Genomic DNA, 72089 nt, shown 5'->3' on the forward strand with positions numbered 1-72089 from the left:
TTGGAAAAATAATGGAGGCATGCCATCAGGTCCTGGAGATTCTCANTTTTAATTGGATGAAAATTTTGACAAATCTACCATTAGATTACATTATCTTCTTATATTCTTCATGCTTGCAAAATTTCAAGGTGATTAAAGATTAATAGCCATGTAATCAATCAATTTTTTAGATTCAAGTTTTTGTAGTTTAAAATAATGCATAAAAGATGAGTTTATAGATCAAATGGTAAATAACATCCAATTGACATGAAAATTGGCATGATTGTTAAGAACATATAGAACATGTAATCTAACAATGAGATATTCAAAATATGGATTCAATAACAAGTCATTGGATGGTGTAACATTACTTAGAGTTACACCTTTTTTAAACCGTTGGATTTAAGTAGATCCAATGATTAAAAAAACACTCTCATTATTACAAATATTCTTATTGGGATCTCATTAATTACCCTCATTTATTACATTTTAAACCTATCTCTAAACCCAAAAACATTTGACGTCTTACTCTCTCTCTCTCTCTCTCTCTCTCTCTCTCTACGTTTCTCTCTCTCTTCGTTTCTCTCTCTCTATCTCCTCCACCATTGCTCCACCAGTGGATGTGACCTTGTTGAACGGTTTCTTTTAAAGAGAGTCAGAAGAGCAACGTACCTGACATATGTAAGTGCAAGTTGAAAGAGTAAATTAAAAGATAGTTTTAAGTGTAGTATATAAACTACAACTAGCAATTAAACCATGTAATTGCCAAAGGCACTCTTGAATTTAAACAATTGATTGATGACATGACTATTGATCATTGATTACCTTGAAACTCTGCAAACATGGAGAATATACAAAGATAATATAATCCAATGGTTGATTTCTCAAAATTCACATCCAATTAAAAAATATTGAGTAGTGTAACATTACTTATAGTTACACCTGGTGTAACTTGAACCCAACCCATATATATATATATGTGTGTGTGTGTGTGTGTGTTTGTGTATACATAAAAAGAAAAAGAGAAGTTGTTAAACCAGAGTCTTAATGACCACATCAAACTGTTCAATAAATTTTTTTTTTCTTAATAGACAAACCGACGTTTGATGAGATAAAACTTTTCTTAATTAAATTCATAAAAATCATTATTTGTTTTGCCTTTTATATATTTGTATGATGTTCTCTATCATTTTTGTTTATGAAGTTCGTCTATAGATCTCTCTACAAGTAAATTAATAGAGAGATTGGAAATTGAATTGAAACTTAATCAAACATATAAACCAAAATTTAGTTTTTTTTTTTTTTTTTTTCCAACTTATCTACTTTTCCTATATTAAATAAAAAAGAGGATAAAGAGCCTTATTACAAATATGAACAAATTCCTTATTATTATTCATTTTTACATCATTTTCCCTTCAAGAAAATAAATATATGTAATTTTTATTAAACTGTACCGTGTATCGCACGAGTTAGTGACTAGTGTTATAATATAACCAAACCTATGTGTTGGGGGGGACCAAAATTTGACTCCCTACAATTACTCTAAAAACAGGCCCGTGTGGTGTGATGTCTAATGCCATAAAAGATTTGAGTGTGTCTTTCTCATCACCAATTGGTTTTGAGGTGGAATAGCACAGCTCACGGTCCAGCAAATGGTATCAGAGCCAAGGTCATGGGTTCGAGTCACGGGAGTGTCATTGTGAGGGAGGGATTTTTGGGAGGACCACAATTTGACTCCCTACAACCACTCTAAAAATAGGCCCATGTGGTGTGATGTCAAATGCCATGAAAGATTTGAGTGTGTCTTCCTCATCACCAATTGGTTTTGAGGTGGAATGGCATAACTCACGGTCCAGCACTATGAATAAGTTTTGTTATTTCATTACAACACCTTTTTATTCCGAAGAATAAAGATTACCCTTCATGTTGTAATTTTCGTTCAATGTACTAAATGTGCCCTTAGATCAATTATAGTCAGCAATTTGTAGGCGCCCAATTCAATTTGGTTGAGCTCCACTCTTTTTTCCCCCCTTGAAAATACTAGAACATTAAGGCTGCATTTGTTTCAGGTGAAAACTAGTTTAGGAAAATGTTTTACACCCTTGTGTGTGTTTTGCTCCAACAGTAAATATGGTTAAACAGAATTTGGTTTACACTTTGATTGTAAAAAGACCCACTTCACCTGTAAAACCAAATTAGTTCTCATTTTACATTCAAACCATTTTACACTTTGCTCTCACTCCTCGTACGCCTCACTCTCAGCACACACTTTCTCTAAAGCTCAGCTGTGACCACTCACCAACGAGAGAGAGAGACATCAAGCTCCACCCACAGTCTGACGCCAATTTGAGCTCCACCCAGAGTCCAACGAGCGCCGCGGCTGTCTTCCCCTCTATGCTAGTGACTTTCCTCCCTTGTCTTCTCTTATATCTCAATCCGACCTCACCTCCGCCCATCTAGAGCTTTGCATGTACCGATATACACACCTCTACCCATCTCGAACTCTCCTTCACACCGGCGAAGCCATACCCACCTGCAACATCTCCGATCCGTCGCCAGCGAAGCCAAGCTCTCAAACCCACCCTCTACAGTAGCAAATCCACCTCCCCTCAAACCCATCTAGCCAAAATCCACCCTCAAACCCATAAAAAACCCAAAATTTCCACACTTTCTTAGATCCAACCTATATATATATATATATATATATTTAATTATTTAAATATATATTTCTATATGAGTTATTTATATTTGGGCGGGGGCGGGCATACGTGCATGAAAATAATCTTCCACTGTCGGAATTTTCCTTTTTCCTTTTTCCCAAAAGATCAATGAAGGAATTGACAAAACGTTAAGAAAGTAGCTAATTATTAGGATTAGCATCAGGGACAACCGATGAAATTACACTTTCTTCACTCATATATATTTTATTATTTTTACTTTTTAATTTTAATTTTTTAATCTATTTTTATTCAAGAAGTGCTGAGATTAATTGAAAGTTTATTTTTTCAACTCAATCTCAACCCTTAAAAGCTAGGGTATTGCACCTAATTAATTTCAATCCCAATTATTGTGCATGGTAGCTAGAGTGCTAGACTACTGTTGGAATTTTTCTTTTCTTGAAGAAAAAAAGAAGAAGGAATTTAAACACAAAAATTAGAGGAAAAAGGACTTCTCCATGACAATCCGGGCTTATGAAAGAAAGGATAGAAAGAAAAATAAACGAAGGCCCAACAAACAAAATCATTAGTCAAAGAGTTAAGGGTTGTTTGGTTAAGTTGTTTAAACAATGGTTTTCGTTATTTAAATAACATAACACGTATATCTACAACACTTTTTCACTTACATGTATTTTCACAATACTTAAAAAAAAAATATTACTAAAACAACATTACCAAACTGGTCCTTAAATTCTCTAGCAAAAAAAACAAAAAAAAAAAAAAAAACAGATAATGTAATTTGAATTCTGTAATAGTCGTCTTAGACAAATGATGTAGAATGAGGGAGCCTATAAGGCTATGAATAACATTTAAAGCAACAATTTATAGTTGTGTTGTCGTGATGAACGTTGGTGTTTTGTTGACTTGTTTTAGCTGGTGTTCGTACCTTCTTTGTGATATGTACTGATAGAAGGATTCATTATTTCTAGCTTGTTCTGGAACTTTAGGCTGCGTTTGGCTCAATGGAAATGAATTTCCGAGCGTAAAATAATTTCAGGGGAAAATATTTTTCTATAAGGAAAATACTTTCAGGCTGTTTGGTTGTGTCATGGAAAACAGTGCAGAAAACGAATTCCATGTTTGTTGGCTGCTGTGGAAATAGTTTTATGATATTCATTTTCTTATGTTTAGTTTGTTCAAACATTTCATGGAAAATATGAAATGCATTGAAAAAAACACCTGCATCCCTATAACAACACAAAAATAATGAGTGCTCATCCATTTCAACATCAAACAAAGAGCATCCAAATAGCATCATAATATTTATATCGAAACGCACATAATGTACTTTCACCATGGCATTACACCTCCATGGTGTACAAAAATGATACCTACATGTGGTATCTGAACAAAACACATGTGTCTACATGCTTACAGTGAACATACATAAACTTGGGCAATTGTATCGTCCAAGAGTACAAAAGACTACACATCCTATAGTCAAGGTACGCAACTGTTAATCCTTGGAGCATAACATCCACAAAATAAATACTGTAATCAACGTATGTCCAAGGTTAGAAATACATACATAGCCTATTACCGATAATACAATACTGTCACATATATAATACAATCATAGGTGAATACTAGTACTACAACATATGACCAAATCCCTNAATATAAGATGCCATATGGACTCATAATCTCAATATTTACTGAATAAACTTAGTACACATCGCAAGAGCATCAAAGAAGACTATATTAACAAAATATTGTTGGAAGCCATACCATAACTTCCTCTTGATAGGTTTTCGCATCGCATGTGATCATCTTGAGGTTGTCGTCCCATCCAAATCCACTCTTCTTTCAAAGAGTCTGAATGTAATCCACATGGTCCTCAACATATGCAGCCAGTTCTCCACAAATAGGGGTAGCACTCTACCCCAAACTAAGCAAGGATGGCCTTGGCTACAGTGGCAAAGAAGCTGACCTTAAAAGTGTTTAAGGGCTTGTTGCCCTTCATGGCCTCTTCGGCAAGTAGAGTAAGCATGGCAGTGTGCATTGGGGGTAACCACCTGAACTGCTTAAGCTTACCTTCTCCTTCCCTTTCTCTTTTGACATTACTACATATAAAAATTGTATAATTAGAGTAGCATTTAATAATTACTGTGCATATGAACAAAAAAATACACACATACAACCACGCTTATTTTATGAAAAATGCATTAACAAATGAACCTATAGATATGCACAAAAAATGAAACAACTACTGGAAATAACAATGTAATGCTGAAAATAATTATCCTTACACCACCAGAAGTCTATAGTAAATACATTTCCTTACACAAAAGAAAAACACATTACATATTACAACTATAGAAATTTGAATAAAGTACTACTCTCCACGACTGGTATAATCAGACTACATGGCTTGGCATATCTCATCTCTCTTAACATTCAACACTATACTGTCTTCAATGGAGTTCCGACGTGAATGTTTTTCTTGTTGTGAGCCACTACACTCTACTTAGTTCATTGCAACTTCCATAATATAGTCAGTAGGATCAACTCTCATAATGTTATTATGAATCACACAACATGCTAGCACTACTTCGACTTGGGTTTCAAAAGACAAAAATGGATTTGCATCCTACACTCGAAAATGTTTCTTCAACACTCCAAACCCTCGCTCAATGGTAGTTCTCAATGAAGCAGTGATGGAGGTTGAACAATTCGTGTTCATTCTCAAGAGGACGATCACTAAACTCTTTCAAGTGATATCAAACACTTCGATAAGGTGACAATATTCCATTTTTATTACCATACCCAGCATCGCCAAGATAATATTTACCTACATATATTAAAAATAAAACCAAATCACTACTATGCTTAGTAAAACGCACAAAATTTATTAAACTAATAAACCCAAAAGGTGAAGCAATCCTATAATATCTTCGGAATTGAAAATCCCCTAGCCTAACAAATGCATCATTTAACACATTTGAATCATGTGCACTGCCTTCCCATCCAGCCAATACATAAGTGAACTTCAAGTCAAAACTAATGGCAGCTAACACATTTTGAGTGGTTCCATCTTTGCGACCACGAAACCTTCCTTGTATTTCAGGTGGCACAGCTGCACGAACATGTGTACAATCTATTGCTCTAACATAATCCTAATTTTCGATAGACATAATGGTTTAAAATTACACAAATTTTCACATTTACAAAAATACACAAGTTGCAATAGTTACCTTCAAATATGGGTAGAAATTTTGCTATCTCTTATCTCTGGGGTGTATCTTCACTAAGCAGTCTTATTAGAGCTCCATATAATTTCAGGACCCCCTAAGGATGACCTTGAAATATCTATGAACAGTCTCAGTCGATCTATCGAATCGGCTACCAATTACATGAAACCTCACATTATGACCAATAATGTGTAAGAAAATTAGCACTTGCTCCCTAATAGACATGTGAACAGTCGGGTGTATGTGCTCCCCCTCAGTGTGGATGTCACAAAACTGATGGAAAGCTATAGGTTTCATCCTAATTTGACTTACACAATGTGTCTCACTTCCATGCAGAATATTACTTATGTAATGCTCTCTTTTGACTACATGATTAACATAAGATGCCCCAAGCAGTTGTCTATGCCACAATTTCCTTAACAATGCAACCCCCACAAGAAGGACAGATGCAACTAAGGCAAGAATTGTTGCTTTGTTTTTTTACTTCGTCTAAATATCACAAACACCATGGTTTAAGAGGTACATAAACAAGCATGCTATTCATTACACAGTATATAAAAATAGCACAAACAAAAAACAGTAGAGCACACCCTGTTAACCAACACAACTGTGATCTCTAACACAATCAATATATACAACCATGCTCAAAGTTTTATAAACCATCCAAATTTACATAACTATTATAACAAGCCCAATTCAAGATCAATGGAAAAAACACAACCACTATGGTAGTGTGTCCACAATATTCACAAGTTGCCATATACATTCACCAAAACATCCAAATCACATTGATAACGAATACCTCAATTTATGCACATATATTTCTCTACATATAATTTTAACACCAACAAACTACAATTATCAATGTCCAAATAATCAATATACATTCACCAAAACATCCAAATCACATTGATAAAGAGTACCAAAATTTATGCACATATATTTCTGTATAATTTTAACTCCAGCAAAGTACACACCATAACATCTAAATAATCAATATTTACACTTTGTAACATCCAAATCACTTTGAATTCTATTTATGTATAATTTTAATGCCAACAATGTAAATTTCTTAAATCAATAATTAAATAAATAAATGGATAATTAAATAAGTCCCCCCCCCCCCCCAACCCCCACAAATCGATGTATGTCCCCAACTACTTTGATTAAATTGGGAGGGGACATACCTTTTAAATGGAATTGGTGGATGCTTTAAAATCTAGTGTTAATATTTTTATGGGAAAATATTGCAGCATAGCATTTATCCGGTACATCAAAGCTTATAGCAGTTTTTAAGAAATTGGGGGTTTTCTCAACTCATGCCTCAAAATCAATAACAAACTTAGCATGATGAGCTAAAATATGAGTAGGCTTATTGCCGTCTCTCTTAGTGTGAGAAAAAAACAATAGTACAAAAAAATTGTACATTAGAAAGAATGCCATCTATGACATTAGCAACAGCAAGAGGGGGACTAGTAAGTCCCTGTAGAGTATTGCAAACTTGGAGTGAGTCTCCTCCAAAGACAAGATCATGTACTCCAATATCCCTTGCAGAAAATACAACTACTTCCATAGCCTTAACTTCAACCTCTAGCAACCCAAAGGAGCATTAGTTTAAGGGAATTTATTTTTGGCCAAAGTTTATAATATTTTCATAATAAGTTTTAAATGACAAGTTGTTATTAGTTTTAATTTCAGTCCTCACCATACTCTTAGGTGAGCTTTCCTTACCACTGACTTCGGACAGTGGACTCATGACAATCAAATATGGATCTGGATTTCATCGAGAGACTTCAAAAAATTCAACTCACTAAAGAAGAAGAAGGAGAAGTAGAGCAAGTAAGATCAGCCCATCAAGAGAAAATTATTGAAGAATGTTCTCTCATTCTCTTGGGCAGATTCCTCACATCTAAGTCTTATAACCAGAAAGTAGTAAAGGCGTTACTATGATCAGTATGGAAGTTGGGGAATGATTTGAAGATTGTCACGTGGGAGAAGGGTTATTCCAATTTTGCTTCAAAATGGAGAGTTAATTGTTATGGGTACTAAACAATGGCCCTTGGAGCTTTGACAATCACCTGTTGGTTCTTCGTCATTAGGAGAGGGGTATGATGACCAACTCGGTTACTTTCACAACCTGTCCTATTTGGGTCCAAGTGTGGGGTTTACCCTTGGACTTGATGAATGAGGAAGCATGTTGGGAAATCAGCAAAGGATTTAGGAATGTAGTGGAGGTGGACGACAAAACTTTCTCTTCGGATCAAGCCCATTTCATCCAAATCCAAATTGAGATTCCGCTTGATAAACCAATTAGACGGGGAGGATGGGTTGCAAACCTGAGGGTGACAAGGTAAGAATTGGCTTTAAATATCAGATGTTGGTTGGATTATTTTGTGAGTGTGGTAGGTTTGGCCATGAAGCCAAGGACTGCCCAAACCACAAAATCGGACTGCAAGCAGACAGGCCCTACAGAGAGTGGCTAGGGTGGGATATCGCTGAAAAGAGGAAGTGCCACCAACTAAGGAAGTGCCACCAACTAAGGCAGTGCCAGAAACTGATACCAGAGACCGAGGTGGTGGTGACACGAGTATTAATGGCATTAATGGCCAGCTTGGTAACGTTACAAGGATAACGGGAAAACTGGGGTTATAGGAATCAGGTGAAGCACTAAACCAAGTAATTAATGCCATGCAATTAAAGGGAGCTGACCATCCACAAAAGGAAACCGAGCATATTGAAATGGAATGTACCGTTTCAAAAATCAATGAGAAGATAGCGGTGGAGGATAATCTCATATTTGTGCCAATTACATATAAGGAAACTAATTCACGTGAAATCCCTTTAATTCAGCCACAATCTCCTTTAATATCTAAAGTTGCTAACTTGACCTAAAAGGTAACATTTGGAAACATCACTATTCTCGTGCGTAATAACTTCCATCTACCTAAATGGAAAGACAAACCCCATTTACAAAATCATTTCACTTAACCAGAAATATAAATCCTTTGTAATCATTCACTCACTCCCCAATCCATGCCACTCAATTCTTGCAAGTCTCACATAACCAATTACTCAATTCAATACCCTTCAATATAAATATAGCGTCGTACAAATGCAAACCGAAGCTACAGATACAAATCAGGATCCTCTCCATTTTGCTTTGATTTAAAGAATGTCTATTTCATGACAAAGATTTATTTTTTCACAAAATCTGATGTGATACTCCACACCAATAGAAATAAACCATCTAATACAAAAATATGATATAAACACCTTTAAATTCGTTGGAAAAAAAAAAATCTTTATCATAAAATGATACTATCTGTGTCTAAAAGATGTAGCAATTGAAGGAAGTGAAATAGTTTCTGAAATGCTGGCCTTAACAAGCTCCCCATTTCATCTCTCATTCCTCTTTCAAATAATTCCATTAAAAAATCAACTTCCACCTGCATCATTAGTAAACATAACTATTTCAATCATTTCAAACCAAAAAAAAAAAAGCACCAACAGTTTAAAAAAAAAAAAAAACACATACTTGAGGGCGAAACCAATTTTCATTAGAGAAAGCGAAAACAGAGAGAACTCTAATTCCCAACTTGCAGCACAGCTCTCCAATGGCTCGTAGGGACCGAACACTGGCCTCGTAACCCGACCTGACCGACAAGCCCCTGATCCAGGCCCACCTCCTGTTCCCATCCATGACCAAAGCCATGTGTCTTAGCATTGACTCTGTCCGAAGACCCGCCGGTAAAATATTTCCCTCTACCGTAGCTCCGGCGCCAGCGAAGCTGCCATTGTCTTCAAGGATAATACGGTGTGCCTGTGAGGAGGCGCAGAGACAAGTAGGTGGTGGTTTTGGAGGGAAGACGTGCGGGCATGAGTGGAATTTGAAGCGAGGTGAGGAGGTGAGTGTGAGAAGAGCATTGGTAGAGGACTGTGTCTGTGAGTGATGGTGGGAGATTTCAATTTTTAGAGTTTTAGGGTAGTGGGAAATGGAGCTCTAAGTCTGCAACTTACTGGCCCTTGCTAGTTTGAGCTAAATCTTTTTGTCTTTAGTCAAAACTCAAAAGCGCGCGCGCAAGGATAGAGTGAAACGCCACGTAGACTTTGTTTGTTTGTTTGTTTGTTTTTTTTTTTTTTTAATTAATATGCAAAATTTGGACTGGACTGGACCAGATCAAATGTCAGAATGGACTAAACTAAACTGAACTGGACCGAATAGATTAAATTGGTCAATAGTAGATATAAATAATTTTTTAACTGTAATACCTCTCACTCTTAGGTGAGCTTTCCTTACCACTGACTTAGGACGATGGACTCGTGACAACCAAATATGGATCTAGATTTCATCCAGAAACTTCAAAAAATTCAACTCACTGAAGAAGAAGTTGAAGTAGTGCAAGCAAGATTAGCCCATCGAGAGAAAATTATTGAAGAAAGTTCTTTCACTCTCCTGGGCGAATTCCTCACATCTAAGTCTTATAACCAGAAAGCGGCAAAGGCGCTACTACGATCAGTATGGAAGTTGGGGAATGATTTGAAGATTGTCGACGTGGGAGAAGGGCTATTCCAATTTCCCTTCAAAATGGAGAGTCAATTGTTATGGTTATGATGGCCAACTCGGTTACTTTCACAACCCTTCCTGTTTGGGTCCAAGTGTGGGGTTTACCCTTCAACTTGATGAATGAGGAAGCATGTTGGGAAATCGGCAAAGGAGTAGGTAACGTAGTGGAGGTGGATGACAAAACTTTCTCTTCGAATCAAGCTTGTTTCATCCGAATCCGAATTGAGATTCCGCTTGATTAACCAATTAGATGGGGAGGATGGGTTGCAAACCCTGAGGGTGACAAGGTAAGAATTGGCTTCAAATATGAGAGGTTGGTTGGATTATGCTACGAGTGTGGCAGGTTTGGCCATGAAGCCAAGGGCTGCCTAGACCACAGAATTGGACTGCAAGCAGACAGGCCTTATGGAGAGTGGCAAAGGGCGAGATATCGCCGAAAGGAGGAAGTGCCACCAACTAAGCCGGTGCCAGAAACTAATACTAGAGACCAAGGTGGTGGTGACGCGAGTAGTAATGGCATTAATGGCCAGCCTAGTAACGTTACAAGAACAATGGGCAAACTGGGGTTACAGGAAACGGATGAAGCACTAAACCAGGTAATTAATGCCATGCAATTAAGGAGAGCTGACCATCCACAAAAGGAAACCGAGGATATTGAAATGGAATGTACCGTTTCAAAAATCAATGAGAAGATAACGGTGGAGGATAATCTCATAATTGTGCCAGTTACCTATGTGGAAACTAATTCACATGAAATCCCTTTATTCAACCACAATCTCCTTTAATTTAGCCACGTGAACAGAAGCATGAGCATGCTAAAACTCCAAGTGCATGTGACAAAGTTAAGGCAGCCACGTGGAAAAAATTGCCATGTAAAGAAACACCTAACAAACATGCAAAACGTAGTGATACATTATCCAGCGGTTCAAAAAGAAGCCAAACCAAGACTAACTTGTGTCATGATGAGGAAGCACGGCAGTATGGGAAACGAAGCAAAAGCATGGAAGAGACTCAACAAAACCACAATTTTTCAACGGTGGAGGCTGCTGGACAGCCCCGTTAGGCACAATGAAAATCTCAAGCTGGAATTGCCGTGGGCTTAGGAACCAACGTGCAATAGATGTTCTCTTTCACCTGGTGAGGGAAAAAGCTCCTAAGATTTTGTTTCTTATGGAAACAAAGCAGTTTGTAGAGGAGATGAGGAGGATTCAGGTTGATCTACCTTATCATTGTAAGTTAGCAGTATCCAGTGTTCGACCAGCTGGAGGCCTATCCTTGTTATGGAAGGAGGAAATAGATCTACATGTCCAGACATTCACCCTAAACCACATTGATGCACAAATCATGAATGATTCAGCACATCCTTGGAGATTAATAGGTTTTTATGGCTGGCCGAATGAGCAAAGGAAACATGAATCATGGGATCTACTTAAACACTTCCATACTAGACACTCAGTCCCTTGGCTCTGTTTTGGGGACTTTAATGAGATATTGTAATCTGAGGAGAAGTATGGAAGATTACCAAAGCAGTTGGCCCTTATGCAACAATTTCGGGATGCCCTCCTACATGATGGCTTGGTGGACCTCGGATTCCAAGGTAATATATTTACATGGACTAATGGTTGTGATGGTGATCACTTTGTGCAAGAAAGGTTAGATAGGGTTATGCAACAATTTCGGGATGCCCTCCTACATGATGGCTTGGTGGACCTCGGATTCCAAGGTAATATATTTACATGGACTAATGGTTGTGATGGTGATGACTTTGTGCAAGAAAGGTTAGATAGGGCATGTGCAACGGTTGAATGGATAGACATCTTTCCCTATACCCGAGTCACTCACTTACAAGCACATACTCAGATCACTATCCAATCCTCATCATAGTACAAACACACAAGCCAGCTAATGTAAGGAGAAAAATACCATAAAGGTTTGAAGAAAAATGGGACACTCACCCAGATTGTGAAATGATCATCCAAAATTCATGGGAAGCTGATGTGATGCCTGAAGTCCAATGGCACGACTATTTCAAAAAATAAAGCGATGTAGATTTGCTTACTTGACTGGAGCCGTATTGCATTTGGATTCTCAAAGACACATCTAAAAGAGAAAGAAAAATTATTGGAGGATTTATGCTTGATGAACAATGATGACCATGCAAACACCATCAAAGACCTGAAAGCAGAAATTAGCAAAGCCTATGATCGGGTGGATTGGATTTTCTTGTAGGGTATCATGCTGAAACTGGGCTTTGATCCTAGATGGGTTCACTTGGCTATGGAGACAATCACTACGACTTCCTATTCTGTTTTAATTAATGGCGAACCAAGGGAATTCATCACTTAATCTAGGGGTATTAGGCAAGGAGACCCTTTATCCCCTTACCTCTTCCTCCTATGTGCTGAAGGCCTTTCAGCGTTATTACAAAAAGCAGTAGAAAACCGTATGCTCTTAAGGATTTTATCAAGCCAACATGGGGTGCATATATCCCACCTCTTATTTGCTGATGATAGTTTGCTGTTTTGCAAAGCCACAGTGGGAGAATGTCAATACTTATTGCAGATTCTAGGACAATATGAAGAAGCATCCGGTCAAGCAATTAACCGTCAAAGAACATCTCTGTTCTTCAGCAAAAACACAAAGCCAAAAGTGAGAGGGATGATTTAACAGATGTTGGGGGTAAGAATAATGACAGATTGTGATAAGTACCTACGCCTTCCAATGGCAAGCGGAAAATCCAAAGTTAACACCTTCAAGGACCTCCAGGAAAAATTACAAATCGAGTGATGGGGTGGAAGAAGAAATTCATATCAAAGGCAGGCCATGAGATTTTAATTAAAACGGTGGCACAAGCGATCCCCACGTATTCCATGAGCCTATTCAAGCTTCCTAAATCCATATGTGACAATATAAATAGTTTATTGGCAAAATATTGGTGGGGACAAAATCAAGATGAAAGGAAAATCCATTGGATGAATTGGAAGAAACTATGCACTCAAAAAAAGATGGGAGGAATGGGCTTTCGTGATCTTCACTCTGTTAATCTTGCAATGCTCTCCAAGCAAGTATGGAGGCTAACTCAAGATACCTATTCATTGTTTTACAAAGTATACAAGGCCAGGTACTTTCCCAATAATTCTTTCATGACAGCTGAGTTGGGGAGTAACTCATCGTTTGTTTGGAGAAGCCTCATTGCAGCTCAAGATATCCTCTATGCTGGTTCCTACTAGTGGGTTGGAGATGGTAAGACAATTGGAGTGTTTACTCATAAATGGCTCTCCCATACACCACTGCCTTTGATTGAAACACCCTAGGATTTGCGAGTTTGTGACCTCATTAATGAAGATACAAGACAATGGGATAGGGGGAAACTTGAAGCCATCTTCTCACATAGAACATGGCAAGAAATTCTAAACATTCCTCTCACCAATCTGCACTCAAGGGACACGCTGGTTTGGAAGGAAAACAGAAGTTGAAAGTTCTCGGTGAAGTCAGCCTATTGTGTTGCAATGCGACTGAACAATCCAAATTGGGCAAAGCACTCTTTGGCCCGTGAGCAATGCCTAGTGTGGAACAAAGCCTGGTCCCTAAATGTGCTGCCAAAAGTACGCATGTTTATATGGAGAGCATGCTCAAACTGTCTACCAACTCGAGACAATCTCCACCGATGACGAGTAAAGATCACTCCGCATTGTGAAATTTGCCAGTACAGGCCTGAAACGATGAGCCACATCTTGTGGGAATGTCCTCTAGCATGGAATGTTTGGGCTTTATTCAAGGGTAGAACCCAGAAAATGCAGTAATATGGCATCAAACTTCTTCACCCTCTTTCGACAAATGCAGCTGAAACTAGACCAGCAGGAGTTGGAGAAATGGGCAGTCACGACATGGGCAATCTGGAATGCGAGGAATAGACTCTATTTTGAGCACTTTCAAACCCATTTGAAGGTGATACTCGAGCTTGCAAGTGGCCTGGTTGATGAGTATCAACGCCAAATGCACACACAGTTCCTTGATGTAACAATATATGTGTTTGGGTCTAGGCAACTTGCTGCCTGTAACCCAGTTTGTGGCTTGTTTTTTGGTTGTATACATTTTACACATCAATGAAAGTAAAAAAAAAAAAAATATATATATATATATATAGGAGTAAAATACTATTTTAGTTGCTAAACTTTACCAAATGTTTGTTTTTTATTCCTACAATTAAAATTATTTTTTAAGTCCCTAAACTATTGAAATGTTTTTCTTTCTTCCATAAATTATTGATTTTTTTTTTTTTTTTTTTGTGTTCTTAAACTTTGAAAAATATCTTTTTTCATCTCTTAATTATTGAAAAAAGTTATTTTTTCATCAATGTTTTTATCTCTAAACTATTAAAAAAAAAATGCTTACAAAGTTTAAGGACCAAAAAAAAAAAACCGTTTAAAGTTTTGGGTCCAAAAACAAACTTTTGATAAAGGTTTAAGAACCAAAATAGCATATTACCATAATTTTTAATATTTCTAAATTTAATTAAAAAAAACAACTTTCATTCTCTCTACCCGTCTCTCATGTTTCTCACAATCTAAATCAGACTCGTTCACCCTTTCCATCTCCCTCATTGTCCCTCCATGGCGCCATCGTCTCTTTGATTATTTTCTTCAATTGTAAGAAATTAAATTAGATGCAAAATAAATGGATTTATATATTATTTGATATTTTGTAAATCTATTGAAGACTAATTTGGTTAGAATAGATGAAGAGTAACTACATAAATAAGTATAATCGGTTTGAAAATCTTAAAAATTCATTTCAAAATAGTTTAAATATATTGGGTAATGATGTTTTCAAATAACAATGACCTTCCCACCAGAAGGGTGCTTGGTAGTAATTATAGAGTAAATTAGAGTGATATTCTCAGACATAGATATTAGGGAGATTGACACATGAACACCTTGAGATATATATATATATATATATAGTTTGTAAATATCAGCTTTACTATGATTGTGAGTGTTCTTTAATGCATATTGCATAGTGAATGTTTGATTACATTGGACTATTATTCCCTTTTTCGGCTGAGAATGAATAGGCGTAAATGCTCTTTTCATCCCTACATTTTGGGGTCATTTCTATTTTGGTCCCTACATTTCTATTTTACCACATTTAGTCTCTAATCCAATTAACACTTGTTATTTTAGTCATTTCTGTCAGCCACCAGACGGAAATAGCTGACGTGGCTAACAGACTGATTAAAATATTAATAAAAATACATCGTGGCTCTTGTCACCCATGCCACATGGGTTTCCCGCCCATTTATTCACACGTGACCCTCACTACAACCACAAATCAATACGAGAAACTCAAAACCCCCCAAATCAGTACCAGAAACCCTAAACTCCCAAAATTCGAGCTTCGACCTCCACCCACACAGCTAATCCTCATCTCCCCAAACCACAATCAAAACAAACAATCTTCGAAGCCCAATGGAAGCAAGCTGTTCAACAAGTTCCAGTGTGAGGAGGAAGGCACCAATGACGTGCTACTGTAATAAAAAACCTGTCCTAGTTGTGGCGTAGACTGAAGACAACCCTAACAGAAGGTTCTATGGTTGTCCAAACTATTGGGTATGTCAATTTCAGTAATTTGTTTGAGTGGGTTTTAGTTAATTTCATTTTTCATTTTTCGAAGCATTATCTGCGTTTCAGGTGGGGCGAAAGTGTAAGTTTTTCCAATGGGGTGATGATGAGATATGTGAACGTGGTAAGGTACTTATCCCACAGCAAAGACAAAGGATCATCAAATTTGAGGCTGAGCTTGCAAACTGCAAGAAGAGAGAGAAGTTTTTAGTTGTAGTTGTGGCATTGTTAGTGGTGATATTTGTAGTTCTATGTTTGCTTAGGTAGGGGGTGGAAATAACTTGTGTGGGTTGTTGTGCTTGGTAGGGCATGTAGGGTTGCAGTGTTTATGTATGGAGGGTTGGCAGTATGCTCTATTTTGGTGGGATTAGTTATTAGCAATGACACACCTGCTGCTTATTTTGTACTCTTTCTGTTGAGAAATAAATGAATACCTTTCTCATTCAATGTGTGGATGTGTGGATTGGAAATGTCCCTATTGAACCAAGTAGCAGATTTCCAAATGCATGCAACAGATGAAACTGGTATTAACAGATAATATATTCCAAGAAAGCACTATACTACACATATAAAACAAGACGGAAGAAAACAACAAACTCAATCTTGAAATCCAAACATCTTAATTAACATACTGCCAAACTTAATCCAAACATCTTCATAGTTATCATCAAAAAAAGCAAAAGTATGTTTAAATAACAAAAGGGCACTGTTCAACTGCCAATCTTAACCCAAACAGCAAGGCATTGTTTAACTAATACAAATTATACAAAATAAGGGCTTGGCTATAATTATACAAAACACAAGCCATTCATCAAAAGATATAAAACAACAAGCTATTCATTTTTTTTTTGGAGCATGCGTTGATGACTGACTCCCAGCAAACTTGATAGCCCCCATGTATCTAGATGCATTCTTGGAAGAATTCAGGGTCTCTGATGTGACCATCCTTTTCCTCTTCAGTTTTGGAATTGGACAGTTGGGTGGTGCAATTAGATTGGAGTTGGACTGAACTAGTTTGAATGATCCTGTAGGGGTCTAGTGTGCACTTGGAGATGAAGAGTAACTACATAAATAAGTACAATCGGTTTGAAAATCTTAAAAATTCATTTCAAAATAGTTTAAATACATTGGGTAATGATGTTTTCAAATAACAATGACCTTCCCACTAGAAGGGTGTTTGGTAGTAATTATAGAGTAAATTAGAGTGATATTCTCAGACATAGATATTAGGGAGATTGACACATGAACACCTTGAGATATATATATATATATATAGTTTGTAAATATCAGCTTTACTATGATTGTGAGTGTTCTTTAATGCATATTGCGTAGTGAATGTTTGATTACATTGGACTATTATTCCCTTTTTCGGCTGAGAATACAATGAAAAACCAACCCAAAAATCGAACTTGGGCTTGTTGAATCATTTAGTTACCCAAAATTATTTGCCAAAAGCCCAATAGCCAGAAGCCTAACAGTGTAGGCCCAAGACTGAAATCCCAACCGGACTGACCAGGACCAATTGGGACTGAACTGGTCGAGAGTTGAGACTGGTGGCCTGTCCATTCCAGTCAGGTTTGGTCTAGGGTTTTAATAGACCATACATACTGGTCCAGTCCTAAAAAATGCAAAAGTCCAATCGGACTGGACCGTTTACACTTCTAGTTTGGATTGAAGGATACAAGGACGAAATTATTTAGTGCACCATAGAGACCAGGGTACCAATATTCAATGATCCTCCTATCAATAAAATTACTATTTTTATTTATTTTTCAATGATCCTCCTATCAATAAAATTACTATTTTTATTTATTTTTTGGATGCAAAGGAACTTTATAAAAAATGTATGTTTGGATATCGCTTATTTTGTTTAAATTTAAAAATTATTGTTGAAAGTACTATAAATAAAGGTAAAAGTTAATTAAAATAGTACAGTGGGGTCCATGAATAATGCCAAAAAGTGCAGTGAGACCCATGAATAGTAGCAAAAATAAGCTAAACAGTAACTTATTTTTGCTACTATTCATGGGTCTCACTGCACTTTTTGGTACTATTCATGAGTCCTACTACACTGTTTCAACTAACATTTACATTTATCTACACTACTTTCAGCAAATAGTTTTCAGTTTTAGCAAAATAAGTAGATCCCAAACGCACCCTAAGTAGATTAAACAAAGTTAGGACAAAACTTCCCATAATACATTCCCAAATTGTCATAAATCAAGCAAAATACAAATATCCACCAGAAGATTATCAAATACAAGTATACAACAAAATCTTGGTGAAGATCCACTCATTTTCTAATAAGGGCATCTGCATATTGATTAGTCTCATGGAAGCAATGCTTCATCTTCATCTGCAGTATTAGATTGAGGAAGTTTTTGCAATTGATGATAAAAGTTGCATGATGTAAATTGTTAATATATTATTCAATCACCTAATCAAATACTACTCTGGCATCAATCTCAATTTCTACCGCCAATAAATTGAGATTTGTGCACATCGTGCAACCATTCCAACCCAAAGCTCCGCATCAACACTAGTACCTATGACTTGGGTAAAACCCATAATCTGTAGACCTCTATGGTCCCTGATAAGTGATAACTCCTCCACCACTTGCTAACCCGAGTTACTGACTTTTGCCCACAAATTGATGGTAAAAATAAACTTACCTAAAAGTTCCAAACATTCACTTAGATAGACCAGGACATGGATGATAGAAGCCCATCTAATCTTCTAGCGCTCTAAATTAGTGAGTTCATAAAATATACACTGACACACAAGGTTGCATACTATTTGGTTTTCCCAACTGAAAGCAAAATTTCATTCCAAAAATTCTCCTAATTCCACGCATGGGGCAGCAAAGTCTATGGGAACAGAAATTTTCTTGTGCAATGGATGTACATAGTGTCCCATCACATATGTGAGAAATCTACATATGTTGATCCTACATATATATGAGAAAGACGATGCATATAATATTTGATACCAATTAAGTTGAAGTATAATAAAATCAAAAGAAGAAATATATAAAAAGGATCCAAAATTGTGGTCCGTACTGTAGATCTCTTCAAAACTTTGAACAAGCCGAGAAATATTCATTTACATTAACAAAATCTCGAGTCCATCTGAATCACCCCTCCTAGTACAGAACCGCAAAGCATGGCAGCCAGTCATTCAAGTCAAAGTGTCTTTTCTAGCCTAATGGCTCCCATAGCTCCATCCCATTTATTTTTGGATAGAATGGGTGCAAGGAACTAGATACCTACCTCAAAAGGTAGTGTGATGCATGGCATCGGCATGTCTGTTTTGGCTAAGAGAGTGATAGCCCACATTATGAGAGCATAAAGAAGCTCAGGATCACCCACCCCCTACAAGGAAGACATATCACTGATACCTGAACAATCAAACAGGACCTGAATCATCAATGGTGATGTCCTTGGGGACCCTCAGATTTATTTGATGCGTATCCCATCCAGCTCTATTTAGCTGTTCAATGAAATCCTCAAATCTATCTTCCATCTGCAATATGCTTTGTGCAAGCTGATGGAAGACATTATCGGAATTGTCCCAGTTCTCATGTAGCCAATAAGTCTGCCAGACACTACGCAAGACAGACATGCTTGTAGCTCCAACCTGCAGTAAAATCATGAGTTTGAACTCAGTTGGGCCCTATATCCTGACAAATTATTTACGTGCTTACCTTGAATGAGACAAAGACCTCAAAGTCTCTGTGCTGTTGGTTTACGAAAAGAATATATTTTTCATTTGCATATAGTTTTAAGAGGGCCTTCACCTGTTTCAAAATAAATAGATAAATAATAAAATAACTGCTTTACTGCTCTAGACAGCTACTTTAAACTGTAACAAAAGATAGCAGCACAATAATCAATGCATTACCGTGGAAATAGATTTCATTCCAACAACCATCTCCTCCAAGGATACACCGAATGTAATCCGTGGCTTCATGAATCTTTGCCATGATAAAATTTTTTCTTCCCTGTTGCATGCAACACATCCTGAAATCAACTTATCAAAAAGATGGTTCATTTTTTGTAAACAAAATAATTTATTTGATGAGCAAAGGACTAAAGAGTGTGTAACTTTTACCCGGAATAGTAGCATGTAAAACATGTGATTTTACCAGCATACGAGCACGCTTGAGATTTATCTGTCAAGAAAGTAAAACAGAGAAAATAGTCCACCAATGAATCAAAATGGAGCTTCTGATTTCTATTTGTTACCCAAGAGTATGTTTGTATAACAGCCAATTTAAAAAAAAATGAAACAAGTAGAATGCAAAATGTCAAAACTCAATCCCATTTAGCATGCCTAGAAACCTCCAATATAAGCCTCTATCCTACGGTTAGATTAGGAACTGATACATCACATTCTTACTGTGTCAAATTGTAGAACTGAAAGTGATTGATAACGTAACCAAAGGTGCAGAAGCCGCATGCTCATCCATGTCAATACCAACACCGGATATGCTTTGACAAGGCCAGGTGTCTCCTGCATTCATGATTCTAAAGTCAATTAAATGCAACAAATCAAGAAGTTTTTTGGTTCCTTGTAATTCACATCACCATCAAGTGAATATACAAACATCATTTTGAAACTACATAACATACCAGGATCAGTATTCCCAGAGCAAGGCCAAGAAGCTGAGCTGCTACTTCCCAAACTTCCTCCTAAATCAATTAATTAATCAATCAACTGGAAAACATTCTCTTTTGCTTCAGCACTTATATATTTATACAAAGTGGGACTTCTTAGTTACAGTCCAAGCCAAAGGGGATATCATTCCTCTAATAATGTGCAGTGATCTAGCATTGAGAAAGTAATATTAACAAGAAAACGTAAAAAAAAAAATTTCTATATCAAGAGATGGCTTATAATTTTCTCCCACAAACAAAACCTAAGCAAAAGTCAATTGAAAACATGAACTTTGTTTTAGTAATAAACAATTAGAAGCAAATTTCTTACTAATAAAGAATTTCAGTCAAGTTACATTGATATAATTAAATATGGAACAGATTATACCAACTCCAAATGTCAAGCGTATATTGCTTGAGTGAAAAATACATAAAGAGACAACTATTGGCTGCAGTTCCTCATTGGAATAATGACAGTTCAATTGCTTTTATTTGTCAATTAACATCATAGGAGTAGGGAAAATCGGATTTAAAACCTCAATTGCTTTGCAAGATTCTAATGTTTCCCAACTAAATACTTCATAGTTCTAGAACAGGTCTATAGTAGCTTGGATATTGACAAGAACTTTGCTTTGCACGCTAGGAACTGTCATTAAAAATATTGATTGACCATATGGTTCCCTGGTAGATGTCTATCCATAGAGGGGAGTTGCCCAAATAATTGGGGTTTCCCTTTTTGAGTTTAGTCGATTAAGGACATTACAAAAGCATACCTTGGCTGCAACCTCTCCCAGATTTCCTGAGATTGCAAAATGGTTTTGAATCACACGGTTTGAAGGATCTTTTAGTCCTCTTGCAACAGCCTGTTTAAGTTTCAATCTCAAGTAAATCAGTATAAGTCTCATCACTTAGCACATACTTATGGTGCACTTCTACATCTACAACAGCCATAATGTGTTACTGAAAAACAGTGAAAGAAACAGAATTGATTGCAGAAGAATATTATGTACTTGAGTTCAGTATATTATCAAAATAATCAAGTGAAGCCTATATAACACAGAAGGGAGATACCTTTGCAAGATTTCCAAGAGATGCCAATGGTAAAAAATAGGCAGGATACAGTGCGGTACTTAGATCAAAGATGCTGCATGATAAATTAATAAATTTAATGATCCATATTAAGTCTAATCTAAAATTGATTTATCCAACATCTAAAAGAAAGCTTGTTACACAGACCTTCCTGCACTGCCAATGAAGTCTGCATACATGCGCCATTGCTTTGGATCATCATCAAAAAGATTTCCAAACCACCCACCTGGAAAAGACGGTGAGAGTCACTGATAAAATCCAGCATAAAAACTTCTCTTCCTTCTAGCTATCTTTACTATTGCCAGACCAATCAATAAGCGTCCCACAGCTCCAAGGCCATCCTTTGACACCCATCTGCACAAATAGTCACATAACTTAAGTTCAATCCAATAAAAGGCTAGTTTGATAATGAAAAATTGCCTACATAGGAAGGCATTCAGTCATACACAGAAACAGAAACAGATATATATGTTTAAAAAAATAAAGAGCAAACACATATTTTCACTAGATAAGTACAAATACAAAACTTTCACAAGGTATAATAAAAATATATACAAGATTAATAAAAGAGAAATTAACCTGATGGCAGCAGCAGAAGCAGCAGCAGTAGTTCCTGAGAAAGAGCCAACACCAACAGCCTGCAAGGAAGGGCAAAAGCAAAACTAAATGAAATATTTGGAAGGAAAAAAGAACCTCTATGAATATTCTAAAAATTTAAACATCATTTCAGCCAAACCAAATTCCTTTTCTCTTCCTAATAAACATACCCAACCAAATGTACTGGCTTGGGTTAGATTAACATGCCTTAAGAAGACTTGACGTGACTATTGCGTGGCAGATCCAGGCTGTAACATTGGTAGGGAACTGTAACAACATGTACTGAAAGTAATCATCTGACACAGATCCTGCATGGTTCATGGAGAACAGAAAGCAGGTGTTATTGTGAATCACGCAAAAGTCCATCACTCCACTTGATTACTAAAAATAAAATCTCTTAACTCAAAATCTGGCATTAATCTATTGGTTGTCTATATATGGTCTCAGTATTTTACAGTAAAATATAAGAAGTGAGGGCACCTGCAGTGATGAGTTAACAAATAGATAACTCATAGAGAGAGAGAGAGAGAGAGAGAATAAAAACTGATGTTTATCACCTGGGAATCCTGCAGGTAAGATAAAATCTTTAACAGTGTCTGGAAGCCACAATAATCCAGTGTCAGAGGCGTGCATGTCCTGGAACCCATTAGTTACCAAACTATCCTCCTCAAGGAAAGTCTGTAATCGTGACTCTTCATCTAAAAAGTACCTGCTTGATATGTCAAGGTTCATGAGAAAAAAACAAGTCACAGCCTAAACCTATGTTGGGTGCACTAGGATCCTTTCCATTTCAATTGGATTCATTTCATGGTTTAGATTAAGTACAAACCTAAAGGTGTACCAAGTTTCACATAATTTAAAATTTTAAATGACATAGCACCATATGTACTAGTAGATACAAGAAATAATATCTTAACTGTGAAATGGACTCTCCATTTCACTTCAAATGGAGAGACTCAATGTCCATGTTGGGTTGCAAATATATGCCCAATTCTGCAATATCACAATTTTCTTTCTAATCACCAAATTTCAAAAGAAATGGCTCACCACATCATCCAAGAATGATCTAAAGTAGAGCATTTCATAATGAAATTCATTTTCATTTCTATTATTATGCTCCATATATTTTTTTCTTTGTTATTAATTACACTACATAAACTTGAAATGTAAATGACCATTAGTAATCCTTGGTAAGCTAGAACAATCTACAAAGTTTAAAACTTACAAACTAATTACAGTGATGATTCAGGAATTAAAAAAGGGAAGAAATGTGGTAAGTAAAGACCTCTTAGTGGTCCCATTGCCATATCTCTCCACCAATATCACCTGTGGCTGGCCTTGACTCCTAAAAGAAAAAGAAAATCATGTCAAATTTTCAAATCAAAATTGTGGAAATGCAACAACAAAATAGCCTTAGTCTCAGCCACCAAAACTTCAATATCGGCTATAAATCCTCAACAGACTAAAAATTGGGGTTAGTTGAACGTATTCTTCTCCATCATTTTATTATCTCCAAAACAACGAGTCTATAGACACAAAATTTGCCTCATGTCCAAAATTTAGAAAGTGATGTTGTGAAATTTTTTGTATCAAGAACAGTATCTATCCAAAATTATATCCATTGCCTCAACATGTCCGGTTTATACTTAGACATAATCAGAAGCACTTCAATGAAATAAAAAATTGGCCTATCTTGGCTTATTTGAGCTAAGCTTTTATTCAAAATATTTCACTTTCAGAACCTAACACAACCAATTTCATACTTGACGTAATATCTCTAATTTTACAAAAACATACCATGTCATATGTATTTGCCACAAAGTAATAAACAAAAGGGCACGGTAGAATCATTTAGTTGGTACCTGACATGGTCAGCGTCTTCTCCTTCTTCAAGTTTGGGTTGCGAAGCTAAGCACAGAATATGAAAATGGCGAGGAGTTTGTGTTGTTGTTGCTCTCCCATTACTCCTAGTCTTTCTAGAAGATTCAAAAGCATGAGTTGGAAACGAGAGTCGCAGAGTGCAAGACATTGTTAGAGTTTGATTTGAGCTTAAGTGAGTTTTGCAGTTGCAGAGATTTTTGATTTTCTCTTACTGCATAGCTTTCCCCAGACACACAGTTCCAACGTTTGAAGAACAAAGAAACTACTAAAAAGCAAAGAGAGAAGCTTAGCATAGGTGTCACCTACCCTGGTCTCGTGGTTTCTCAGTAACCACCCAAATGTACGGCCTCCTTATTATATCGTTACAGACCCGACTGATCATGGGCCATGGCCCAATAATAGAAGACGGGTCAAGGCCCAACAAAGTCTTACACAGTTGAGGTTTTTTTTTTTTTTTTTTAATTCGATGTTTGGGGCTGGGGTAGTTTGAATCTTGGATGTCTTGTTTGGAGCTGGGGTAGTTTGAATCTTGGATATCTTGTTTGGAGGTATCAGCCAGTTGAGTTACATTGCTTCTGACAGAAAACCATATTTATCAATTTATATATTCCAGTTAAGTGCATAGGTTAGTATTGTTGTTTTAAGTTTTAAGGTGGGTTTGAGACTAGCATCTATAAGTTTCTTCTGCTCATCTCCTTCGTTCACTTAGCCCCCACAAAAATAATCCCAATGTTAAAGAAGAAGAAAAAGAACTGAGTTGGCTATGCGATGAGTCATCCACTGACTAGGACGAATACAGTTCAACCTGATAACCCAGTGGTATTTTCACCTTCTGTGGTGCCATGTCATGCTCATGCACCAGATAGCAGTTATCTTCAGTGATATGTATTACAGGAAATGCAGAAATGAGAAAAATTCAAGGCAAATAAAAAGCCCATGGAAACAAAGGAATCAATGGAAACTCAAGAAGCTTTTGACTAAACATAATCAATACAAGAGGTAATTTGGTGGAATACGAATTCCACAAAAAATTGGCACCCTAACTACCAAAAAAATTACAACCCCAGGATTCTTACATTTCAAAAATTCTTGATACTCTAAACAGGAACTTTTTGGCAAACACACAATTCCCAAAAATAATGGTGGCTACTTTCTATGGGTACATGATCCCCACAAGAAAAATGGGTAGGAGAATAGTGGTTAGAAACAACATAATGACATCAAAACCCCAGGCTTGTTCAATTACTGCCATTCTCGCTGTGCTTCCTGCGATTTTCCTCCACAATTCTCTGAAACTCTTTCTCACTGGCAGCAATCAGGCGTTTAACAATGTCAAAGGTAGTAAGCCTAATGCTGCAGCAAGAAAAAATGAAGAGAATATGTAATAAGTGTTAGGGCAATGACAATAGAAGTAGAAACTAAAGATAAGAATCAATTCTGCTTGGAATTTTTATAAGCAAAGATCCAATAATCTAAACAGCTTCAATACCAGGGAACTTTGACCAGTTTGGTTTTTTTTTTTTTCCAAAAGGGAGGGGAGAGATTTCATCTCTAGCATTGAATAATGAGGAAAAATGATGGTAAATTGTACAAGTGAAATCCAACGAATATAGTTACCCGTTGTACGAAAACAGCACTGGAAAAAATGGACAAACCATGGTAAAGAGATATGAGAGTGAAGCTAACTTTTGGCATCCCCTAGCTAAGCCCGAGAAAACACAGCAAAATGATTGCAGTTTTATGGGAAGACCAGAAGTGCACTTGGTATTCTATAAAATGTTAATTTTATGGAAGCTCTTCAAAACAAAGCTTAAGTTAATTTTAGCTTCACCAAAAATCAGCCAAAGGAATTTACAGCTGTACTAACCAACCAATACAGGAACTAAATTGAAGGCTACATAGTAGATAAAACAGAACTGTTAATAATATGAACCTGCTACTTGGTAAGGTTTTTAACGCATTTGGGAGAAAACCCCGGTACAAGCCTATTATTCCATCACGTGCCACAATTCCTGCATTAAAAATATTCTCAGATACAATGATCTTGATCTTGAAAAATGATGATAGATTTAAAGTTTTAACTTTAACACAAACACATGTGACTTCATGTTTGAGAAATCATTGTAGGCTTTGCAAATATCAACAACTGAATTTAACCTGTAAATTCTAACACAAGAAAGGTGCAACATAAATCTCTCTCTATCTCTCAGATTGGTCATTTTCTCCTAAGAAGGGGGGGTAATATTAAGTCTTTCTGGATTTATGACAACAGAAGTATCTTGTACCCTTCCCTAGAAAAAGTGTGGATGGTAAATTCAAACATAAAATAAATTATCTACACTAATAAAAAAGTTTATATCTCTTGCAACAAAGTGAAAAAGAACAATTAATAATTATGCACAAATAACCAAAAAAAAAAACCGATCACATATACCACTTCTTTAGAGCCTCCTGTGTATCACACCTATTGATGTCTAATGCTGATACATATCAGGTCATATCATTCTTTTGTTGGTGAGCATAGTGATAACAACTTACCTGGAATGGCATCCAGAACAGTATTGTATGGTGAACACTTCATTTGCATCTGTCTTCTCACAGTGTCCAAGGGATAGCACGTGATTGTGGCAAGAGACGCTGACAACACAGCAGTTACTAGAGATGTTTCGGTCCTCTTTTGATATTTTTCTGGCAAAGACTTCTTCATCCTAGCATCCACACAAGATATCAATGTTTAATATGCAACATTCCACTGTATTCTCCTTCAACATGCTCTCTCAATATACAACATTAGTGGACTCACAAGTCAAAAACGCAAAAGTTCACAGCAATATAAGGAGCTATTCCAAGAAGGGAAGGTCCAAGACCATAGTAAAATGAGGCAAATCCTTCCTCTCTCAGCATGGTTAGTGCAACCTGCAAACAACACATTTGATATTCAACTTCAAATTAAAACGTCATCTTGTAATACATAGGACAAGAAGGCCAATTGTACCTCAGACATGGCTCGATACCCTGGTTCAACTGCCATGCGTAGCCTCAAGACATCTAAAGGGTATGTTATCTACATAGAGACAGGAAGCCTTGAAATGCATATATAGAGTTATAGAATGTATAGAAAGCAGGGGGAGAAAAAAGGAAATTAGAAAATAGAGATAAATGGCCATGAAGCAGAGTGAAAGAACAAGGATTTACTAAATCTCAAGAGCACAAAAACAATACACTTCCTACAACCCAATTGAATGCCAAAAGGTAACAATCTGTTAAATCTACTGCATTACTTACAAAAGTGGATGTCATGCCAGCACAAGCACCTGCTGCAAGTCTTCCAATAACAGAGAGCTCACCATCCACTCCCCTAAAAAGTTTCTGCAAGTTCAAATGTAGAACATTTAGTTCAGGAAATATGTAAAATATTGTGTTAAGATTTGCTTCAAGATAGTTTTTGATTAACCTTGTAAGTTTCATAAGCAAAAAGCTGGACAGCACTGTAAGGTATGACCCGTATCACCTGAAAATTTTAAAAGAAGTTCTAAACGAAATGTAGCTCAACAAAGTCTTGTCGAAATAGCTTGAGGAATAAAAAAAATCTAAACTACTGAATGAACACAGTATTAAACCTGAGGGAGGTTGCCTTTCCAGTATCCTCTGATCCCTTCTTCCTTCCCAATTAATGTTATGGCCTGCACTTTATGTCCATGTAGACACCGTCATTGATATGATACAAATTTTTTGTTGTTGATAGGATTGATATGATACAACTAAAAGAAAGAAGGTAATAGATTCATAACTGAACCAATTTATCAGTCACATAGTGTTCTTTCATGCTTTCAATTATAATCAATTTTCTCTTTCACAGTTGCTACTGTCATCACAAAAGCCCCCATGTCCTATGCATAATAATATGACATTTCTCCCTCATAACAATCTCTCTCTTGTTTAAGGGAATAATATGAGAGAGAGAGAATCAAAGGATCCATTGTGTATTGAGTATTTAGCAAAGGGCTAGCAGATCCAACAAATCTCGTGAATTCTACTATGCTCATATTGTTAGAACAAAAACATACAGCAAGAAACAAGAACAGAAACAGCAATCTCCTATATCCCACCTATGTACATGGGGATGGACATGGAAACTTAGTTTCTCCATTCAACCATCTGTAGAGCGCAGATATTTCTTCAGCACAAACTAGCATTACCAAATATTTATACAGTTCATCATTTATGCAAATTTTGCTTCTTCTTTTTCATTTTTTATGTTGGTTGAAAGCTTTCTAGCACAAATCTAGTTGCTCCCATGTTCTGATAGAGTTTAAAAGCTGACGCTTAAGATTATTAATTTTCACTATAATCAGAAAATATTTAGTAACATCAAATTATACATCTATCCTTAAATAACATTGCAAGCCAACCCATGGAAACAAAACCAGCACAGAAATAGTTAAGCCATTGTGTCCCATGAATCCTACAGGCATCACGGTAGATGAAATGAGTATAAACAGGCCGAAAACGCATTAATAGCACCCAAGGCCTATATTCTTCTACGATTAATCATAGCCAAAATCTACATTTCATCTATGCCAATTATTAGTCTTATGAACCACGAAACATACCTCGATGAAACCAATAGCTTTCTTAGCACTTTGCTGCCCGACCCGCACGCCATGTGTCTGCAACAATATCACAATTCATTTCAAACAACTAAAGAAAACCCCAATTGAACTAGAAATTCAAATCCCATTTGGACAATTACAACACTCACCAATATATACCATTAATCCATAATTCTCTTTGCCCCATAAATTCTAATCTTACCTAGAAATTCAAAGCAAACTATACAGCAAGAACACAGCAACACAGTCAAAACACAACCCTTATAAATGAAACAGTAATTCCGTCTTTTCATTAAAAGGAAATTCAAAAAAAAAAAAAAATCTACAGTTACAATATCTTTAACTACAATTGTAACTAACTAGAGTACAAAGAATCTTTTACTGTACAACAAATTTTGTACAAAAATTGAATTACAAAGAAAAATTAAAAAAAAAAATGTGACAAACCTTACCTGCATAAGGAGCTTGATACGTTCGAGCGGAGCCGTGAAGGTCTTGGCGGCTGCGCCGGCTATGGCGCCGGCGCCGAAAAGCGCGGCGTCCTTGGGGACGTAAGCGGCTAAAGCCAGCGGGTGTTTGAGGAGCTGAGCCGGAGTCGGGTCGAACTCTGTTCTCTTTTCTGCCACTGAAAGGCAGGCGAAATTACATCGATTGCCATTGGCAGTGCCACCGTCAGCAAGTCTGTTGTTAGTCGTGTAGGTGAGACACGTGGTCTTCCATAGCGGTTTTTTGTGGTCCAAGGAGGTGTCAATGAGACCGCAGTTGAAGTCTGAGGTTTTGAGGTTTGGGATGTTCCGGCAAACCAATATGGCACTCTCTTCTCTCATGGTTTTGTGTTTTGTTTTTGTGAACGGAAATTTTGAAAAGTTCGGTACGGGCAGAAGCGGAAAAGAGATAAGGCAGTGAGGTAGTTGCAGAGAGCGAGAAAGAGATAGACTGAGAGAAGAAATGTAAAGAAATGAGTTTTTTATTTTTATTTATTTATTTATTTTTTGATGGGATTAATTAATTAATTAATTTATTTTTGAAATGATTTATTTATTTATTTTGGTTAAGAAAAGAATGGTTAGATTAATTTTATAAAGTTTACCTAAAAAATTGGTTGTAAGTTGTAACTTTAAATTACAAATTTACTCAATAAAATAAACATTACTATATATTTTAAAAATCTAATTATTAAATTGTATGTTCATTACACTCTCAATACACATATCGAATTTTGTGTCAATCAGATATTATTTACTATTGACTTAAAACTTATATTTTATGCATAATTTTAAACTACGAAAACTTGCAATTTATATAATTTATAAATAAAATAATTATTAATATTTAATTTTTTAGAAATTTTGCAAGTGCGGAAGATATAAGAAGAAGTTGTAATTCAAAGGTAGATTTGTCAAAATTTGCTTCTAATAAAAAAATATTGATTAAGGTTGTAAGTTGTAACTTTAAGTTACAACTAATTTTGTAACTAAATTAGCTAAATTTTGACCGTAACTTAAACTAATGTGGCTTTCTTATTTGGAACATTACCATAATAGCATTTTAAGAGGATTAGCAATTAGGGGTGTAAAATCACCCCCAAATTGCTATTTTAAATCTACACACACCCAAAACTTGGTTTCCTTCTTTCTCTCTCCTGAAGATGGTGGTTAGTGTTTGTGGTAGTGGTCTTAGGTTTTTCGTGAAACCTCTGAGAGAGAGAGAGAGAGAGAGAGAGAGAGAGAGAGAGAGAGAGAGAGAGTCTCTCTCTCTCTCTCTCTCTCTCTCTCTCTCTCTCTCTCTCTCTCTCTCTCTCTGATCTTATTGGTATTTGTTGTATTTGGTGGTGGTGGTGGTGGTGGTGGGTTTCCGCAAAATATTTCTTTTGGTTCTTTGAGTTTTTGTGGATTTTGGTTCTTTCGGGTTTGGGCATGTGATTTTGTTGTGCTGCGTGTTTGTGGCTGTGCTCTGTTGTGGATTTTCCTCACAAAGAGACTAAAGAGTGAGAGAGATGGGAAGGAATAGAAAGAAAAATGAATAAACAAATTAATAGTGTTGGTTTTGATACAAAGAATAAGAATTAGAATATTGAGTGAGTTGTAAAATAGTATGCTAAAATAGATAAAATAATTTTTTAGAATATAAAATAACAAATATTTCAAAATCCCGAATACAAATGCTCTAACTGCTCCAAGCTAAAAGCTTGTGTATGCATGCAATACAAAGAGTACAGAGAATACCGGCAATTTACTGTAAGGGTGGATTTGAATGCACAACTGAAGTCATGTTGGCTTGAGTTCTTACCATTAGACCATTAACTTGGCGTTTTGTTTTATTTTATGTGAAATTTTTTTATTTTTTATTATTTTTTTTAGGACTGAAACTTTTCTGATTTGCTGTCAACAAGACCAAGTGCATTTAAAAAAATATATGGGTTTCGGTCGTCTCGGGTTTTACAAAAAAATAGACTGGGCTGGACCAAAAGGACTGAACTGACCAAAAAACCGAATGAACTGGATTGGATAAATAAAACTCAAAAAAAAAGAAACGCCAATGCCATCACTGATTTGAGAAATTATTCCCTCACAATATTGATATTGGGCTATAGTATATATGGGCCTGGACCATACATTTGTTTTCTCACAAAAAATTACCATCAATAAATTTCAAACTTTTATGAGAAGTCTTGCAAATGGGTTTGGAGTGTTCGCAAGTCCATGAGTCCATGCAAAAAACTAAATGAACGGGGAATACACTTATGCCTCTTGAATAAAAAGTAAAAACTATTGCCCATGACTTCAAATCTATAATATAATGTTGATTTACAACATTAATGCTTATTGTTTTGAGTTCTCAAATTTAGCGGCTTCACAAGTATTCATTCCTTTTATATCAACAAATCAAACAAAATAGAATAAAAATCGAATTGTTTTAATTAGTTTCAAGGAGAAAGCTTCATATACATACACTTAGATTAGGCTAGCGTAAAATTCTATCTTAGATAAAAAAAAAAAAATTCCTAATTAATACAAGACAGAACCAACTCAACCTACTATAAACTTCACTATCCAATGCACCTGCTTGTTGTTACCCACTATTGCAAACAAATTCCTCCTTTTGAACAAATTTATAACACCTTAAGTTACCCACAATGCACCCGGTTGCTGTTAAAAATACTTAGTATTTTAAAAGAAAAAAAAAAAATGTAAAGCATAAGATAAATAACCCATTTTTATATTCTTCTTGTTAAATAAATGTGAGGCATGAGCAGATTGATAATAATTAAAAATTCTTGAATTCACCTTGATGAGCGATAAATGAGAGAAGACAAGCAATAAATGAAAGAATGGAAGAATTAATTGACAAGGTAGGAAAAAAGGGGTCTGGAACTATTGCAATATGCAATTACCACTTAGTTGTGAGATGTAAAAGTTAAGACGATGAATTTTTTTTGAGCTTTTACATTTTTATTATCTTTTTAACTTTTTTACCATAATTACTTTTACATCTCATACCAAGCAATAATTGCATAGTACAAATGTGCAATAGCCATAGCTATTTTATTGAATCTAAATCTAGAATAAGGTATCTTGCGCATATTGTTAAATGAGAAGATTTAATTCCAGACCTACTAAATGCAAGAAAGAAAGTAATTGTATGTATATTGAAAACTAATGGAGGGTGAGGGTCAGTTAATGTCCTTCGTTTTTTTCACACCTTTGTCAACCTGTGCGCCATTATGATAATTTGTTGCTCCTTTAGACAAATTGTTCGATTCTAAAGATTTAGGAATTTATATATTTAGAACTCTAATGTGTAATGTTGGCTAATTATGATCAAAACAGGTTGTCTAGTCTTGTTTTGGCTTGCTGAAAATGTGTGTGTTTATGTATAGTTGGAATTGAGTGGCTGCAGAATTATTAGTGACTTTCGGCCTGGCTTGATCGATCGAAGCTTAGACTCGATTGATCGAATCTTGGGCAGAATGTTTTTTCTGCAGAATTTCCAACTCAGCCCAAGCCCATTAAGGATTAGGGTTTCAGATCTACTTCTCCCATTATATAAAGGAAACCCTAAGCACGTTTTTAAGAGACTTTTCAAAGAGAGAAGATAGTGCCTTTTTTGTATCTAGGGTTTTGTACCAAAATCTCTCTAAGGTCTTTGTTACTCATATTGCTGTTTGTGTGAATCTCTTGTGAGATCTGTGAGGAGTTTTCCTTCACACAAGCTTAGGATTATCAAGAAGGAGATTCGTTCAAGAACTTGATGATCATTTAGTTGCTGCCATAAGAGCTTAAAGATACACAAGCGAGAGTGCTTGTACTTGCTGGAGAATCCAAGAAAGAAGGAGTCCGTGGTTTCGGAGCTTGCACGTGGTCGTGTCAGTAAGTTTCTACTGGTGGGTAGCAATAAGATGTTAGTAGTCTAAGTCTTATTGTAAAACTTCAATTCTTTCTATAGTGGATTCAAGTTTACCTTGAGGATAGGTAGGTTAAATCTTCCCTAGGTTTTTTATCGGTTTAGTTTTCCTGGGTGATCATATCTCTGTGTTATTTATATTTCCGCTGCTATATACTTGATATGATTGTTTGATTGTGATAGCCCTAGATTTGCATAATTTGACTAAGTTAATCACTTATCTAATTAACTAGGTTAATCCTGTTGTTGTTTAAGGGGTCTAAAAACAAACACAGATATATCATTCAATAAATAAATAAAGTGAAATATTTCACTTTTTTTATTTATTGAATGATATATTTGTCTAATGTTGTTAAACTTATTTATGGTCTTGGATTTACTACTAAATATGCCATTTTGGGCATTGAAGAGCATATTTATTAATTAATCTTATTAAACATATTTGTTTAGCATTGCTAACAACAAGCTCACTTGTTTCTTCATCTCCCTTTATTTGTCATAAAGTCTAATTATTTCATTAAAGAATACTCAATTTCCAATATTTTTCTACTTCACTCACCCATTATATTGGAGTATTTTATTATTTACGGGGAAATTACACAACAATATCAACCAATAGAAAATATATTGCCCTAAGTACCAATCTCGACTACCCCAAAGAACTCAAGTCTAATTGTTGACTTATCAAAATACAACATGTCTTCCAATAAAAGAAATCCCATCCTATATGTGTGTGTGTGCACGCGCGCCGTGTGTGCACGAGAGCAAAAAATTGGCTAAGGTGAGGTTGAGAGGAAGTGATACCACTATATGTTTAATTGAATTGAGTTGAAACTGAGATGACACTAAAATATAAGTACTCATTGCCTGGAAATCCAAAACAACTAGTTGGTATAAATATTTGAAACACAAAATTTAATTACAAATCCAAATTAAACAACAACAACAACAATTTCCATTCATCTATAATTATTGCACTACAAGAGAAAAGCAAACCCAAACCCTTGCCATATGCCACCAGTACTCTTTTGGCATTTATATCAAACAAAACACAAAAACATTCTGAGAGATCTATACGAGACCATGTATGTTTTAGTCGGTCTTCATTAAGCTTCTCAACTTTAGAGGCATGACAACTTCCGTCGACAAGAAAAACCTATATAGTTGGTTTTCCGGTTGGCGAGTCCAATCAAAATTGAAGAACTAACAAATCTGTTGCATCTGTTGAAGTTTCAATGGAGGAATACTTACCTGAGCAATGACCCTTTAAGGCACATAAGCCTGCAGTAAAATTGTTCTATTAAATTTGATACAAAAAAATATGTATAAGGATGTGACATGTAAATAATTAAATTCATGTACTTAAAGAAATTGAGCATACCTATTAAGCGCTAAAGAATCCTTTTGTAGTCATTTGAAGTCCCGAGTTGACGATGTTTGCTTGGCCTAGAGTTTCTAAAAAGAAAGATTTAAATATTAATTAGACTTAACCATAGATGCATAGCGTAGCATAGATAATATATCCTAGAAACAATAATGTTGTAAGTACTTACGAAGTGGTGTTTTGGATACAAAGAAGCATGCTGCAATAACAATGTAGCACAAGAGGAGAACCAGTCCCTTCATGTAGTGAGATGTCCCGTCCTATAAAATCAACAGTGAACAAGTTCAAAGCAATGGAACAAACATGATATTGATAGAGATGGGTCTCTTTGTTTTTGACAGGAGATACTGAATTAGAATAATAGTTAAATAATTAAATTCAACATTTTCCATTAGTTTAACTTTCTAGAACTAGTGATGGTTCCTCATGCCTAGGGCTAAAGAGCGTTAGAATAATAATTAAACAATTAGCTTTACCTCTTTCTATTAACTTTTTTTAAACACCTTTTTTGTTAACTTATGATTTAGGGACAAACGATGGTTTATCATGTTCAAAACTATGGTCTCCAAATGCACTAAGAGAAAGCTTTTGAGACATGAATATTCTCACCTGAAGTGTGAAGGCCGTAGCAATTATTGATAAAGCAAGAGAGGTGGTCTCAAGGATGTTGAAATCAAGATCCATGTGAATTCCCATAATCCAAGCTACAACCACGCATAATGGGACCTGAGTATTTAGACGATATAAATTTAGCATCACCATTTAACTAAGTTCAAAAAGAAAGCTTTATCAGGACAGCCATTCCAGCAATGTAGGTTTTAAGTTCTCACCACAAACATTGCAATCTGAGTCGCAGACCCTAAGGCAACACCTAAAGAAATATCCTGCATTTGTGTGCAAAAAATTCTCACTCAGAATCTTATAGTTTCCAAACTTAGTGCCACAATTAAAATGGTAGGAAGGCCATTATATTACTCACCAACTTGTTCTTGAAAGCAAATATGACTGCCCCAGCATGTTCTGCTGCATTTCCAACAATTGGTAGCAAGATTATGCTAAGGAAGCTGACTGACAAGCCCCAAGAATTTGATGCATCCTGGAAGGAATTGAAATCCTTGTGAATACCTTGATAGATAAATCTTTTCAAGTACAATGCATGAAATAGGTACATTCCATTTGATAATTCTCAACCACACATGCACTATGAAAATGGCTTTTTATTTTTATTTTTATTTTTTATTTTTTTTATTCTTTTTATTTTACCTCAATTGTGGCCACGACATATTCAGACAACAGAGCTACGACTATAGTCATCCCGACCAACCAAACAAATCCACTCCAGAATCCTATCACTGGCACTTCTTCCTCATCCTCTGCACCATCTTCTGATTCCTGATGGGTTGCACCATAGATATTTAGCTATGTTAGCATATATTGGTATCAGGGAATGATTGATCAAAGAATTCTTTAGCCCCTCAAAATAAAAAATAACACTAAAACTGATTGTTTTTTTCTTTTTAAATTTTATTATTAAGGCATATCATTAGCCTGCTAGAGAGAAATCAATTTGTAATACAAGTTGCAAAATGACAATTCATTAGGGCGATGAGTCTGCTTGCACCTTAAATGTTCTTTTCCTTACTTCTAACAGTTAACACTGTTGTTGTTGTTGTTTTTTTTTTTTCAAAATGTTTGTAAGCTACTTTCAAAGTAATAATGTTTTGATTTAAGAGAAATTAAGTTATCAATAATTGAAATAGCTAGATACAAAAACAATGATAAGTGTGTTTTTACTTTCTACCTCCTGAGCTTCAAATAATTGGCGATGTGTCCACAATTGGAAGACTAGGTAGGCAGTGTATGCAAGAAGCATGACAATGCTACTGGCTCTCGACAACTGGATTGTTGGTACCACAGTGTGTTCAGGCAAGGCCCCAGAATGCCGAAACAAAGTAGGCAGCAAGTGGCACAACAATGCTAGCAGCAGCAGGAGTGAGTTCACATCAGCTTGTCTCTGTTATGCCATACGGTCAAGCAAAAATCAATTCACCATCAACTTCGACCCATTTGGAGGACATATACATGAGCTATGTCAATAATTTTACACTTTTTACTATATGTCATCATCAATCACCAAAAAAATACCAATATTTATTTATTATATTGTTAAAATGATGCTAATCATATATTTATTTAATTTTTTTTGAGGGAACAATCATATATTTATTGGTAGTAAATTGACAATAATTTTAGAATTTCTCATATATATGTTAGAAAAGGTTTTTTTATTTTTTTATTTTTTTATTTTTAAATAATAACTCACTCTGTCGTATTTTTGTTCCCTTCTAAGGTTGGCAATGCCACCACAGAAGAGAGATGTCCCTAGAACCAGAAGAAGGTTGGAAAGAATGGAGCCCAAGAGAGAGTACTTGACTAGGGCTATTTTATGTTCGCTTAGAGCAAATATTGCAATAATGAGCTCCGTAGCATTCCCACATGTAGCATTTAGAAGCCCTCCCACTGCAAAATCACATGATAAACTAGTTAATAACTTAAATGTTTGGAATTGTGAATTTCTTAATATTGATGTGTAAGAGTCCCTTTAGTATACCCTTATTAATTAATGAGGGAATATGCCATTTGATTCAATGATGGTGTTTTGTTGTAATTGTCAACTTAATTTTTAATTATTTGTTAGACAAAACAAAACCATTTTTATAATGCATTTAGCTTGTGTCTAGTGTATAGGAGCATCAGACACGAGATAGGCATAACACATGTTTTAAAATGGTCATTTATTGGTCCCATATCGTGTCTAGTTTACAAAAGTACTAAATAAAAGTCTTACCTTATTAAAATTAGACAAAACTTAGACATAATTATTTAGGTGTTGTAATTTAGGTTTTGATTAAATTTTATTATATGTCTATATTAATTTAATTTAATTTTTTTTATAAAAACAATTAAATTCAATCATACAATTTAGTAATTAATGCAAATTGCAATCACGAACTTAAATTTAATGAGAAAACATTGGGTCAGGAGCTGGCGTAAAAGGTGTGTTTTACGCTAGCCAATCCTGACCTGCCACGTCACCAATTTTTATTTATTTATTTATTTTTATTTATTTATTTTTTATTATTATTATTTTTTTCAGCAGAAAAGATTAAGCAGTCTCTCTTCTCCACTAAACTAAACTCCCTTTCTTCTCTACCCAGCAAACCCACACTGCCAACCACCGCCTCTGAAAAAAAAAAAAAAAAAACCAGCTACCCACCAACCACAACCCACTAGCCGGTATCCCACTCAACAACCGCAACTCCAACCACCAAAATCACAACCTTTTGAACACCCAAAACTTGAAACAAAAATCCTTTCTTTCTTACACCCCCAAACCCAAATCAAAATCCCTTCTTTTTCCAAATCATTAAACCCCAAAAAGAAACCAAATCCCCAAACCCATAAACAGGCAGGCATTAAAAAGAGAAATTTTCAGCTATAAATCAAAGAATAACAACAGAAAATATATAAAGATAAAGAGAAATAGAGATAGAGAGAGAAGCTGAGGGAAAATGGGGCCACCCCAGTGGTGGCTAGATTGGGTTTGTCATTGTTGCCGCCACCAGTATGGGTTTGTGTGTTTGAGATCTCTGGGTTTGCTAGGTTGTGTGGTTATGGGTTTGTCGAAGTTGTGGCGCTGGTTGTGCATTGTGGGTTGCGGTGGTTGTGTGGATTTTAATGGGTTTTTGATTTCAACGGTGGCTGGTGTTTTTTTTTTTCTTTTCTTGGCTGATGCAGTTGTGGTTTTGAATTTATGATTTGGTTGTGATTTTGGTGGTTGGAGTTGCGGTTGTTGAGTGGGTTATTGGCTAGTGGGTTGTGGTTGGTGGGTAGCTGGTTTTTTTTTTTTTTCCAGAGGCGGTGGCTGGCGGTGTGAGTTTGTTGGGTAAAGAAGAAAGGGAGTTGAGTTTAGTGGAGAAGGGAGACTGCTTAATCTTTTCTGCTGAAAAAAAAAAAAATAGTGATGTGGCAGGTCAGGATTGGCTGGCGTAAAACACACCTTTTACGCCAGCTCCTGACCCAATGTTTTCTCAAATTTAATTGGGGTTAGTATAATTGATAAGTGTCAATGAAATATAGATAATAATCCCATTTTGATTTATACTTGAAATTAGTTGAAAACCTAAAATACCACACCTGATTAGGAATTGTAGCTCTATCCAAGTTTGATCTGTCAAATATAATTTGATGCAGACAATATATAGCTAGAATCTTCACTGAAAATTTTGCTATTACTTATGTACAAAGGACAAGACAGAACTATGAAGTGTCCGTGGACTCGATAGTGATATCTCAACCATGCATGACAGCGAGGTTAAATGAGGTTTTAAACGTTTTGCTTCCAGGAGTTACAGACTTTTCAGTAAAATTCAACACATTATATATTTGGACAAAAGTGATTAGTGTGTGAAGCCATGAGCATCGAAATGATCGAATCCGGTTTGGTCTTTGGAAAACCATCAAAACCAAGCCAACAGTAATTTAGGTTTTTTGACCCTTTTGAAAAAAAAATAACCATCTCTTTCAATGTATTTATGGTTTTCTGACTCTCAGAATGTGCTGCACCAATAGTTAATTGCTGCCTTAAACTTTGTTCTATAAAAGAATCAAATTAGGGCTTGAACACTGCTCGAACATGATTAGGAAAATTGTCATGTCTGTGTATATATATATTAAAAAGAAATATATTTCATGCTCATACCTGTAGGACCGGTGTAGTAAGCAATTTGTCTAATTTCAAAATAGAAAAAACGAAAATTAGTATTGATCTCAGATACATACAATGAATAATAGATTAGTAGACAACTGTATAAAATTTGAATATTCTGCCTTACTCTGTCAGGAAGCTGACACGTTCAGCAAGTGGAGTGAGGCCAAGTAAGCTCAATGCGAACACCCATGGCTGTTTGCAATAAAATCAGAAAGGACCCATTATAAGAATATAGAAAATGAATGAGAAAGTAATTGTTTCCAGGGCCTGTTGAGCTGTTTTCAGTTTTCTTGCAGAGAATTGATTGCAGATGTGTGTATGTATATGTACATATTACTCAGCCCCATCACCAAAGTATAAAATTGACTAGAATTACTTCATACCAATCATCGTAGTCATCATTATTATTATTATACTATAGATGGATTTGAACTTATATAGTGGTTGTTATGTAGTAATTACTCTTTATTATATCATACCAAAATACTAATAGATTTCATTTCTATGTAGGCTGAATTCAAACCTAGATCAATCTCTCTTATTTGAGAATAAGAAATTTTACCCATCAAGCTAAAATTCACATTCCATTCCAATTAGGGAGGGCAACGGAATAGGTTAGGGTTAGATTAATTAAAGATGTTCATCCTTGCCCTGTCACCTCCTCTTCGAGAAGGGGAAAACTCACACAAGGCAAGTGGAAATATTCTCATCCTTAATAAGGCAATTTCAACATTAATGAGATAGAGATATAAGAGAAAAAGAGAAACGGAGTGTTTTGTGAAATGGTAATATATAAAATATTGCAAAGAGATAAATTATGAATATAATACACGCATAAAATTAAAAAATATATATATATATATATAAATAATTTAAATATGTAGAGTATTGACATTCAGTGCAAGGCAAGTAGAACCCGCCCTCCCCTTGTCACCTCTTTTGGGGGAAAGAAACCCACACGGTGTAAGACTAGTCAAGCAGGCCATGGCGAAGCAAGAAATGTCTTTCAAGGTAGGCCAAGCTTATAAATATATCAATCAATCAATTTATGATAAAATTAAATAATGAGTGTTGCTTTTATATGCCTTAACATATACAATACAAAATAAGAAATATAATAGTGACATAAAGTAAATAAATGATTTTTTGTTGTTGTTTGTTTTGGGATAAAAAGTTTAGTATATTTTCTTCTAATATAAAAAAAAAAAACCGTACATTCCTAATTCAATGAAAAAGCATTTGTTTGTTGGGAAAAAAAATACAAAACAGATTACTTTTATATATACATAATTAAAATTATTATTATTAATAAAATAAAGAGGGAGGGGATGAAATTGGAAGCATCGGGACCTCAGCTCCCCCCTCCCTCTGCCATTAATTGAGTGGGGTTGGGAAATTTTTGTCATCCCTACAATTATTAATATTGAAAGAACATATATTTTGTTTTGTAGGCATAAAATGATGGTGGGATATATAATCGATAATTGTCAATGAAATATGCCCACTTTGATTGATAAAAAATCATAGTTCCTTCAGTTCCTGTAACTTTTCACTGTTACATAGAAAACCCTAGTAAGTTAAGAATTATAACAAGAACTTACTCTTCCAAAACCATAAATCTCAGCTGCAATGGCTAGTGGGATGGCTGGAAATAGCACAGAAAGCTTAGTTCCCAGAATAACCTCTTGAAGATTTGCCAACAATTGTCTAAGGCAAGTTATGGGAACTTTTGAGACCAGTTTGAGGTCGGACTTTTTGCGGAGAGATGAGGATGACATGTAGTGGTGGGTACGACCATGCCTCATCTCCTTGCTCAATGTTTTGACGTTTCCATTTTCCAAAAGCCACGGTTCTTGGTGAGAGTTTGAAGCCATTTCTGTGACACGACAGAAATATTGCACTGTAGCTAACAAGACTTCGATTTTCTAAGTACACTTCTATGTTCTATGTTTATGTGTTATGAGAGAAAGCTACTGTTATAAATAGGTGAGGACTAGGCTTTACATAGAAGGTTTGGGATGTACCTTCCTCGAAGTTTCTTATTGTCTTTAATGGTAAATCCTACTACCTCACATATGGGAAATTTTTTTTTTTTTTTTTTATATATATATATATTATTGTAAATTGTGGTGGGTTTATATATGAGGTGGTAGGCTAATTTGGTAATGTTACAAAATAATTGTGAATTTTTGTTGTTTCCTTAAATTTATTGCTAAGCAACATTACTTTTGAAGGAAAGAAAAAAAAAGCTTACATATTTAGATGTTCACCAAAAACAAAGTAATATTTTTTTTAGAGAGAGTTTCAACTTATAGCGTCCATTTTTTATGATAACTTTTTATCATTAGACTAAGACATCAATCAATTTTTGGTGGAGGCAGGAATTGAATTTTAGATCTTTTATTCAACTATCAGAGATTTTAACCATTGAGCTAATTAAAACCCACAAAAACAAAGTAATATTGGTAGTGCATAATATGACAGAGCCATCCTATTATATGGAACCTACAAATATTGATCTATTGAAGGGGTAAAGCTAGGATTTCATAATTGGAGGACCAAATTAGAGAATGTAAAATTTAAGGTTTAGGAATCACTCGAGAAAAAGAGGATTATACAGCCATTTTGAAATTTCAATATTTTCTTAAAAATTTATACATTCATTTTGAAATAAATGAATTTAGAATTTATTATTTCATTAATATTTATATAAACATTAACTATCCCAAGTTGATTTTTTAGCAGATTCTCTTACCATATAAGGGAAATGAATTGAATGGATTAGAATTAGGCATAAGAATAAAAAAATGGAAATGGATTAGAATTAGGCATAAGAATTAAGCATTTATCTCTCTTTCATTTAGATGTTTGAAAGGGAAAGAATGGAATAGAATATTGCAAATTTCTTTTTTCTTGATTTTACTAACACAACTTTTTTCGTAAAAATAAATTATAAAAAATCTTAAAAATTAACGGAGTTTCCTATATGTAATAGTCTTTTTAAGTATGTATAAAATTAGTAAATTGTTTTTGGTTAACAAGTCAGAAATAATCTTATTATTTGGTGCTACATGATGTTTGACATAGCATGGCTTCAATATTCAAACGGCAAGGTTATGTTTTATGCTAGTGTTTATGTTAAAAATTCCTAATTAAGTGCCATATAATAATGGCATTTGTACCTAAACATATGATACATTTGATGCAATGGTCACTTGACTCACTCACTCACTCACTCCATAGGTATAAGTACTTGTGGGGTATAGGGGGGCAAGAGCTGAGATTCAAGACGGTGATTCTTATTGATAAAATAATGTATATCTATACGGGATAGTCATCTATATATATAATAATAGGTAAAACTGAGAGAAAATCCAATTAGATTTCAAATTGGAATTAAATTAGAATCTAATTTTACGCCATGTGTCCAATCTAATCTAAGTTTTTAAATTTTTGTGCCAAGTGAGTTAATTCAATGTAAAAATTAGATTTCAATTAGAGTTTAATTTTGTGTCATGTATCCTATCTAATCTAAGTTTTTTTTGTGTGTGTGTGTGTGTGTGTGTCAAATGAGTTAATTTAGTGTAAAAAAGAGGAGTATAATATAAGTAAACCATAAAAATATAATTTTTGAATGATTTTATATTTATGAGTCTCTTTTTTTTTTTTTTTTTTTTTTTGTATAACTAAAAACAATTCAAGTTTATAAGTCATATATATATATATATATTAATAGTCAAAGTTAAGAGAAAATCCAATTAAATTCTAAACTAGAGTCTAATTTTGCGCCATGTGACTCATCTAATTTTTAAATTTGTGTTTCAAGTGAATTATTAGGTGTAAAAATTAAAGAGTATAAATTCAATTAGATTCTAAATTGAATTTTAATTGAAGTTAAATTTTGTGCATGTGTTCCATCTAATTTTTTAATTTTTATGGCAAGTAAATTATTTAATGCAAAATCAGAAGAGTCTAGATCTAATTAGATTCTAAATTATATATATGTAATTGTGATTGTTTTTAAATGTGTCCGTGCATATACACGAGATTAAACACTAATTTGATGAATACAACGGTATTAAAGATTAAGTTTTCAAGTTAAGACTAAAGAACCAAAAAAAAAAAAAAAAAAGAATCAAAAGGAAAGTCAATTTTCTTTGAGAAGAAAAAGGAAAATCAATTGTATTAAGTATTCTACAATCATTATTATATAAACATATATATATTTTTAGCCTAATATTTAAAAAGATTTGGCTTACTTCCAGTACTTTTTTAATTGGACATTTCTAGTTGTTTTGAATATACAATAACAAGTGATAGTGCATTTTAATTTCCACATTTTATTTAGTTAGTAAGTGATGTGACAATTGATAGTGCATTTTAATTTTCACATTTTATTTAGCTAATAAGTGATGTGACAGTTTTTTATTAACACAAAATGAGATTCCAGTTAAAAAAGAAAAGAAAAGAGGTAAGCCAAACCCTATTTAAAATTCTACCGGTAGTTACATATAAGGTACATATTACATATTTTCCTATTAGAGATAATATCTTCCAAATATAAATTTTAACGAAGTTCCAAACTATTTAAGAGCATTTCCATCAAAAATCTAAAAAAATTTAGCATTTAACATCTCAAAAACTTACTTTATCTATTTTAACATTTCATTTTACAATACACTCAACATCAAAGGTTTTATATTTTTTACAATTTCATTAAAATATTATTTTTTTATTCTCAATCTCATCTCTCTCTCTCTCCCTCTCTCTCTCTCTCAAGTCGTTTACCTTTCTCTGCAAAACAGAGCTCCTCTGTTTTTTACTCTGTCTCATAAGTTCATTCTGAGTTAAGACTAGGCTCTGTTCCAACGCAAACCCACAGTCACCTTCAGCCAACCCACCCCACAACAAACCCAACCCAGCAAACCCATAGTCACCACTAGCCATCATAACCCGCCCACCTGCCACCACCCTACACCCCAACCCAAAATCAACCCACCACTATAAAACAATCACCAAATCACAAAACCCAGCCATCAACCAACCAATCACAAAGCAATTACCAAAACCCAGCCATCACAAATCACCAATTACAAAACAACCATCAAAACCCATCAATTACAAATCACCAATCACAAAACAAAAACCCAGCCACCAAATCACCAAATCACAAAAACATCCACCATCACAAACACAAAATCAAGCCATCACAAAATTTAACCCACCACCAAACTGTGACCCACGACCCAGACCTACTGTGACCAGGTGACCCACAGTGACCGCTGAAGCATTGTAACTTGCACCTATGAGAAACCACTGAGAGAGTGAGGGACGAGCAAGAGAGGGCAAGGGTGAGAGGGTTGGAGAGAGGAAGAAATAGAAAGAACCAATGAGAAAGAAAGAAAAAAGATAGAGAAGAAAGAAACTGGTGAAAAAGTGAAGAAAATGAAAGAAGAGAGAGAAAAGAAAGTCTGGAGAAAGAAGACAAAGAGAGAATATAAAATGATTTTTCTTTTTACAATCTTGCTACAGTGGGCTGCTAAAGATAGCAGTCCACTGTAGCTGAATTGCAAAACTAATAGGATTTGAGAGTATTGATGGAGAATGCTTTTTAGTTTTTATAGCATTTAGCATGCTAAAATTTAGCATTTATACCATTTAGCATTCTTAATGAGAATGCTCTAATAAAAGGAAAAAAGTTTATCTACAATCTTAATTTGAGGAACTTCCTCCAAACTATGACGTGTCAGCATAAAAAATTGACACCTATCCAACCCAACTAAAGCTGAAATTCAAGAACTAACTCCCGTTATCTCAAAAGTTAGACCACTTTTACATATATTTTTTTATAAAAAAAAAATTTCTCACCATCATCTCCTAAACCTAAACAGTAAACACTCTGTCCTTTCTCTCTCCTTCAACGCAAATCCCTTCTCCATCTCTCTCCTTTGTTCCAGACCCTTTTTCCCTTTTTTCAATCGTTTTCAATCCCAGCTAATGCTCCCTCCACCGTGAAGGTCCCCTCTCTGTCAATGCAAAACCTGAGTTTCCCTTCATTGAAACTCCCCATTCCTACAATTTTTAATTTCAAATCTAAAAACAGAAAAAAAATAATAATTATATCATTCAATATAACTCCATATTGCTAATGAGATAGCATTCTATATCAAAACATGGATAGAGTGAGAAATCAATCCAATCTCAACAGAAAAAAATGACTTAGTTTATGGAAAATCATAAAAAAAAAAATCCTGAGAACATCCAACACATCTCTCTCCTTCTTCCTTCGCGTCTTCGTCTTCTTCATCCTTCTCTCCTCTCTTCCTCTTCTGCTTCTTCTTCTTGTTGTCCGCGTCTTTATCGCAGCGGACCTTTCTGCTCACTATCTCCTGTCGCTCCTTCACCTTCTCTCGGTCCGTATGAGATGCATTGGCTTCGATCGCTTGGATATTCGAGATTAGGTTGTCGGAGGCCCTGCCTGCAGCATTTCTGACTGGCGCGGCGGCGGCGGTGGAGACGACGATGGATGTGCAGTCGGGATAGTCCCAATGGAGAGCGGAGGCGAGTGTCTCCAGGCGGGTCTTGAGGCAGGCGAGATGCCACGGCGTGACGCAAGTTTTGCAGGTGAGCTTGTCTTCGTCCGATGGCTTCTCCTTGCACACCAGGCATGCGCCGTCTTTGTCGCACGACAACTTGCTAACGTGCACCATGGCTAATACACTTTCACACTTAGAGTGACTGTGTGTGGAAACAATAGATGGATTAGGGGGAACAATGGAGGGGGCATTAGTTGGGATTGAAAACGATTGAAAAAAGGGAAAAAGGGTCTGGAACAAAGGAGAGAGATGGAGAAGGGATTTGCGTTGAAGGAGAGAGAAAGGACAGAGTGTTTACTGTTTAGGTTTAGGTGATAATGGTGAGAAAATTTTTTTTTGATAAAAAAATATATGTAAAAGTGGTCTAACGTTTGAGTTAACAGGAGTTAGTTCTTGAATTTCAGTTTTAGTTGAGTTGGATAGGTGTCAATTTTTGATGCTAACACGTCATAGTTTGGAGGAAGTTCCTCCAATTAAGATGGTAGAGAAACTTTTTCCCTAATAAAATGTAACTGAGTTATTTTTTTGTAAGATGGGGTGGTTTTCCAAATTAATACAAAGAAAGGGATTACAGTATGTGATGAAAAAAGCAAAGTCAGCTGTAAAAGAAACTATAAAATATTATTTTCAGGTGATGCTAAATTTGAGTACGTACTGACTTGTCAAATTCTTTTCAACAAGACCGTCAAAGTCAACAGTTAAAAAGCTCAAACAATATATATATATATATATATATATTTTTTTTTTTTTGATAATCTAAAAAAAAAGCTCAAACAATATATATATATATATATATTTTTTTTTTGATAATCTAAAAACCTCAAATACTTGAGTTTGAGTTTTGACAATAAAAAATTCTTTCTTCTTCTTCTTTTTTCTTGAAAGTTTTCACAAAATTTTATATGCAAGTCACGTACATAAGATAAAATTCATGTTTATGTAATTGTAAAAAGTAGTACACAGCTTTACAGAATAATTTCTGGAACAAAAAAACACCTATAGTCGCATTAATGAACACAAAGCCAGAAACTGTAAAAAGGCAGCTAAAGTGGTAAAATATCAAATTTTCACAAAATTTTCAGCAGAATATCTTCTATCTAAAACTATTTAAGAATATGCTACTATTTTGAAACTCGATTTTCTAAAAATCGAGTTTCAAATGTAAAATTTGATTTTTGGATAATCGAATTATAGCGAAATGAAACTAAAAAAAAAAAAAAAAAAAATTTGGAACTTGAGTTCAAGGAACTTGAGTTCCACAAATTAAAAAAAAAAAAAAAATTCATTTCGCTATAACTCGATTGTCCAAAAATCGAGTTTTACATTGAAACTTGATTTTCTAAAAATCAAGTTTCAAAATAGGGATATTTCCCTGAATAGTTTCAGACATAGGGCATTTTACTGGAAAGTTTGTGAGAAAGGGGTAAAACTCCATTTTGGCTGTAAAAAGGAAAATACTAGGTTTCACCAAGTGAAGTTAATATTATGAAGCTGGTGCCACAACTTGGGCCAGTAGCGGTTCCAAAATTTTTTTTTAGGGTGGTAATTAAGAAACTTAAATTATACAATATTTAATAAAAAAGATAGTTATATCTCATTATCAATGCTACAAGCTATATTTCTTTCAAAATTTTAGTTAAATAATTTTTTTTATAGATTTTTCTTTTTGTTTGTAAAGGCCCAATTTATTGTTACACATGACTAAAGTTTGACTACAAACTTATCGTAGCCTAATACTACAACTTTCACCAAACAAATTAATATGATTACATATTTTGAAAATTTAACTGTTAAATTGTATGTTTTTTTATGTTCTTAAAACACATGTAAAGTTTGATGTTAATCGGATGTTATATACTATTTGATTCCTAAACTTATTTTTTGCATATAATTTTAGATTACAGAAACTAGAAAATTAAACATTTGATTGATGACATAAGATATTTATCTTTAATCTTCTTGAAGTTTTGTAAGTATAGAGGATATAAGAAAAAAAATATAATCTAATTGTGGGATTGTTAAAATTCATATCCAATAAAAAAAATATTGAGTGGAGTTGTAGCCTTAATCTACAACCAAATTTGTTACAAAACTTTGTCCAAAGTTTAATTATATTGGATCTAAAAAAAATTTAGGGTGGTCACATATTTTTTTTAAGGTAAAAAAAAATCAAGAACTAATGTGGAGCCGCCAGTGGTTGTGGCACAAGAACTACTCTAATATTATTCTCCAAATGAGATGTTTGTGACTACCGAATATATACTTAGTTTTGTAATTAATGAACCAAGAAAAAATTGTGAATCACACAAACTATCCCATTTTTGTTAGCTAACTCCAAGTTCTGAAGTTGACAGGGTATTTAATTTTGTACACAAAAACATCATGTGGCATCAAAGAGAGTTCACAATCTTTTAGGTCTATTATGCTGTTTTACGTATCGCACCATATTGTTTGTATGTTAATGTCACTTTTCTTATGGTGTAAATCTGTGATGCCTAATTTGAGCATTTAACAGTGATAGAAATTTGAGCAAGTTTTGCATTAATTAATTGACACTAAAACATAGTAGAAGGGTATGTCTAAGCTATGTTGTCTGAGCTATGTTCTGAGAGTTGTATAAATATTTTTATTAGAATCCCTTATTTGATCTTGGTTCTCTTGATTTTTTATTTTTAATATATTTTTTTTAATTTTTAATATTTATTTATGTTTTGGGAGGAGAGAGACATAAAAGGCTTGCAAAAATACATTTTTACCTATTTTTAACGGAGATGAGTTACGGAGCCTTTAATGGAGAAACCTCAGATGGACAAAGTATTAAGTTTTAAACTACAGGTGGACAAAGTAAAAACGGACCTAACCACAAGTGAGTTTATTGTATGTTAACTAGGGGTGGCAAATGGGCGGGTTAGATCATAAATGAGTTGGGTCATAAATGGGTTGGGTATGTAATCATCCATTATCCATTTATGACCAATTTATATATAAATTAATTATCTATTACCTGCCTAACCCATTTAATTAGTAATCCACCCATTTAACCCATTTAATTAGTGAATAGTAAAATACTGTGAAAAAAAGAAATCTAATAGGACAAGAGAAAGTCCATCAAACAAAGGAAGATAGTAATTCCACCATATAATTTAATTTGGGTAAAAAGTTGATTTTTGATAAGTAAAGAGGATAAAAGTTTCTCGTCGAGCTCTCCAAGTCCCAAGACTCCGCTGTCGGTGATGGCACCACCACTGTCGTCGTCATCGCTGGTGCTCTCCTCCATCAGTGCCTCTCTTTGCTCTCCCACAGTATTCACCCTACGGTTATTTCCGATTCTCTACATAAGGCCGCTCTCAAAGCCGTCGATGTCCTCACCACCATGGCCGTCCCCGTCGAGCTCTTCGATTGCAAGTCTCTCATCAAGTTTGCTTCCACTTCTCTCAACAGCAAGGTCATTAGTCAGTACTCTAGTCTCCTCACTCCGCTTGCCGTTGATTCCATTCTCTCCATAGTCGATTTGGCGAAACCTGATATCGTCGATCTCCGAGATATCCTGCTTCCAGTGGACTCACGCTTCCACTTGCCGTTGGTTTTGTGTTTGTTACAAGTCTGTTTGGATGATGAGAAAATGTAGAATTTTTTTTTTTTAATTTGATTGAGGGCCGAAGTGTGCTATTTTTGGTTTTGTGTTTGTTACAAGTCTGTTTGGATGATGAGAAAATGTAGGAATTTTTTTTTTTTTTAATTTGAATGAGGGCCGAATGTTTTGGGTTTAAGAAGGTTATATTCTTTATTTAAGTTTTAGATTTTAGAAGGGTTTAGTGGGTTTTTGTAGGTTTATTTAAATTTAAATTTTAGATGGGTTTAGTGGTTATTAGTGGATCTATCCATTTAAACCCATCTAATTAAATAACCAAATGGGTCTTTACTGATTTAACCCAAATATTTAAATGGGTTGGGTTAAGACTTATTCAAATAAGGTGGGTAATGGGCGGGTTCATGGATATGGATAAAAATTGCCACCCCTAATGCTAACGAGTGCGCTTAAAGCATTGGTTAACAATTAATTTAAAAAAAAGTTTTGATATCACTTTTATGAAAAATGAAAAAAACTGTTAAAATATTAATTATTTTTTTCCTTTTCCCATAAAAACTTTCTTTAACTAGATTGTTAACTAATGTCCTTATAAGGGCACTCATTAGCATTCGGTCCCTATCTTGGGTTTCGCAAAAAACAGACTGGGCTGGACCAAATGGACTGAACTGACCCAAAAGACCAAATGAACTGAACTGGATAAATGAAACGCAAGAGAAAAAGAAACGCCAATGCTGTCACTGATTTGAGAAAAGAAGTCTTGCAAATGGGTTGGAGTGTTCGCAAGTCCACGAGTCTATGTTAGGTGTGCTATGCACAAAACTAAAAAATGTACTGGGAACAGGGGCGGAGGCAGAGGGGGGCGAGGGGGGCACCCGCCCCCCCTGACTCCTAAAATTTTTATGTATATGTAACCTTAATTCTTAAGTAGTTCCACGTATAGAGAAAAAACAAAAAAAAGGACTCCCACTTGGTTGAAACAAAGTGGCTCTAACACAAGAAAAAAGAAAGCAAAAAAAAGTTGTCTCAAACTTCCACCTTGTCACCTATTTTTCTGTCCTTGTAGGTAGCTTTTATCTTGTCCCAAGTTTGGCACCTGCTTCACAATTTTTTTTTTCTTTTCTATTATTTTTTTCACCATTTTCACTAGTAATGATACTCTTTACAATATTTTATTGTCTATTAATGTTAGAGATACTACAAATTTTACTACTTATATATTATAAATTGATATGTCACCAATTACAAAAAATAATTTCAAACATTTATTTATTATATATTGTTTAAGTAACACTAATAACATTTTTACCATATCAGTTTGTAAACATTTTGTTGTAAATTTTGTAGTATGAATTGATTTTTTTTAAAATTTATTTTAATGATATGAAATATATTTATTTTCTTACAATTGTTTATTTATTTTGTTATTATTATTATTATTATCGATTAATATGTTTTAGATCAATTTCACTTTAAATAATATCTTTTAATTTTGCCCCCTCTGAACTAAAATTTTGGCTCCGCCACTGACTGGGAAGACACTTACTAATTATTATACCTGTTGAACAAAAACTATCGCCCATGACTTCAAATCTATATTTAATGTTGATTTGTAACAAATAATGCCTATTGTCCTGACTCTTGAGTTCTCAAATTTAGCACTTCACAAAGTAGTCATTCCTTTTCTAGCAACAAATCAAAGAAAATCGACTAAAACAAATTGTCCTAATTTGTACAAGACAGTGCCAACTCAACCTGCTATAAACTTCACTATCCAATGCACTTGCTTATGCTGTTACCCACTATTGCAAACAAATTCCTTCTTTTGAACGAATTTATAACACCTTAGGTTGACATGTAAAGCATAAGCTAGCTAAATAACCCATTTTATCTTCTTCTTCTTGTTAAATAAATGTGAGGCATGTGCAGATTGATAATAATTTAAAATTCTTAAATTCACCTTAATGAGCTATAAATGAGAGAAGACAAGCAATAAATGAGAGAATGGAAGAATTAAGTGATGAGGTAGGAAAAAAGGGTTTTTGGATCTATTGCAATATACAATTACCACCCATTGTGACTTGTGAGATGTAAAAGTTAAAGATGGAGATTTTTTTTTTTTTGACCTTTTACCTTTTTATTACCTTTTAAACTGTTAGGACATATGTGTTTTCACTTGTTAAGAACATATGTCACTTATTTATGTAAATTAGCTAATCCTTTGACAAAACGCACTCTACTTGTAATTGGGTAGTTCTAGGTGTTTTTAATACGTCAAGAAACAAGGTTTCAAGATCAAGTGTTGAAGTCATTAAGTCTGTCCAAGAAAAACAAGCTGAAGTACAAAATCATTAAAACTCGACACCTGCTCGATAGCTCCTCGACACCTGCTTGATAGCTCCTCGACATCTGCTATCTGTCGAGATTTATAAAATCAGATTTTCTGATCTGATTTCTTGGGATCCGTGAATATGCTTTTGAGCCTTCTTTTCTCCTAACGCTAAACATATAAAAGGATTGTTTTAAGAGCTGTCAAACTATACACAAGTTGCACAAGAATTGAGCAAACTCTGTTCAAGCAATTTGTGATAAAAGACGAAGTTCTTGACCTAGTTCATCTTCTCTGAAGAAGTTGCTGTGTATTTGCACTAAAGGGTTTTGTGACCAAGCATCTTCCTGATCTTCATTGTGTAGGATGAACTGAAGAACTTTGCAACCAACCTCTCCTTCTAAGTTGGTGTTTGAAGTCGCGTACTGGGATCCGCGCATTAGTTAGTCACGTACTTGGGAACCGTGCATCAAAAGGGAGAACTATCACTACAGATCAAGTCCAATTGGATATTAGGGTAAGGGTTCAACTATAGGTTGGTAAGGTACTTGGGATTCCTTTACTTGTAACCGCTTGATTTGATAATAGTGGAGTTTCGGGAGTGGTGACCTGAAAATCACCTGGTGGGGTTTTTGCCACAAGGGTTTTTCCCCATTCGTAAACAAATCACCGTGTCTTTAATTTTCGCTGCATATTTAGTTTTTGGTGATTTGTTTGTGCTTCCACACATTTGCATGATAAATTGATTAATTAAAAACTGTGCTAATAAATTAATTGGTTTAATCACAAGGGGTCATTCAGTTTGTGGCCTATCAAGTGGTATCAGAGCAAGCACACTCTGATTAGGTTTAATCTATGCTGTGTTGATCCATTGACCTCTGTTTGTCATGGATAGAGGTCAGTCATTAATCATACCTCCTTTATTTGATGGCACTAACTATGCATACTGGAAAGTACGCATGAGAGCTTTCTTGCAGTCTTTAGATGAGAAGGTGTGGCAAGCTGTAGAGATTGGCTGAACCAAGCCAAAAGAAGAGCCAGCCGATTGGGATGATGCCAAGATCAAGACGGCAAACTTCAACAGCAGAGCGTTGAATGCCCTATTTAGCGCAGTCACCAATGAGGAGTTCAAGAAGATATCCTCTACTGAAACTGCAAAGGAAGCATGGACCATCCTCTAGACAACCTATGAGGGTACAAAGGTTGTCGAGGATTCAAAGTTTCAAAGGCTCACTACAAGCTTTGAAGAAATAAAGATGGAGGAGGATGAGTCGTTTGATGAGTTCTATGCCAAGCTCAAGGACATAGTAAACACAGCCTTCAATCTTGGGGAAACCATCCCTGAACCCAAGATTGTAAGAAAGGTGCTCAGATCTCTACCCGAGAGATTCCATGCGAAGATTACTACCATAGAGGAATTAAAGGACATTGACAAGATTCCTTTAACTAAGCTGGTTGGAAACTTGCAGACTTACGAGATAGGATTATCTAGGATTAGCAAAACGGGTAAAGGCAAGAGCATGGCCTTGAAGGCAAAGAGCAGTGATGCAGATGAGTCTTCCGATGATGAAGATTCCAAGATGAAGTCCTACATTACAAGGCAGTTCAAGAAGTTTATGAAGAATGCCAATGGGAGGAGCTTCGATAAGGACCGCAGACAATCCAGTTCTTTCCATTCTAAGGTGCAAGACAGAGGGAAAAAAGATGCTAAGGAAGGTGGTCAGTACACTGTTCCTGCAGGACCAAAGTGTTTTGGATGTCATGGATTTAGTCACATGAAGCATAAATGCCCGACATATCTCAAGAGCATTGGGAAGAGTAAGGCATTTGTTACAACCTTGAGTGACATTAAGCCCAAAGATGATTTTGACAATGAGGATGACAGAATCTTAAATGCCTTCACTGCCATAGTAAATCCTACTGAAGGGATTGTTGAAGAAGTGGATGAAAAAGAAGAACTAGTGGAGTCCAAATTCAAGAAGATAGATGATCAAGATGATATTCATCCAGCTTATGAAAAGCTTTACAAGCTTTCTGAGAAGCATGAGAAATTGTATAGGTTGGCCACCAAGAAGCTTAGTGATGTGGAACTTGATCGTAAAGAGTTGTCCACAAAGTTTGATGAGGCGAATCAAACTATTGGAGTACTGAGGTTTGAGAACAATTTCTTGGTTGAGAAGACCAAGAAGCTTGAAGCGGAGCTGTTTCAAGTCAGAGCTCAACTGGAAAGGACTTCAAGTGCAAAGCTTGATGAGATGCTCAGCATCCAGAAATCTGCTTCGGATTGAACAGGTTTAGGGTATGGTCTTTCTTCCTCTCATATTGCTTCTACTAGTGCTACTGTTTTTGTTTCTCCTGCTAATAACACTGATATTGAGAACACTGATGATAAAACTGAATTAGCTAGTGAGAACTTAGACAAGGGTAAATCTATCTTAGGAGCACCCCTAAATAGGATAAGAAAGATGTTAAAAATCCTAGAGCTAAGAAGGCTAACTCTCAAAAGCCTAAACAAAAGAAGCAGCATTTCTGTCATCATTGTGGAGTTGCCGGTAATACTCGACCAAATTGCTATAAGTGGCTAGCCACTCAATAGAGCAACGGCATGATCACGTTTGGTAGCCAAAATCAGCTTCAATCCTTTCTTGCTCCTCTTGGAGATCTTCTTAAAGCCCTCATGTTCCTTTCGAAATTGAACGGTTTCAATTCTTCCCCCTCACAGTCGGTTCAAGGGTTTTGAACGGTTTTAGACCCTTTAAAACAACTAGATTGGTTAGCCTAGATTAATTAGCAAAATTGTTACTTAGTCAAATTATACAATTCTAGGTTAAAGCAATCAAATAATCATATCAAAATAATAAAGCAGCGGAATAGTAAAAGACACAATGATATGATCACCTAGGAAATCACACGGTAAAAACTTGAGGAAGATTTGACCTAGCTATCCTCAAGGTAAACCTGAATCCACTATGCGAAAGAATCGAAGTTCATACAGAAGGATTACAAGCTCCCTGCTTGACTTCCTAATGCTACCCACTAGTAGAACTTACTGACACGACCACGTGCAAGTTTCGAATCCACAGACTCCTTCTTTCTTGGATTCTTCAATCAGCTACAAGCACCCACGCTTGATATTCTTTAAGCTTCAATGGTAGCAACCAAGTTGATCATCAAGATATTGATACTATCTCTAACTTGAAAACCCTAAGATTTGTGTAAAAGAAAACTCCTCTAGATCTCACAAGAGATTTACACAAAATAGCAATGTATGAGCAACAATACAACTGGAGCAACTCTAAAAATGTGGCTAGGGTTTTACCTTATATACCTAGGGGTAAAAACATAAAACCCTAAATGTTTTATGAGTTAGGGCTGAGTTGGAAATTCTGCAGAAAACGCAATCTGGTTGATTTTCGATCGATCGAATCTATTCTTCGATCGATTGAATCTATTCTTCGATCGATCGAGCCAGATCGAAATGCCCCAATGCATCTGCAGTCTCTCGATTCCAACTTTACAATAATTAAACAACTTTGAGCACACTATAACAAGACTAAACATATTATTTTGATCATGGTTTGCCAACATTACAAATTAGAGTTCTAAATACATAAATTCCTAAGCCTTTAGAACCTAACAGGTTTAATCAAAGGAAAGGTTCTTCCAAGGTGTGAAAGAAAAAGGACTTTAAGTGATTTCATCACTCTTTTCTCTCTTCATGTTTTTCTTGTTTGTTGCATTGCTTGTGTGTTTTGCATTTATTTTGAGTCAGTCTAGTTTTATGTTTTGCTTTGTTTAATATGTTTTTGTGTGTTTACTTTTAGTTTTGTTTATTTTTGTTTTTAATATAAAAAAAAATTGAAAAATCAGAAAAATACAAAAACAGTGTGTGTTTTGTGTACATTGGTATTTGTGTACCTTGGATGGCCATTGAAACAAAGTTTTCTAAACTTTGTATCTCTTGTAGCTTAGATGAGCATCTCCATGCACAACTAAGTAAGTGAGCTTTGTGGTTCTTGTTTGTGATGAGTAAGATTAAGTTATCTCTTAAAACTTAACACTCATATCATTCTTTTTGACGGGTAGGATTAGAAAATCCTAAGAAAAAGGCATAAATAACCATCTCACCACTGTTGCCCGCCAATTATAATATGACACCTATATGCTTCGACATAGCAAAAGTGTAGTGTCAAAGACACCCGTATGCTTCGGCATAGCAAAAGTGCAATGTCAAATGCTTAACATGTTGGGTATTTCTTTTCTCTCCTTTTATATGCCTATGCATGATATGCTTAAAAGAAAATATGCAAAGAAAAATAAAAAGCAAAAAGATAAAAAATGCTTTAAATATAGTTGCAAGCGTGTATTGTAGGAGATGTGGGAGTTATAGGATGTACCTCAAAGGTGATAGTCCCCATCAAATAGTTATGATTGTGTGTGAGTTAAAGTTATTTTTTCATATCTCAAATCGTTATAACATGTATACACATATGCAATCTTGCGATGTTTTTCACACACAACACGCAATATTCTTAGCTACTTTTGATATATGTGCAGGTACAATGTGATTTGGCCATCACAAATGTTTACATGTGCTAATGTATGCTCACTAAACTGTCTTGACTTGTTTTTTGAAAAATAAAATTGGTTATACTTGTTTAGTGTGTGTGTGTGTTTCTGAGGATCTATGTGCTTAAATTGTTTAATGAGAGATGTTTTTGAGAGCTTAATATGTTGATTGGATCATTGATTGAGGTGTATGTTGGATTGCATTCATGTCTGTGTTTTTGACTTCTCGAAAAACTGCTTTTAACTGCTGGCTCGACACGTCCTCGATACCTTGTTATCTGTCGAGCTTCTCAAGCCTTTTTCTTATCGCAATCTCGACACCTCTTCGACACCTGATGGATCGATCGAGAAAGTTCCTGTCTCCTTGATACCTTCTCAATACCTTGTTGATCGATTGAGCTTCTGTTCTTGGTTTTGGTGTTTATTCCTCGATACCTTCTCGACACCTGTAGCTATTGACGTTCATTTTCTCGACACCTACCTCGACAGCTTGTTAGGGTTTGTGCCCTAAAATCCAATTTATTGACATGTCATGAATAATTAAGTTGTTTAATTGTATGAGACCATTTATGAATTAATGGGACATTATCTTAGTCCATGAGATGCATAGTATGTGATTTATGTGAAAAGTCATAGAAAGATATAAATTACAAGTTCTTTGTAAACTCAGAATTTTAGTTCGTAGTCGGTGATGAAATTGGGCGTTTCATCTGCGAAGACTATAACATATCAACTAAGATGATTTGTCTTGATCATGGAAGTGGAGACTTCTAGTTAGTATGTTGATATGTTTTAAGAGTTAAGACATATTGAACTGGATCGCTGTGAGATTTATTATTCTTCTAATGACTGTCAAATGAATAATAAAGCTTACGACTTCTATTTACATCAACTCTAAATCCTGAGAGAATAATGAACTTGATCATGAGATGTAGGTTGCTTTGATATATCAGGAGTGAGATCTATAAGTTATGGTCAAAACCTCAGTATGTTGGGCAGCTGCATTTATGTTGATGGAACATATATTCTCAAGATGGAATTCATAATCTCTTAACGGAGATATAAAATATTCCCTTGAGATAAGTTTAATGAGTTTGGTTATTTAGAGTGTTGGGCCCAACCACTTTAGTAAAGAGTTACTAAAGTATATATTTATGAAATTAGATTTCATAAATATATTATGAATAACATAAAGGATTAAACTGGGTACTCAAGGATTAAGATGTAGTAACCTTCAAAGTGGCAGTCAATATTAATGACTTTGTATTACTACGAATATTTTAATGAAGGGGTTGAATGTATAATAAAGTCTTGGGATATAATTTATAAATAAGGCCTAGAGCGCAATTATATTCTTATAGTGGTATTGAATATAATTAATGGTAACTTTGGACTTGTCAAGAGTTGACGGAAAAGCCCAAAGCCCATTGGAGCTAGTGTCTTACTGGTCCCTTTGGTCCCATCTCAAGCCACAAACTAAAACCCAATTGGGTAGTCCCAAAAGGCTAACCCAATTAGAAATCAGTCATTATTTAATAAGTGTTATTAAAAAAAGAAGCGATGAGAATGGTTTTAACGTACGTAAGATGAAAAGAAAAAGAAATAAGTTTTTCTCCACAAGGAGAAGAAAAAGGTTTTTTCTTTGAGAGTTTATGTACAAAAGGACTGATTGAGAGACCACACATCTTGGGCACCATGTGGAATTGAGATGAAGATTAAAGGTATTCTCAAATTTGGTTTTGAAATTCACTGCATCAAGGTACGCTTTCTATTCTTTGATTCTAGAATTCATGGTTACATGTTTATCTTTCATGGTTGAAGTAGATCCGTGTCATTGTTGCTTCCGCTGCGTGTGTTTTTGTATGAGATACAAAAACCAGATTTCTCCAACATAGCTGTCTCGACACCTCTTGACACCTCAGTTGTCGAGATTTACTGAAGCTTCTATTTAAGCTGCTGTCGCGATCTGAACTTCATTTTCTCGATCTCTCTTGACCTATCCACAGCTGTTTATCTCCCTAACCTCTTTTTCTTACTCAAAATCTCCAACCCACATGATTTTCGGCCATTCCTTGCTTCAAATCACTTGGTAAGATCTCTTTTTCCTTCATTTTTCATGTATTTCATGTTTTGAATCTTAGGTTTTGGGGTTTTTGAAAAATTTTGGGGTTTTTCAAAATTAATGAGTTTTTCTTGAAATTTTGTGTTGGGTTTTCACTTAAATGTGTTCAAATTTTCATACATTGCATTTCATGTGCATTATAATGGTATTTTCATGCATTTAAATGTGTGTTTTCTACTTGTGTGCTGGTATGATTGGATTGGGCTGAGCCCATGATGCTTTTTAATTTGCATGTCACATGTTCATGCATTCCCCATGCATATGTACTCATTGTTCAATATATTTGATATATGTGAACTGTTTTGGGACTTTTCTGATTGTCTCATTCTCTATCTCTTTCTCATTTTGTTTACGTTAGTAGTGTCTATGGCACCTAAGCGTAAATTAACTCTGGCTCGGAACCCTTTGCGTTTTGGAGTTTCTTTATCTTCTGATTCTGCTCCTCTAAATCTTCGGTTCCGTGATGGTGATGCCCACAAGGCATTTTCGGAGAATTTTTCTAGATGAGGTGTTTATTCGGAATGCCAAGTCATTTTGGCGGACTTCGCTGACATTGACCTTCCCTCTGTCATTCATAGTAGGGGATGAGAGTCATTGTGTGACGTCTTGGTCACATGTCTTCTCGTGCTTATTCAGGAGTTTTACTCCAACATGCACGGGATTGATCATTCAGTACCTCTCTTTTTCACTCGCGTTCGAGGTACGCGCGTCCCTGTCACATTGCAACTAGTTGCGGATGTGCTTAGGGTTTCTAGGATAGAGTTTCTTGACTATCTTTCTTGTGAGCGTCTGAGGACTGTGTCCAAAGAATTGCTCATTTCTGCCTTTTGTGAGCGCCCCACTAATTGGGGTGAGCATCATTATACATCATGTAGACCTATTGCTAAAGGTTCTAGATTCTTAAACATGGTGATGACTTTTGTACTTCATCCACTCTCTCACTACAACTCCATCACAGAGCCTCGTGCTCGATTTTTGTTATCTCTTCTTGAGCATCTTACTATAGATTTTCCTTCTCATTTCATCATTTCTATCATAGATGTTCATTTAGATTCGGCATCCCGTGATAAGCTCATCTTTCCTTCCGCTATCACGAGGATTTTACGCCATTTTTCTATCCCTTTTCCTGTGTCTGACCACTTCACACACATCTATGCCATAGATGCCGCTACCGTAAAATGTAGTGAGGCTCAGTTTAGGTCGAGATAGACGAATTCCACTCCTCCCTCCCGTTTAGCTCCATCCAGATTTGCTCCATCTACATCTACTCCTTCTTCCTCTATGGGCAATGTATCTATCGGAGACATCATGGCGCAGCTGCAGTGCATGGATGCTCACCTTGATACACTCTCCACTGAGTTGTATCAGGTGAATGTTCGTGTTGGTCGTATTGCACGACGACAGGCAACCATGGGTGGTTTTGCTCTTGAGGCTACTCCTTCACCACCTCTTCCAGCAGCTTCTGACTCTAAGGATGATGATGGTGATGGTGATGATGATGACGCTTCGGATGATGATGATGGAGATGCTAGCTCTACTGATGAGATGTCTACATGACACTTTACCCTTTGTCACTTGTGACAAAAATGGGGAGTAGTTTTGGGTAATGAGAGTAGTCATTTTAGGGGGAGAGTTAGTATAGGACATTTTTGATAGGGGGAGTATTGACTGATAGGGGGAGTGTTGATATTTGAGGGATGTAGTGAGGTTTTGATGTATCTTTTCTTTTCTATTCTTTATAGATACATTGATCTTGTATATGAGGTCTTGTGACCAGTTTTACATACATTTTACTTATTTTCTCTCTATATATGGATGTATGTTTCCTTCACCTCTCTCTTCATGTGTTGTTTCTTCTCTATCTTTATACACATGTTCATTATACTTGTATGCAATATATTATTTATGTTTCATACAAGATGTCTTGATAAGTTTTGTTTAAAGTGTTTCAGAAATACATGTTGTCAAAATCTACTTGCCATAAACTCTCTTCTTGCAAAGTTTTTCAAGAGTTTGTGTTAGGATAAATTTTATTGTATTCAACAAGTGAGTATGAGTTGAGTGATTTATGACTTCTCTCATATGTTCATTTATTTGTTGTGGTTTTGTCATGGATTGCCAAACGGGGAGATTGTTAGGACATATGTGTTTTCTTTTGTTAAGAACATATGTCACTTATTTATGTAAATTGACTAATCTTTTGACAAAACGCACTCTAATTGTAATTGGGTAGTTCTAGGTGTTTTTAATACTTTAAGAAACAAGGTTTCAAGATTAAGTATTGAAGTTATCAAGTCTGTCCAAGAAAAACAAGCTGAAGTGCAAAATCATTAAAGCTCGACACCTGCTCGATAGCTCCTCGATACCTGTTATCTGTCGAGATTTATAAAATTAGATTTTCTGATTTGATTTTTTGGGATCCATGAATATGCTTTTAGGTCTTCTTTTCTCCTAACCCTAAACATATAAAAGGATTGTTTTAAGAGCCGTTAAACTATACACAATTTGCACAAGAATTGAGCAAACTCTGTTCAAGCAATTTGTGATCAAAGACGAAGTTCTTGACCTAGTTCATCTTCTCTGAAGAAGTTGCTGTGTATTTGCACAAAAGGGTTTTGTGACCAAGTATCTTCCTGATCTTCATCATGTAGGATGAACTGAAGAACTTTGCAGCTAACCTCTCCTTCTAAGTTGGTGTATGAAGTCGCGTACTAGGATCCACGCATTGGTTAGTCACGTACTTGGGAGTCGTGCATCAAAAAGGGGAACTGTCACTACAGATCAAGTCCAATTAGGTATTGGGGTAAGGGTTCAACTGTAGGTTGGTAAGGTACTTGGGATTCCTTTACTTGTAACCGCTTGATTTGATAATAATGGAGTTTAGGGAGTGGTGACCTGAAAATCACCTGGTGGGGTTTTTGCCGCAAGGGTTTTCCCAATTCGTAAACAAATCACCGTGTCTTTTAATTTTCGTTGCATATTTAGTTTTTGGTGATTTGTTTGTGCTTCCACGCGTTTGCATGATAAATTGATTAATTAATAACTTGACTAATAAATTAATTGGTTTAATCACAATGGGTCATTCAGTTTGTGGCCTATCATAAACTTTTTTACCATATTTACTTTTACATCTTGTCCCTCAAAAAAAAAAAAAAAAACCATTTGCATCTCATACCAAGCAATAATTGCATCACACAAATGTACAACAAAGTTTTTAAACTCGGACCATTCATTGAACCGTAAAAGGGAGAGGTTCAAGCTTTTTGAGGTCCAACCAAGGTTGAACCGGGGTCGAACCGTGATGATGTCATAATTAATTTGATAATTAATCAAAACCTAAATATAAATATTAAATTTATAAAACTAGCAAAATTGACTAACATATCTATATATGTGAGGGAAATTTAATGATTTCAAGAATATATTTAATAATTAAAAAAGAAAGTTAATAAAATAAAATAATAACCATGAAAATATTAAAATTTATGATTAATTTTTGAAATAAAGTTGAATATCTTTGAAAGATTTTAATTATAATTTTTTTATATTCCTTGTAAGAGATGGATAATTTAATTAAGTAGAATAGAATTGTGTTAATTTGTTTTTATAAAAAAAAAAAAAAATTGCATTAAGTTTACTTCAAGCATTTTTTTTGTTATTGTTGAGCACCAACTTGCAAGCTTTGCTGAGTGGTTAGGCTCCAGCTGCATATCTGACTGTGACTGGGTTCTAATCCTGGTAAGCGCATTTTCAAATTTTTTCTTATTTAAGAGGCATACTTGAACCGGGGTTGGACCGTACGGTTCATGCCACCGGTTCTTCATGAACCAGGCGGTCCAACCCCTGTTCAAGGGGTTCACGGAATTACCTATGATGCTCGGTTCTTGAAGCTTAAAAAACTGGATTTCTATCCGGTTCCCAGTTAACCCGGTCGGACCGCCCGGTTCAGTCCGGGTTTGAAAACTATGAGCGTATTTGATCTAAATTTAGAATAAGGTATCTCACGCATGTTGTTAAATGAGAAGATTTAATTCTAGACCTATTAAATGCAAGAAAGAAAGTAATTGTATGTATATTGGAAACTGTGAGGGTCCTTTTTTGGACAGTATCCAGGCCCAAGTAGAAGCAAGGACCCTGAGGCTTTTAGTTGTTATTTTAAGGGATTGAGCTTGGTTCATCATAGCTAAATGAGCTGATTACAAACCAAGTGGTGTGTAGATTAGGAATCCTACAATACATACATACTAACAAGTTAGAAATATATATGCATGGAACAACAAGAAATAGTAAAGGAGTAATGTGATAAACAAAAAAACACAGAATAAATGTTAAGGATACTTAAAACAATGTGAGATATTCCATTACTTTTCTTAATTGTGTATTGTAATATGCTCACTAAGACATATTACAAGGTCCAAATAAGCTCAAAAATCACAGACTTAGATGGCTCTCCAAGCCTCTAAGACTTGTAAAGTTTGAATAACTTTGAATCCAAGTATGTTCTATAGTGGCTATTTGAGGATACCAGACGTTATTTTCCTTTCTTTTGTTACTTTCCTTGGGTTTTTTTACAGAGTTTTCTCAATGATTCTATTTTCATTCATTGTTGCTGAATGCCTCTTCACTGTTGGCTGCTTCTTGTTTTTATATCCTAGGGTTCCGGGGTACCATTGATTCCTTTCATTTGCTCCCCTGGGTACCAGAGCTAAGGTTGTGTTAGCAACTTTGGTGGCTGGTCCCTTCCTTGTTTCTCATAATTTTCTTCTTTTGGTGCTTTTTCTCTAAAAGCCTCTCGCTGACTTTCTGTTCTAGGAAGTCCCTAGAGAGCTGACCTCTAATCTTTCTTCCTTCAAGGCTTCTAAACCTCATCTTTTCAGATTTAGCTTTTTGGTTGCCTTTCTTTTTGTCATTTTTCCAGAGTGAGCCGATTCCAGCCCTGCCAGGTTGAAAGTTTTCCCAGCTACTTCCCTTCATGGTTCTTCTTTCTGGGTTCCCCGAGGTACTAGCTCTTTGTTCATGAATTGTTAGTCTCCAAGTTTTCTGATTCCCTTTTGCATCATTGGGTGGCTAATAAGGACGTATCTATTCTTCATTCCTTGTGTTTCTTGGCACTCCTTTTGAGTTGTCTTAATCTCATTCTAACTTTGTTGCATGTCCTGAGGACCTTGAGCTCCTAGTAGTTCCTGGGAATCCCGACCCATATCTTACCACCAGACTCCCTAGTAATAATCTGATCTTGGCTGGTTAAGCTTTTTTTTTTTTTTTTTTCCTTCCCTTCGTTTCATGGGCCCTAAGGCCTATCCATTCGTGAGTCTTGGGCTTAAATCTTTTTCCTTATTGTGAGCTCAAGCTTTTTATAATTTTTTTTTATAGAGTTCAACTTATTGTCCCATTTTGGGCCTTGGTGCAGCATTATAACCTTTTAGACCTCAACAGAGACTAATGGAGGGTGAGGGTCAGTTAATGTCCTTTGCTTTTTTCATACATTTGTCAACGTGTGCACCACTACAATAATTTGTTGTTCCTTTTTATTTCACTTTATTCATTTGTTGCATGATATCTTTGTCTAATGTTAAACTTATTGTGGTCTTGGATTTACTACGAAATACGCCATTTTGGGTGACTATATTTATTTAGGAAAATGCTAACGAGTGTCCTTAGGGCACTGGTAAATAATCCATTTAAAGAAAGTTTTTATGGGAAATGAAAAAAAGTAATTAATATAAGGTGGGTTGAGAGGAAGTGATAACACTGTATGTTTTATTGAATTGAGTTGAAATTGAAATGAAACTAAAATATAAGTACTCATTGCCTGGAACGCCAAAAGTACTAGTTGGTATAAATATTTGAAACACAAAATTTAATTGCAAATCCAAACAACAACAACAACCACAATTTCCATTCATCTACTATTATTGCACTACAAGAGAAAAGCAAACCCAAACCCTTGCCATATGCCACCAGTACTCTTTTGGCATTTATATCAAACAAAACACAAAAACATTCTGAGCGATCTATATGACACCATGTATGTTTTAGCCAGTCTTCATCAAGCTTCAATGGTATCCATATAAAATCCATCTTAACTTTAGAGGCATGACAACTTCCGTTGACAAGAAAAACCCGAACAGTTGGTTTTCCGGCTAGCGAGTCTAATCAAAATTGAAGAACTAACAAATCTGTTGCATCTGTTGAAGTTTCAATGGAAGAATACTTATCTGAGTAGTGACCCCTTAAGGCATATAAGCCTGCAGTAAAATTGTTCTATTAAATTTGATACAAGAAGTACGTATAAGGATGTGACATGTAAATAAATTCATGTACTTAAGAAATTGAGCATACCTGTTAAGTGCTTAAGATTCCTTCTGTAGTCATCTGAAGTCCTGAGTTGACTATGTTTGCTTGGCCCAAGGTTTCTAAAAAATAAAGATTTAGATATTAATTAGACTAAATCATAAATGGACATAGCGTAGCATAGATAATATATCCTAGAAACAATAATGTTGTAACTACTTACTAAGTGGTGTTTTGGATACAAAGAAGCATGGTGCAATAACAATGTAGCACAAGAGGAGAACCAGTCCCTTCATGTAGTGAGATGTCCCATCCTATAAAATCAATAGTGAAAAATTTCAAAATAATGGAACAAACTTGATATTGATGGAGACGGGTCTTTTTGTCTATGACGGAGATACTATTTTAGAATAATAGTTAAATAATTAAATTCAACATTTTCTATTACTTTCATGCCTAGAGCTAAAGAGTGTTAAAATAAGAATTAAATAATTAGCTTTACCCCTTTCTATTAACTTTTTTCTAAACACCTTTTTTGTTAACTTGAGACATAGGGACAAGCAATAGTTTACAATGTTCAAAACTATTCTCCAAATGTACTAAGAGGAAGCTTTTGAGACATGAATATTCTCACTTGAAGTGTGAAGGCTGTAACGATTTATTGATAATGCAAGAGAGGTGGTCTCAAGGGTGTTGAAATCAAGATCCATGCGAATTCCCATAATCCAAGCTACAACCACGCATAATGGGACCTGAGTATTTATACGATATAAATTTAGCATCACCATTTAACTAAGTTCACAAAGAAAGCTTTGTCCGGACAGCCATTCCAGCAGTATAGGTTTTAAATTCTCACCACAAACATTGCAATTTGAGTCGCAGACCCTAAGGCAACACCTAAAGATATATCCTGCATTTGTGTGCAAAAAAATCTCACTTAGAATCTTTTAATTTCCAAACTTAGTGCCGCAATTAAAATGGTAGAAAGGTCATTATATTACTCACCAACTTGTTCTTGAAAGCAAATATGTTAGGTTCTAAAGATTTAGGATTTTATGTATTTAGAATTCTAATTTGTATTGTTGGCAAACCATGATCAAAACAGGTTGTTTAGTCTTGTTTAGGCTTGCTCAAAGTTGGGTTTTTCATGTAAAGTTGGAATCGAGAGGCTGCAGATGTATTTGTGCATTTCGGCCTGGCTCGATCGATCGAAGGAAAGGCTCGATCGATCGAATCTCGGGCAGAATGTTTTTTTCTGCAGAATTTCCAACTCAGCCCAAGCCCATTAAGGATTAGGGTTTCAGATTTACTTCTCCCACTATATAAAGGAAATTCTAAGCCACGTTTTTGAGAGCTTTTAGAGAGAGAGAAGAGAGTGCCTCTTTTGTATCTAGGGTTTTGTACCCAACCTCTCTAAGCCTTTGTTGCTCATTTGCGGTTTATGTGAATCTCTTGTGAGATCTAGATGAGCTTTCCTTCACATAAACTTAGGGTTTTCAAGGTAGAGATATTATCTACATCTTGATGACCAACAAGGTTGCTGCTATTGGAGCTTAAAGAAAGAAGGAGTCCGTGGATTCGGAGCTTGCACGTGGTCGTGTCAGTAAGTTCTATTGGTGGGTAGCATTAGGAAGTCAAGCGGGGAGCTTGTAAGTCCTTTTGTATGAACTTCAATTCTTTCAAGATAATGGATTCAGGTTTACCTTGAGGATAGCTAGGTCAAATCCTCTCCAAGTTTTTACCGTGTGGTTTTCTGGGTCATCATATCATTGTGTTCTTTATATTTCCGCTGCTTTGCATGATATGATATATTTGTGTTAACCTAGATTTGTTTAATTTTGACTAAGTAATCACTTGGCTAATTAACTAGGTTAATCTAATTGTGTTTTAAAGGGTCTAAATTTCTATCAAAATATGACTGCCCCGGCATGTTCTGCTGCATTTCCAACAATTGGTAGCAAGATTATGCTGAGGAAGCTGACTAACAAGCCCCAAGAATCTGATGCATCCTGAAAGGAATTGAAATCCTTGTGAATACCTTGATAGATAAATCTCTTTAAGTACAATGCATGAAATAGTTACATTCCACTTGATAATTCTCAACCACACAAGCACTATGAAAATGGTTTCTTTTTTTACCTCAATTGTAGCCATCGCATATTCAGACAACACAACTATGACTATAGTCATCCCGACCAGCCAAACAAATCCACTCCAGAATCCTATCACAGGCACTTCTTCCTCACCCTCTGCACCACCTTCTGATTCCTGATGGGTTGCACCATAGATATTTAATTAGCTACATTAGCATATATTGATATCAGGGAATGATTGAGCGAAGAATTCTTTAGCCCCTCAAAATAAAAAATAAAACTAAAATTGATTGTTTTTTTTATTTTTTATTTTTATTTTTAATTTTATTATTAAGGCATATCATTAGCCTGCTTGAGAGAAATCAATTTGTAATACAATTTGCAACACGATAAATCATTAGGGCAAGGAGTCTGCTTTCACCTTAAATGTTTTTATCTTTACTTCTAACAGTTACTCTGTTGTTTTTTTTTTTAATGTTTGTAAGCTACCTTCAAAGTAATTATGTTTTGATTTAAGAGAATTTAACTTTATCAATTATTGAAATAGCTAGATACAAAAACAATGATAAGTGTGTTTTTAAAATATTGATAAGGCAACAAATCCTAAACCACTAATTTATTAATGAATGAATCAAGATTTTATGAATTCAAGTTAGAGTTAGCATTAGAACTGTGGAGAATCTAATCCATGCAGTAGAATGAGAACCTTTTTTTATAGGTAAATAAACCAAGAATCTTATCTTTTTCTTTAATTATGGAGAAAAGAAATATCACATGACTAGACTTATTTCTTTTTATTAGTATGAGACATTTCATCGCAAGAGTGTTTTTTTTTTTTTTTTATTTTTTTTTTTTTGGGTTGGGTAAATAGGGGAAAGGGAGACCTGGGGTTTCAATTATATAGATACCACAAAAATGTCGGCACCATTGGATTATTAACTGCTCGAACCCCACCACAAGAGACTAGTACAAATGAGATCACTATTGTGAATTTAAAAATTAGAGAAAATTAAATTATGTACCTCCTGAGCTTCAAATAATTGGCGGTGTGTCCACAATTGGAAGACTATGTAGGCAGTGTATGCAAGAAGCATGACAATGCTACTGGCTCTTGACAACTGGATTGTTGGTACCACAGTGAATTCAGGCAAGGCCCCAGAATGCCGAAACAAAGTAGGCAGCAAGTGGCACAACAATGCTAGCAGCAACATGAGTGAGTTCACATCAGCTTGTCTCTGTTATTTCATAAGGTCAAGCAAACATCAATTCACCATCAACTTTGATCCATTTGGAGGACATATACATGAGCTATGTCAATAATTTTATACTTTTTTACTATATATCATCTATCACAAAAAAAAAATATATATATATATTAATTATATTTTTAAAATGATACTAATCATATATTTATTGGTAGTAAATTGACAATTACTTTATGTTATAAAAGGTTTTTTTAAATAATAACTCACTCTGTCGTATTTTTGTTCCCTCCTAAGGTTGGCAATGCCACCACAGAAGAGAGATGTCCCTAGAACCAGAAGAAGGTTGGAAAGAATGGAGCCCAAGAGAGAGTACTTGACTAGGGCTATCTTATGCTCGCTTAGAGCAAATATTGCAATAATGAGCTCCGTAGCATTCCCACATGTAGCATTTAGAAGCCCTCCCACTGCAAAATCACATGATAAACTAGTTAATAACTTAAATGTTTGGAATTGTGAATTTCTTAATATTGAATATTGATGTGCAAGTGTCCCTTTAGTATACCCTTATTAATTAATGAGGGAATATGCCATTTGATTCAATGATGGTGTTTTGTTGTAATTGTAAACTTAAATTTTAATTATTTGTTAGATAAAACAAAACCATTTTTATAACGCATTTAGCTTGTGTTTAGTATATAGGAGCACTAGATACGACATAGGCACAACACATGTTTTAAAATGGTCATTTATTGGTCCCATATCATGTCAAGTTCACAAAAGCACTAAACAGAAGTCTTAATTTATTAAAATTAGGCAAAACTTAAACATAATTATTTAGATGTTGTAATTTAGGTTTTGATTAAATTTTATCATATGTTTATATTAATTTTATTTATTTATTTTTATAAAAACAATTAAATTCAATCATACAATTTAGTAATTAATGCAAATTGCAATCACGAACTTAAATTTAATTGGGGTTAGTATAATTAATAAGTGTCAATGAAATATAGATAATAATCCCATTTTGATTTATACTTGAAATTAGTTGAAAACCTAAAATACCACACCTAATTAGTAATTGTAGCTCTATTCAAGTTTGATCTGTCAAATATAATTTGATGCAGACACTATATAGCTAGAATCTTCACTGAAAATTTTGCTATTACTTATGTACAAAGGACAAGACAGAACTGTTTCTCAAAAAAAAAAAAGAAGGACAAGACAGAACTATGAAGTGTCCCCGGACTCGATAGTGATGTCTCAACCATGCATAACAGCGAGGTTAAATGAGGTTTTCAACGTTTTGCTTCCAGGAGTTACAGACTTTTCAGTAAAATTCAACACATTATATATTTGGACAATAGTGATTAATGCGTGAAGCCATGAGCATCGAAATGATCGAATCCGGTTTGGTCTTTGGAAAACCATCAAAACCAAGCCAACAGTAATTTAGTTTTTTTGACCCTTTTTAAAAAAAATAACCATCTCTTTCAATGTATTTATGGTTTTCTGACTCTCAGAATGTGCTGCACCAATGGTTAATTGCTGTCTTAAACTTTGTTCTATAAAAGAATCAAATTAGGGCTTGATCACTGCTCGAACATGATTAGGAAAATTGTCAAGTGTGTGTGTATATATATATATTAAAAAGAAATATATTTCATGCTCATACCTGTAGGACCGGTGTAGTAAGCAATTTGTCTGATTGCAAAATAGAAAAACGAAAGTTAGTATTGATCTCAGATGCATACAATGAATAATAGATTAATAGACAACTATATAAAATTTGAATATTCTGCCTTACTCTGTCAGGAAGCTGACACGTTCAGCAAGTGGAGTGAGGCCAAGTAAGCTCAATGCGAACACCCATGGCTGTTTGCAATAAAATCAGAAAGGACCCATTATAAGAATATAGAAAATGAATAAGAAAGTAATTGTTTCCAGGGCCCTGTTGAGCTGTTTTCAGTTTTCTTGCAGAGAATTGATTGCAGGTGTGTTAATATATATATATATATATATAAAGAAAAAAAAAAGTAATTAATGTTTTGACAGTTTTTTTTTTTTTCATTTCTCATAAAAATGATGTCAAAAACTTTTTTTAACTGGATTCTTAATCAGTACCCTAAGAACACTCTTTAACATTTCCTTTATATATATATATATGTATATATTTATTACTCAGCCCCATCACCAAAGTGTAAAATAGACTAAAATTATTTCATACCAATCATCATCATCATCATCATCATTATTATAATATAGATGGATTTGAACTTATATAGTGGTTGTTATGTCAAAAGCCTTGTAGCTGAATTAACATCTTTCTATGCACAAAGTGCCTAGGGGTCTAGGGGAGAAATGGTTCGAACTGCAAGGTTAGCATCATGTTATAATTATTTCTCAAAAAATAAAATAAAATAATGGTTGTTATGTAGTAATTACTCTTTATTATATCATACCAAAACACTAATGGATTACATTTTTGTGTAGGCTGAATTCAAACCTAGATCAATCTCTCTTATTTGAGAATAAGAAATTTTACCCATTAAGCTAAAATTCACATTCCATACCAATTAGGGAGGGCAACGGATAGGTTAGGGTTAGATTAATTTGAGATATTCATCCTTGCCTTGTTACCTCCTCTTCGAGAAGGGGAAAACTCACACAAGGCAAGTGGAAATATATATTCTCATCCTTTTTTTTTTTTTTCTCTCATACTATAGAAGGAAGAACCCACACGCCATCTCACAAAACTGCTAGCGGCAGTTGGAGACGCGGAGCGGGATATAAACCCACGCACACTACTTGAACTAGCCGATGTGGGAACTAAGCCCACCAAAGCTTTTTTTTTTTTTTCTCATCCTTAATAAAGCAACTTCAACATTAATGAGATTGGGATATAAGAGAAAAAGAGAAACGAAGTGTTTTGTGAAATGGTAATAAAATATTATAAAGAGATAAATTATGAATATGATACACATAAAATTAAATTATATATATAAATAATTTAAATATATAGAGTATTGACATTCAGTGCAAGGCAAGTAGAACCCGCCCTCCCCTTGTCACCTCTTTTGGGTGAAAGAAACCCACACAGCGTAAGCGAGCTATGACGAAGCAAGAATTGTTTTTCAAGGTAGGCCAAGCTTGTAAATATATCAATCAATCAATTTATGATAAAATTAAATAATGAGTGTTGCTTTTATATGCCTTAACATATACAATACAAAATAAGAAATATAATAGTGACATAAAGTAAATAAATGATTTTTTGTTGTTGTTTGTTTTGGGATAAAAAGTTTAGTATATTTTCTTCTAATAATTAAAAAAAAAAAAAATCCCTACATTCCTAATTCAATGAAAAAGCATTTGTTTGTCGGGAAAAAAAAACAAAACAGATTACTTTTATATATACATAATTAAATTTATTATTATTAATAAAATAAAGAGGGAGGGGATGAAATTGAAAGCATCGGGACCTCAGCTCCGCCCACCCTCTGCCATTAATTGAGTGGGGTAGGAAATTTTTGTCATCCCTACAATTATTAATACTGAAAGAACATATATTTTGTTTTGTAGGCATAAAATGATGGTGGGATATATAATCGATAATTGTCAATCAAATATGCCCACTTTGATTGATAAAATATCATAGTTCCTTCAGTTCCTGTAAGTTTTCACTGTTACATAGAAAACCCTAGGAAGTTAAGAATTTTAACAAGAACTTACTCTTCCAAAACCATAAATCTCAGCTGCAATGGCTAGTGGGATGGCTGGAAATAGCACAGAAAGCTTAGTTCCCAGAATAACCTCTTGAAGATTT

General features: G+C 35.0%; 4 protein-coding genes across 5 annotated transcripts in view; all 4 read right to left on the reverse strand.

The window, feature by feature from the left end:
* Positions 1-19080: 19080 nt before the first annotated feature.
* LOC112006326 (protein root UVB sensitive 5) lies at positions 19081-24619 on the reverse strand. 2 transcript variants are annotated; one of them, XM_024038606.2, is made up of 15 exons: positions 24276-24619; positions 23699-23758; positions 22971-23122; positions 22621-22721; positions 22396-22454; positions 22124-22170; positions 21964-22042; positions 21799-21871; positions 21501-21590; positions 20704-20763; positions 20471-20584; positions 20183-20243; positions 19973-20091; positions 19776-19868; positions 19081-19708 (listed from the first exon to the last, which is right to left on the reverse strand). In XM_024038606.2, exons 1-15 carry the CDS (start codon positions 24440-24442, stop codon positions 19478-19480), a joined length of 1506 nt encoding a protein of 501 aa, XP_023894374.1. In that variant the 5' UTR covers positions 24443-24619; the 3' UTR covers positions 19081-19477. The 2 variants fall into 2 exon arrangements, with proteins under 2 accessions (XP_023894374.1, XP_065616740.1); XM_065760668.1 differs by lacking the exon at positions 20704-20763.
* Positions 24620-25245: 626 nt separating this feature from the next.
* On the reverse strand, positions 25246-29860 carry LOC112006353 (probable envelope ADP,ATP carrier protein, chloroplastic). Its single transcript, XM_024038634.2, has 10 exons — positions 29360-29860; positions 28908-28964; positions 27915-27977; positions 27749-27805; positions 27580-27663; positions 27290-27358; positions 27098-27210; positions 26833-27002; positions 26228-26306; positions 25246-25647 (listed from the first exon to the last, which is right to left on the reverse strand). Exons 1-10 carry the CDS (start codon positions 29732-29734, stop codon positions 25533-25535), a joined length of 1182 nt encoding a protein of 393 aa, XP_023894402.2. The 5' UTR covers positions 29735-29860; the 3' UTR covers positions 25246-25532.
* A 4383-nt stretch (positions 29861-34243) lies between these two features.
* Positions 34244-41362, reverse strand: LOC112006345 (vacuolar cation/proton exchanger 3). Its single transcript, XM_024038624.2, has 12 exons — positions 41068-41362; positions 39591-39658; positions 39458-39486; positions 37019-37215; positions 36497-36709; positions 35959-36087; positions 35675-35791; positions 35526-35579; positions 35305-35421; positions 34865-34955; positions 34693-34766; positions 34244-34592 (listed from the first exon to the last, which is right to left on the reverse strand). The coding sequence occupies exons 1-11, from the start codon at positions 41338-41340 to the stop codon at positions 34696-34698; spliced, it is 1359 nt and encodes a 452-aa protein (XP_023894392.1). The 5' UTR covers positions 41341-41362; the 3' UTR covers positions 34244-34592; positions 34693-34695.
* A 23465-nt stretch (positions 41363-64827) lies between these two features.
* The window catches only part of LOC112006347 (vacuolar cation/proton exchanger 3-like), a 7586-nt gene continuing 324 nt past the window's right edge, over positions 64828-72089 (reverse strand). The window contains 14 exon segments of the mRNA XM_065760659.1: positions 64828-64919; positions 65014-65087; positions 65185-65279; positions 65600-65623; positions 65625-65717; positions 65822-65875; positions 65971-65994; positions 66882-66974; positions 67105-67233; positions 68081-68293; positions 68531-68727; positions 69939-69967; positions 70071-70138; positions 71996-72089. The exon segment at positions 71996-72089 is cut by the window's right edge and continues 324 nt beyond it. Coding sequence (XP_065616731.1) covers positions 64828-64919; positions 65014-65087; positions 65185-65279; positions 65600-65623; positions 65625-65717; positions 65822-65875; positions 65971-65994; positions 66882-66974; positions 67105-67233; positions 68081-68293; positions 68531-68727; positions 69939-69967; positions 70071-70138; positions 71996-72089 — 1279 coding nt within the window.

The sequence above is a fragment of the Quercus suber genome, unplaced genomic scaffold (genome assembly GCF_002906115.3).
Source record: "Quercus suber isolate HL8 unplaced genomic scaffold, Cork oak 2.0 scaffold_377, whole genome shotgun sequence".
Classification (NCBI taxonomy): Eukaryota; Viridiplantae; Streptophyta; class Magnoliopsida; order Fagales; family Fagaceae; genus Quercus; species Quercus suber.

Bases quoted from the DNA above. Each gene is read 5' to 3' on its own strand.
- LOC112006326 (XM_024038606.2), bottom strand. From the start codon at position 24,442: ATGTCTTGCACTCTGCGACTCTCGTTTCCAACTCATGCTTTTGAATCT. The intron at 21,872-21,963 runs GTCTGTGTAACA...TTTATCATGCAG, and splicing joins TTCATTGGCAGTGCAGGAAG to CATCTTTGATCTAAGTACCG. The intron at 21,591-21,798 runs GTATCTCCCTTC...AAACTTAAACAG, and splicing joins CTCTTGGAAATCTTGCAAAG to GCTGTTGCAAGAGGACTAAA.
- LOC112006353 (XM_024038634.2), bottom strand. From the start codon at position 29,734: ATGAGAGAAGAGAGTGCCATATTGGTTTGCCGGAACATCCCAAACCTC. The intron at 27,806-27,914 runs GTTTAATACTGT...TAAAATTTTCAG, and splicing joins GGAAAGGCAACCTCCCTCAG to GTGATACGGGTCATACCTTA. The intron at 27,664-27,748 runs GTTAATCAAAAA...TTGAACTTGCAG, and splicing joins TTGCTTATGAAACTTACAAG to AAACTTTTTAGGGGAGTGGA.
- LOC112006345 (XM_024038624.2), bottom strand. From the start codon at position 41,340: ATGGCTTCAAACTCTCACCAAGAACCGTGGCTTTTGGAAAATGGAAAC. The intron at 37,216-39,457 runs GTATGAGCATGA...GTGATTTTGCAG, and splicing joins TTACTACACCGGTCCTACAG to TGGGAGGGCTTCTAAATGCT. The intron at 35,580-35,674 runs GTGAGTAATATA...ACACAAATGCAG, and splicing joins TTGCTTTCAAGAACAAGTTG to GATATTTCTTTAGGTGTTGC.